At 40.6% G+C, this 72089-nt stretch overlaps 2 protein-coding genes across 2 annotated transcripts; one reads left to right on the top strand and one right to left on the bottom strand.

Moving 5' to 3' along the window:
- Positions 1–24439: 24439 nt before the first annotated feature.
- Fam43a (family with sequence similarity 43 member A) lies at positions 24440–30016 on the bottom strand. The gene has a single exon (XM_027936134.2). The coding sequence runs from the start codon at positions 28951–28953 to the stop codon at positions 27664–27666; it is 1290 nt and encodes a 429-aa protein (XP_027791935.2). The 5' UTR covers positions 28954–30016; the 3' UTR covers positions 24440–27663.
- Positions 30017–39243: 9227 nt separating this feature from the next.
- Lsg1 (large 60S subunit nuclear export GTPase 1) lies at positions 39244–67281 on the top strand. Its single transcript, XM_027936148.2, has 14 exons — positions 39244–39370; positions 40900–41026; positions 47016–47136; positions 47304–47390; positions 47947–48033; positions 52138–52198; positions 53060–53236; positions 56800–57213; positions 59093–59194; positions 59281–59424; positions 61427–61550; positions 62964–63043; positions 64754–64927; positions 66757–67281. Exons 1-14 carry the CDS (start codon positions 39272–39274, stop codon positions 66934–66936), a joined length of 1977 nt encoding a protein of 658 aa, XP_027791949.1. The 5' UTR covers positions 39244–39271; the 3' UTR covers positions 66937–67281.
- Positions 67282–72089: the final 4808 nt, after the last annotated feature.

Here is a 72089-nt window from a genome sequence, read left to right as displayed (position 1 = left end):
TCATTATATCAAAGAAGACATTTGGCATGTGTTTTTTTAGGGATTGGCTAGCTTCACTTAGCATAATCTTCTCTAATGCCATCCATTTCCCTGCAAATTCCATTATTTTGTCATTTTTAGTGCTGCGTAATACTCCATTGTGTATAAATGCCACATTTTTTTTTTATCCATTCATCTATTGAAGGGCATCTGGGTTAGTTCCACAGTCTAGCTATTGTGAATTGTGCTGCTATGAACATCGATGTGGCAGTATCCCTGTAGTAAGCTCTTTTAAGGTCTTCAGGGAATAGTCCAAGAAGGGCAATAGCTGGGTCAAATGGTGGTTCCATTCCCAGCTTTCCCAGGAATCTCCATACTGCTTTCCAAATTGGCCGCACCAATTTGCAGTCCCACCAGCAATGTACAAGAGTACCCCTTTCCCCACATCCTCCTTATGTTTGACTTCATAATGGCTGCTAATCTTACTGGAGTGAGATGGTATCATAGGGTGGTTTTGATTTGCATTTCTCTGACTGCTAGAGATGATGACATTTTTTCATGTACTTGTTGATTGATTGTATGTCCTCCTCTGAGAAGTGTCTGTTCAGGTCTTTGGCCCATTTGTTGATTGGGTTATTTGTTATCTTATTGTTTAATTTTTTGAGTTCTTTGTATACTCTGGATATTAGGGCTCTATCTGAAGTGTGAGGAGTAAAGATTTGTTCCCAGGGTGTAGGTTCCCTATTTACCTCTCTTATTGTTTCTCTTGCTGAGAAAAAACTTTTTAGTTTGAGTAAGTCCCATTTGTTGATTCTAGTTATTAACTCTTGTGCTATGGGTGTCCTATTAAGGAATTTGGAGCCCAACCCCACAATATGTAGATCGGAGCCAACTTTTTCTTCTATCAGGCGAAGAGTCTCTGATTTGATATCAAGCTCTTTGATCCATTTTGAGTTAACTTTTGTGCATGGCGAGAGAAAGGGATCCAGTTTCATTTTGTTGCATATGGATTTCCAGTTATCCAGCAAAATTAAGCTTCAGATTTGACAATGAAATTAAAATATTTCATGATAAACAAAAGTTAAAAGAATTTGCAGCCAGAAAACCAGGACTGCAAGGCATTTTGAGCAAAACACTACAAGAAGAGGAATGAAAAACAGCACCCAAAACTAACAGTGGGAGGTACGTTGATTTTTAACCTAATGTGTTTTTTTACCATCAAAAACACTATAAACAATTACTTCAGATTTTTTTACTTTGTTTCTTTTTATCACTTGCTGTATTATTTCTATACATTTGGATTATTCCTGATTTTTATGTATACTTTTAAACTAAAGTGAGGACCTTTGGGCAAGAATCTTTAGTGGTCTTTTAGACCCTTAAGAAAAGATCCTAGAAGTATAATGCTCGGAAGGGCATTTTTAAAGCTTTTGATACCACTTGTGCTGCAGAAAGATGACGTGTGGCAGGCCCCCTGGCTAAGTCTATAAAATGGCTAGCTGGCCCACCTTCCCCCCGTCAGCCATTTGCAAGATCTCTTTACGCAGGGCTCAGATGTAGAAAGAGAACTTTAAATGTTGGCGTGCCCAGCAAGTGCCGGGTTTGGTGGAGAAGAATGCATGGCATCCTTCCAAGCACTGTGTATTACGTGGCTTCCTCCCAGGAGAACCAACAAGACAGCAAAATGGATGAATCATACTGTGGGGAGTCAGACTGCTCAGCCAGGTCTCTTCAGGTAAAGACGGTTGATACTGGCCACTGGGACAGTAGATGATATATTATGTCTATTTTGTGTTTGTTTGTTTTAGGTTGCAAGCAACAACTAAAAAGACTAAGTGAAGCAAAAAAAACTTCTGGAAAGATACTAGAGTCAAAGGGTTGACTACTTTGAGCACTGCATAGTTCACGTGTAGGGGGAATCATTCATTTTGTCATCTTTGTGAATGGCACCCGGTGGTATTGCTCAGTACACTGCCTACACAACCATAGGTAGCAACCCTTCTGGAGTATTTCATGGAACAGTGTTTCTCAAACTGTGCTGAAAGACTGGGTTTGTAGTATTAGTGATATGATCCAATCCATTGGAGGTCAATACTTTGGCAAAGTATGAGTTATCAGAAAAATAAAATGTCACTTGATCTCAGTGATGTCAATTATTATAAAAGTCATTAACAGGTAAGTTTCTGTGATATCAATTATTACAAAAATGATACAGTGATTTTCAATTATTATAAAAGTCACTAAACAGTGAGGTAAGGTCCACTGTTAGTTCAGAAACCTACCTCACTATGGACTGGTAACTCACAGTTTGGGAAATGACTCTGGTACACAGATGACACTTAGTAGCACAGTCAGAGATACCCAAATCACAAAAAAAGGTGTGAATGGAACTAAATATCCAAATACACCTGGACTCTCCACCTCCCATGCTTTTCCTCTCTGCCTGATGGCACTGAGAAGCCCCACTGCAGAACGCCCTTCTCTGGAGAGTAGGGAATTTAATGATCAACATGTTTTAGTCTTTACATATGTCTTAGAGCCTAAGCCATGAGAGAGAGAATTGGTGGTCTCAAATTCAAAAATTGTACAGAAGGGACTCAGTGGTCCAGCATAGATCTGCAGCTCACTGATAGGAGTAAGGGGTGGGTCACTTGTGCCCAAGGGATAGGACATATACAAAAACACCACCTCCTCTGGGGACCACATGAATGGGGCTAGGAACAGTTTGATGTTCCCAGAAATAAATATATGTGCTAAAAAAATATAGCAGTATATTTCAAATTATTATGTCTATGTTTTTCCATACCTATTTTCCATTGAATGCTTATTCTAAAATCTATCCCCAAATAAGGGATTGTGGTCAAATAAATTTAGGGAACACTATCAATTTTATCACCCTCATAGAGACTCATCAGGCATATTAGCATATTAAAGACTCTGAGAAGTCCTGTAGAAAAAATACATACAGATATTTTATATATATATATATATATATATATATATATATATATATATATATATATATTTAACTGTGTTTAATCCAGTGTTTTCCAAACTTGTTCAATCACTGGAACTTTTAAAAATACAATAACCAATACCATTTCATGTGATTAGTGTTCTAAGAACAGATTTTGGGAAAACCTTTCTGGGTAATATATGTTCTCCAGAAGGATATGAGACAAATTCTTAGGGGGAAAAAAAAGTTAAACCAAAAAAATTAAACAATTTATAAAAAGTATTCAGTAAATTATTTGTAAGGAGTTGTTTTAAAATATAATTTAAAAACCATCAAAGCTACCAATTTCTCAAGGTTTTATATGCTAGAGTTATAGGTCTTGTTAACATTGGGTACATCTCTGCAGCCCCAGACCTTCCCTCTCTGGAACATTCCTTTCCCAGGGCATTCCCACGGATTGTTCAGAACCCTTTCATGTGATGTCTGATACCCTGCCTCCTTCAGGGTAAGGTGTATCTTGCCATCATGTGGTTGGCCACTGCGGTTTGCAAAGCCAACTTAATAGCATGGGGACATCTGCTCTACCCTGTGTGCTTATGTAATAAAAGGCCCCACCAGGGTGAGCAATGCGCTTGGGATCAACACTAACATCACCTCATATCTGGGGCAGCTTGGAGGCTGGGTCAACATTAATAAGTATAATAAAGGTCTTCTCCTCCCTAATGAGAGATTAAGATCTTATCCCAGGTCAACCCACTGGATTACAGGCACAACTAAAGGGCACAGTGAGTGGTGTGAGCATTCAGAAACAGGGAAGTAAAATGCAGGCTGGCTGCCCAGTCTGGAAACAGATGAATATATAGTAAATACTTTACTGACATTAAATTATAATGCATGACAATACAATATCTAGTTTTCCAGACTTTGTGGTCACTCTGTAGCAAAAACTATTATTTATATTGAGCAATCACTGAACATCAGGAGGCACTGTTCTAAACGTTTCACCTGAATGAGCTAAATGTAATTCTCTCAATCCTATGAGATGGAGACCATTATAATTTCCACAGTAATAGAGAAGGAAAAAGGGAATTTAGTATCTGGCCCAAGGTCCACTGTTAGTAAATGTTGGAGCTCAGCTTCTAACCCAGGGAGCTTTGCTCTGGAGCCTACCACACTGCAGCTACCTTTTCAGGACCAAAAGTCCTCTGACCATGACTAGACGTCAGTAAACAGGGATTTAGGGTTTTCTATATTGTCTCTCATAAGACATATTAGCATATTAAAGACTCTGAGAAGTCCTGTAAAAAAATACATAAAAATATGTATATTTAACTGTGTTTAATCCAGTATTTTCCAAACTTGTTTTAAAAAACAACAACAGGTGTCATAGGAATAATCATTATAATTAGCATCTGGACAGGTGCCCCTTGGTATCAGGGGGGAATTGGTTCCAGGACTCCCCCACCCACCAAGAATAATAAAATCTGTAGCTGCTCAGGTCCCTTATATAAAATGGTATAATATTGGCATATAGCCTTGCACACATCCTCTTTTATACTTTAAATCATCTCAAAATGACTTATAATACTTCATACTATGTAAATACTATGTAAATAGTTGTTACACTGTGTTTAGGGAATAATGACCAGAAAGAAGTCTGCACCTGTTTACTACAGATGGGATGTTTTTTAAGTCTTTTCCATTGTAATTGATTGCATCCATGGATACAGAAACTAACTATGGAGGCTGACTGTGCTGTTTTGGCAACTTAGTCCTCACCACACCTTAGTATAGAAAACCAAGTGTTAGAATTTGGATGTAGAATGCCCCCCAAAATCTCATATTGGAATCATGGTCCCCAATGCAGCAAGATTGTGGTGGGACTTCAGGGCAATGATTGGATCATGAGAGCTCTGACCTCATCAGTGGATTAATCCATTAAAAAAATATATTTTTAGTTGCAGATGGAAACATTTATTTATTTATTTTCACGTGGTGCTAAAACCCAGTGCCTCACACATGCTGGGCAAACACTTTACCACTGAGCTACAGCCCCAGCCCCTAATCCAAAATCCATTTGATGGATTAATCCATTAGTTGCTGAATGGACTACTATAGGAGTAGTATAGTATACTTCCCTGTTTCTGAATGGACTACTTATTTCCTCCTAGTTGAAGGAAATAAGTCACTGGGGCCATGCCCCTTCATCTCTCTCTGCTTCCTGGCTGCCATAGCTGAGCAGTTTCCCTCCACCACACCTTCTGCTATAAGTCTCTGCCTTACCTCAGGCCCAGAGCAATAGAGCAGTCCAACCATGGAATGAATCCCCAGAAACCACGAGCAAAAATAAATCTTTTTTTTTTTCTTCAAGCTCTTGTCAAGTATTTTGGTCACAGTGATGAAAAGCTACCTATCATACCCGCAGGGACTACAGGCCCATTTTACAGATGAGCAAGCTAAGATTTTCATAGGATCCCTACCTACCTAATGACTGAACCATGTCCTTTGAATTCATGTGAATCATGTGATTTTGCTGGGGCCAGTCACACATGCCTGTAATCCCAGTGGCTCAGGAGGCTGAGGCAGGAGGATTGTTAGTTCAAATCCAGCCCCAGCAACTTAGCAAGGTACTAAGCAACTTAGCAAGACCAGTCCCAAAATAAAAAATAAAAAAGCCTGGAATGAGACTCAGTGTTAAAAGGCCCCTGGGTCCAATCCCCTGAGAAAGAAAGAAAGAAAGGAAGGAAGGAAGGAAGGAAGGAAGGAAGGAAGGAAGGAAGGAAGGAAGGAAGGAAGGAAGGAAGGAAGGAAGGAAGGAAGGAATCATGTGATCTAACTCATTATTTGTTGGGTTACAGCAGGAATTCAAGATGTTCCCAGTGATTCCTGTCTCTCATGTAATTTTCTCCCACACTAAATCAGACTCTCCTGTCTAACCACTGTGATACCATGGAAATGCTGATGTGTGACTTCTGAAGCCAGGAAATGAAAGACACGACAGTGTCTACCTTGGTCCCTTTTAGATCACTCCCTCAGGACGAAGTCATCTGCTATATGGTAAGGACACTCAGGCAGCCCTGTGAAGAGGCCCTCCTAGTGAGGAACAGAAGGAAACCTCTGGCCAACAGCCAGTGAGGAACACAAGCCTCCTGCCTACAACGGGCACCAATTTGCCAGCCATGTGAGTTAGCCCCATTGGAAACATGTCCTCCAGCCCCAGTCAGATGACCACAGCCCAGCTGCTACAATTCCACAAGAGGCCTCAGGCCACTTCCACATAGCTAAGTCACTCCTGGGTGCCTGGCTCACAGAGTTAATAAGTGTGTTTGCTATTGTCTCCTGCCACTTGGACGTTTTCAACTTAAAAAAAAAAAATTAAGGAATGCTAAGTGCAGTGGTGTACACCTGTAATCCAGCAACTCAGGAGGCTGAGGCAGGAGGATCACAAGTTCAGTACTGCCAAAAAGAAGGAGGAGGAGGAGGAGGAGGAGGAGGAGGAGGAGGAGGAGGAGGAGGAGGAGGAGGAGAAATTTGTTATGCAGCTACAGATAACAATACAAGTTAACTTCAATAATTCTGACCCTGAGTAAGGTCACTACCTTTGAAGTACTCTCTTGGACTCAGTTTCTTCCCAAGCTTAATAACAATCTAGGCCATTTAGTGAGTCATTCTTGAGGTGACTAATTTACAGCTGGGTTCAGGGAATTCTCTCCTAATACACGTGGGCTACTTTGCACCAGGCACCTGATTAAGGGCATTTCATTTGTGTATTCACTCTATCAACTCATAAAGATCTGATTTAGAATAGCCCACAAATGCCCGCTGAGCATACCTATGTTCCCTATTCTGTGCCAAGATACCCCAAAGAAGGAGAGCCTTTGCTTATGCTGAATGGCTCACTAGAAATGCCTTCCCTTATGCCACACCTACCATACCTATGCCTAATCCAAGACCCATGTCACTTGCCTCCAAAACTTTCCCAGGCAACTTCATGTGACACTGCCCTCCAGGTCACCCAGGCAGGAGAAGGCTCAGGTATCTGGCAGAGGTGTGGTAGTAAATGTGTCACAACCAACTCTCTGGGAGGGAAAAGCCTTTCTTGATTTCTGTGATGTTAATCCTTCTACCCTTGCTGATTAGATGCTACTGACATCACATCCCTAAATGCAGAACTGGGAAAAGATGTGCACAGTCAGTCTTCTAAGCCAGCGCCAGCTGTGCCCAGATACCCCTGCATTTCTGACACCTCCCTCTTCCTGCCTATTTCTTTGAAATATCTTTAGGACACATCTCCTCATTCCCAGCATCCTCTCCCTCAGTCCAGGCCTTCCTCACCTCTTGCCTGGGCTATCTTGAGAGCTTCTTCCTGGTTCTCTCCACCTCTAGATCCTCCCCACTCCCATCCCTCCTCAAATCTTCCACAGGGCAAGAGCTCCTGTGCCATCATCTCATACCACCATGCTATCCATCCTTTGTATCCTTCAAGCCCAAGGTTTCAATGAAAAGGTCAAAGTTGGATCTACAAACTCTTAGTGACCTGACCCTTGTCTACCTCTCATCTACACACACACAAACACACACACACACACACACACACATACACACACATACACACACATGCATATCTCACATACTTCATCCCAAACAGACTTCTCTGGTGAACCTGGTACTATTCGGGCCCCCATGAGATTCCTGCAGCATGAAATGCCTTCTCCCCAGTCACAAATCTCACTCCTCTTCCTGGGCTCACCAGCACTGTCTTCTTCCCTCTAAGCAGCCCTCCCTCAACACCCCTTGTCTTCTCATCCTAGTGGCTAGGGTTTTATTGGAAGCTCAGGTTTATTGAAAGCTGGCTCACCATGGGGAATCTTGGTTAGTTCTTTGTACTCTGACTTTCTCTCTCTTCCCAAAACCATAGCCCCCCTATGGGCCAGACCTCATGGTGGGTCTCCTATTCTTCAGTGCCTGGCATGATGGCCTGGCAATGGGAGGATCTGGAGAGGGAAGAGGTGTCAGAAGGAGGTCAGGGGTGAGGTAGTAGAAAGCAGCAGAGCCAGAGACCTCTCCTATGTAGGAAGTCTCCTGCAGAGAGGGGCACAGCTTGCTGAAGTGGAAGGAGGAGAATAAGAAGCTGGGGCCCTTCCAGAACTCTCTATAGTGACTACAGCATCAAGAACCGCCAGCACCCTCCATCTGTCTTCCATGTTCCTTTTTTCCTGAGATTAAATGTCCTACTCTCAATAATTCAAACCCCGCCCCTTAGGTTCTGTGTCTTTTAAATCGCTTCAAATTGGATAATTATGGGCTCAAAACAGCTCATAACTTAATCACATGCTAAAGGCTCTGGTCCAAGCCCTGACCCTGAACATTCAAACTGAAGTCACTGATCACATGCATGGTGTCTAGAATTTCAGGTAACTTCCTTAAAATAATTGCAAGAAAATGCCCTTGGCATGTTAACTCTTCTCCAATTACAAAAAGACCTGGGCGAGCCTCTTGGTTCTACTTCATGTTTCCATCTGAAAAAGAAAGTCTGTGACCAGATGTTCATTCATATCTCTGACACTGTGAGCCTAAGCCAATTCCCCCTTCTGTGCCTTAATTTCCTCACCTATGGGAATAATAATCTCCATCCATTTCAAAAAAGCTGTTTAAGATTAGATCAAGTAATGGATATAAAAATGCCATTGTAAACCAACCATAAAATATTAGTTATAATTTTAAAATTCCATTAGTATGCTAAAATATTTTATAAACATTTCTGGATAATTTAAGTCATTGCAACACAATTGTGGGCATCATGGTGAATGTTAATTTAGGAGGAAAGCAAGAATTTATTAGAGGCAGGTGGAGGACTTGGGCACTCCCCATGGCTGAGAAAACTCAAGAATCAGACCAAATCTAGCTGGGAGTGGTGTCGAAGTTCTGTAATCCTAGCAACTTGGGAGACTGAAACAGAAGGATAGCAAGTTCAAGGCCAGTCTCAGCAGTTTAGTGAGGCCCTAAGCAACTTAGTGAGACCCTGTCTCAAAATAAAAAGGGCTGGGGATGTGGCTCCGTGGTTAAGTGTCCCTGGGTTCAATCCTCAGTACCAAAAAATAAAAAGGAATCAGACCACATCTACTGGGTGAGTTGTGGGTGGACACTGTAGGTCAGGTCTGTATGGATTTTTTTTTTTTTAATCGTTTTCTTATTCTTAAGTTCTACACAAAGGATTAGCCATTTAAATCCAGGGATGCCTGTTTATCCTAAAGCTTGTCCTGAATGTTCAGTCATCCTTTTAACAAATGTGCTGCAAAGAATTAAAGTAACTCATGCCTGTTTGCCTTTCCCAGGTAGAGCATAACTAGGCCACTCTAGTATTGCAAAGTCTCTTCTTTCCATCTTGGTTATTATTATTCAGCTCTTCAAAAGCAAGGTCAGGATTCTGAAGTAAGCCAGGTCTCACTTTGATCTTTAAGAATACGGCCACACTCTGCCCAGCAGCCTTCATCCCATGTCTCCAAGCACAATAAAAGTATAATTAGGAAATCTTTTAAGTGTCCTTGAGAATAGGCACACCCGGAGTGACTGAAGCCAGGGACAGCCTGAGGAGTCTAAGCCACTGTACAGCTTTTGCTTGAAAATGACTGCCAACCACTACTCTGAGAATAAGACCTCCTTTATCTTTACTTCATAGTGGGGCAGGGACACAGAGACAGACCAACTAGCCCAGCAGCTTTTGTAGATGATGTTGGAAGTTTCAGTCTTTCCATGCAAGGTTTAGAATGAAAGTTCCAGTCTTAAGCAATTCACCTCTTCATCAATACATAGTTACTTGAACTACACAGGTGGACAGAAGCAGATGGGCAGATGGCTTATGTACAGGCAACTGTCTCTGGCTGCCATGTAAAAACCCTGCTGATGGAAGATATGGAGTAAGAAAGAACAACTTACTTATCCCACCACTGCAAATGCAAGAGTTAGGAAACACACCCAGTCCACCAACAAGCAAATCAAGGAAATCTTTATTTCTGAAACACATCCCATTAGAAATCAGGCATGAAAGAAAAGACCAATGGTGCTTTTGTGAAGGGACTAAATTACATTAATAGTATATTCTTATTATTATTATAAAATCAATTATATTTCTACATTAATTTACAAATAAAGAAGTATCTTTCTCATGACTGACATTTGCTGGTACAGTCACACTTATTGGTATAACATTGAATTACTCCTATTTCTTTTAGTAAACAGCCACTGGCCCAAGCCCCCTATAGGTGCCTTCTTGTGTCACCCAGCTGCACTGTTGCTCCTCTGGAAACCCTCCCCCCATGTGCATATGTGTCCACCATCCTGGAGTCAGAGTTAGCACCTCGCTGAGTAAGGGCCCCAGGACCAATACTAGGCCCCTGTTGGGGCTGATTTCATTCAGATTGGTGGGTGTGAGTATTTCCCCTGCCTCTGAGGTGGTTGGGGAGGAGCAGTCAACAAGGTGCCTGGCTTTGCATCCCACAATCAGCTCTCTGGCTCTGTACTGGCCCCAGTGTGGGAACACAGGGCAGGTGGCTCCAGAATAGCCACAAGGCAAATGCTGAGCGCCTGTTCAGGCCTTCTTTAACTGAGGGAGGAGCGGGAGACATCCTCAGTGACTAGCATTTAAACGTGGCCACCTTTCCCCTCGGCTTGGCTCCAAAGCCCCAGGTTAGGTACCTCTTAAAAACCAGAAATAATGACACATAACAGACAAATGGGCGAGTTCTTAACCTGCTGTCTGCATCCCTTTCCCTCTGTTCAATCCAATAGAGAAAGATAATGACCTATCTTAGGTTTAATTAACATCTGGGCCCTGCTGCTGGGAGATTCCCAAACCCACGTCTCCCTGTAATTGCAAACCTTTATTTATTTGGACATTTTGATGACAGCCACATAATGGAGTGATGGCCCCAACCCTACCCACTGCCTCATACTTGCCAGTTGCCAATGTCCCTTCCTTTCCCCACCTGCCCCTCCTGATTACTCTCTTGCTGTACCCTCCATCCCCAATGCCTTTACCCATAATCCCTTCTGCCTGGCCATTCTGTACTTACAGAATACTCAGAATCAGGAGACCTGGACCCCGGACCCAGCTCTGTCCATTACTTACTCTACCACACTTGAAGTCCCCAGTAGTTTGCTTGCATACTGTAAATACTAAACACTTGTTTATTCTGTTCATTTCTACTCTTTAATCCCGGGGTCTCTTATTTGAAAATTGAGTTATTACTCCTACTCTGTTTGCCTCACTGGGTGGTTATGAGATCAGGAGAGAAACTGAAAGCATCCTTTAACCCCAGTGGGTGGGGTTGGGGCCATCACTCCATTATGTGGCTGTCATCAAAGGTGCCACATACACTGGAGTGCCAGTATCACAGGCCAGACATGACCTCACAGCATGACAGCCCCAGTGCTTGGGTGGGGACACCCCAGTCCTTGGTCTGACCTTCAGTAATTCAGGTCCTGAGGAAACACTGTGTCTCCATCCTCAAGATGTTTTAGTGGAAGCAGAAATCCCAGGAAGCCATTAGCAAAGGATACAGCAGTCTTGGCTGCAATGTACAGGCCAGGGTCCACTTCTGGAGCTTCCCCACTCTGCCCAGGTGCAACTCAAACTTGGCTTCCAGATTCCTCCAAGACCACAGTGATAAAAAGTTTCTCACAACTGGTACCATGCTTTTCATAAAAAGTGGCTTATATTTATAAATTCCTTTGAATGGCAAAATGTTATAAGGTAGCAAATTGTCCCTATTTGCAAATGAGGGCACCAAATCTCAGAGAATTGCACCACTTTGCACAATGCCACGTTGCAGCCTTGTTTAATGCGTCCAAGCCCTAGGGCTTCTGAGTGGGAGCCCTGAGATTCTCCTCTGGGTGGAATCATCCTCTGAAAGAGATGCCACTGGGTCTCTTTGCTCTCATTTTTTTCTTTTTCTCCCCCTTTTTTTTTTTTTTTTTTTTGATGGTGTTATATTCATTTCAATCATTTACAGACTTATCACTAAAGTTATCAAAGAATAATAATTATAATAAAGTAGTGATGCATTCCATTAATACCCTCACTAGAAAAATTTCCAGGTATCTTTGTTTGGTACCCACAATCCTTTTTAAAAATGCCATTTTAAATGAAAATATTCCTAAAATGTGTTATACAGTTCTTGGTTTATTTTTAAATTAGATTAGTTTATTGCAAATGTAACATGCTATTGAAAATCCAGCAATAACTATATAGTACAATCACATGCTGTATAGTACAGTCACGAGCATCATGTAACAATGCTCTACTCAACAAGCAACCACGCATCAGGGGTGGTCCCACAGGATGAGTCACCTAGTGATGTTGCAGCAGTCTTAGTTTATATAAGTGAACTCTATGATGTTCATACAATGACAAAATTGTACAATAAATCACTTGTCCAAACATGTTCCCATCATTAAGTGGCATATAGCGGTATAAAATAAAAATCCACCTACCCTCACACCCCCCATGCTAGTGTGAAGAAGATTCAACAAGTCAGTAGAGGTGCTTCTGACAGGGAACTCTGAGGCTTCTGTCAGACATCTTGTGGGGCCACAGCAGGGGTGAAATTCATTTAGGGCCTTCCTAGAGCACAAAATGACCACTCACTCTTCTGTCCAGGGCCCTATCTTGTCTAGGAGGTGGAAAAAAAATCCTTTCCTTTCCTCAGGTGCCTGGGCTCCCTGGAGAGGCAGTTAGTGCCTCCATAGAAGAGAACACCAATCTCCCCTCAAGGGTCTGGGTCTGATCAAAGAAGTGGAGCAGGAGGGCTGTCCTGGTGAGGCTTCTGTCTGCCCTGCACACTAAGAAGAACCAACCAGCTCATTCTCTGATCTTTGCAGGGCTGAGGGAAAACCAGTATGACAGATCCCAGGAAGAGAAATCTCATAAGAAATTTCCAGGATGAGGTTGCCCTTTCAGGACCTGGACTGTTCCAGGAAGAAGTCTGCTTGCAAGGGCTGCAGGGCTTGAGGGATTCCCCTACTAGAGATAATCCACTTGGAATATTTCTTCTAGTCTTGAACTAATTTTTCAGCATCTTTTTTCTGAGAAGTTACTTGGACTGTTTTCCTGACCTATTCAAAATCGCCTCTAGGACCAAGTGCAAACTAGTGAGGAATGCTTTCACAAACTCTTATAAACAACTAATTTCCATGATCTTCCCAAAGTCTTAGCTCATAGAATGCTGGACCAGTGGTCATAAAATGAAGAGAGGACTAAAGAGTGGTTATTTTTATGTTGGGCTGATTCAAGTTGTAGCTTTCGAGATCTGCATGTCCAGTGTATAAACTGGATTGGAATGACCAGGTAAGTCTCCTCCACCATGTTGCAGAGCCTGTGTACCTCTTCTTCAAGCCTATTTCCCTTTCCTTCTGAGAGCCTGGCTAGACTACATTTCCCAGCTTCCATTGCAGTGACGAGTATCTATGAACTGAGTGGCCAAGAGAATGTGGGCAGAAATTATGTGAAGCATTTCCAGACCTTGCCCAGTAAAGCCCTTGAAATGGTCGTGCATACCCTTTCTCTGTCCATAGGAGGTCATTTCTTTGGCATGATGCAGGGAGGAAATTCTGGGATCTTAGAATAGGGGTCAGGAAATGTTTTTCAAAAGGTCAGATAGTAAATATTTCAGGCTTTGGGCTGTACATTTGTGTTAGGCAGCTTTCTGTCACTGTAATGAAAATTCTGAAATAACTAATTTCTAAGGAGAAAAGGTAGGCTGGGGATGTGGCTCAGTGGTAGAGTGATTGCCTAGAATGTGTGAGGCTCAGGGTTCAATACTCAATACCACAAAGGGCAGGGACAGGGTTAGAGAAAAGGTTTATTTTGATTCACAGTTTTGCAGGTTCTAGAACATGATGGATTAGCCCTATCACTCTGGGCCTGTGGTGAGGCAGCACATTATGCAAGAGCCGTGGTGGAACAAGGCAAAGAGAAGAGGAGGAGGCTGGATCCATAATCCCCTTGGAGAGCATGTTCCCAGTGACCTGAGGGCTTGTCACTAGGATCTGCATCCCAAAGGTTCACCAGCTCCCAATAGCTCCCCACTCAGGGGACCAAGGCTTTATACATAGGCCTTTGGATGACATTTATCCAAAGCATAGCAATAGTCTTTGTTGCAACTACAGTTGGCCCTCCATATCCTTAATCTTTGCACCTAGCTGGGGATCAAAAATGTTTGGGAAAAATATCAAGCAATAACGATAATAATGCAACAATTAAAAATACAAATAAAACAATACAGCACAACAAGTATTTATACAGCATTTACATTGTATTAGGTTTTATTAGCAACTAGAGATGATTTAAAGTGTTGCTGGAGGAAGTGTGTAAGTTACATTGCAAAAACTACATCATTTATATAAGGGACTTGAGCATCCTCAAATTTTGTTATCTATGGGCAGGGAGGGTCCCCTGGAAACAATTTCCCTTGGATACCAAAGGACAAGGACAACTGTATTAAGCACTGCTGTTGTAGGGCATAAGCAGCTGTAGTCAATATGTAAATGAATGGGTGTGACTGTTCTAATAAAACTTCAATAAAACAGCTGGAAGGCCCAATTTTGTTGAGGACTCTTGCCCTATGAGTTGGTGGAACCACAATATAAAAGGAGCCTGAGAGAACAAATTTAAAAATTTAGGAAAAAAAAAAAAGAGAGAGAGCCTGAGTCCCTGACAGAACTGAGAGTATTCACATTTAATATTGCATGAGGAAAAACAAATCCTCATTATGTCAAGCTAGTTAGAATATGGGATTTGTTAAAGCAACTATTATTCTTAACCATATTTAATTAAATACACCATACTCTATTCTTCTGGTTGCCAAGTTTTTGGATCAGGAAATGGACTGAAGAGAAAGAAAACTTGAATGTTCTCATGAAATGGACTTGAGGAGTACAGGACTAGAGAAAAGTTAGAGGTAGGAGATTTTCAAAATACCCTCTCTCACCCCCTGCAAAATAAATAAATAAATAAATACTTCTGGAGAACTATGCTTCCTCTGGAACATGGTCAGGCAGTTTTATGACTCTCCTTGGAGCCTTGTGTGAAGACCCACATTAATGGTCAAAAAGGATGACCATCTTCTTTGTGAAGAACTCTGTGACTACCCAGCCCTCTCTCCCATGGGAGAGGTGGCTGCCCTTCCTCTATGTTCCCTCAATACTTTATGCACTGATTATACTTGTTTTTTTTTTTTTTTTTCAATGCTGGGAATGAAACTCAGGGCCTAATGCATGCTAGGCAAGCGCTCTACCACTGAGCTACACCAGCAGCCCTTGATTATACCTCTCTTTATGTTGGGTGGGTATTATATGTTTTGGCCTTTTTCACTGTATTATCATGTGAACAGGCTCTGCTTGTCTCCCTAGGTTCATCCTTCCCCAACATACTCTCCCACCTCCTCTGACAACCAGAACAGTGCTTGTGCCACAGCAGATACATTATAAACGTACCTTCATTCTAAAAGAATAAAGGCTTGTACAGGCAAAGGTCAAAACTACAGGTGGACAACTATATCAGTTATCATCCACACTGGAGAACCTCAAAGTGGCTCTAATGTAATTATTTGAGGACATCAGATTTTAACCACGACTGTCTTGACCTATTTGGAACCCATGATCATCCTAGCCATAGACTCTTTGAGTCATGGTCTTCAGCATTCCCAGAGGAAAATGGTGGTTTTAATTAGTTTAAGGACCCTTTAAAATTAAAAACAAAGAAAACTCAGAGCACAATGGGAAAGAAAGAGTGATGCAATTTGAAGTTTTTCTTGGCAGAAATCTGGGAAGATCAGCATAGCTCTCTTACCACAGAGTTTTCACTGATCACTTGATGCTAATGCCAATCACAACAGCCTGAGTTTACAATACAGCTCATATTCACCCTTAGCCATGTCCCAGGCCTACCCAAGGGACACACACACACATTTCATCAGCACAAGAGGATCCTCAGTGAACTACACATAACATCTCCAAGAAAAGTGCACAGAACCTCCACATTTCTAGAAAAAAAATCAATATAGAAATTTACATTAAGATCTGTATCCTTTTCATGGACATCTATTTGATAGGTAAATGAAATCACAATTGCAAATATTTGTGGAAGGTTTTGGGGTGTGTGTGTGTGTGTGTGTGTGTGTGCAGAGCATTAATTACACAAGTAATGCTAATCTAAGCTGATAAACAAATGCTGACATAATGAATCCATTACGTGGAACAAATAAAATTTCAGCCAGTGAGCACAAGACAGTGGCCATGCTCCTCTGCCACAGTGATGGACAAGATTGGTCTGGAGATGACCACAGAGCCCATGTGGATACCTTTTTTTTTTTTTGGTTCCAGGGGATTGAACTCAGGGATGCTTAACCACTGAGCCACATCCCCAGCCCTTTTTAGTTTTTATTTTGAGACAGGTTCTCGTTAAGTTGTCTACCTAGGGCCTCATTAAATTGCTGAGGCTGACTTTGAACTTGTGATCTTCCTGCCTCAGCCTCCCGAGCAGCTGGGATTACAGGCGTGCACCACCGCACCCAGCAATACCTAACATTTCAGTCAGAAAGCTAGACCATAATCTTTCCACATGAAGCATGCCATTTTAAACACCCACCTATAGCTTCCTACTCTTATTTGATTATTTCCTTGTCTTTGTATGTTTTTCCATGTTGGGCTCTAGAATATGTTTCATGGAAAATGTCCCTGCCCAGGGACACATTAGAGCTGCAGGGGAGCCCCACTGAACCCACTGAGCCCCCTATGTTACTTCAGTCTGGATGTTCCAGCAGCAGCCTCTCCTTTCTTATGCTGCATTTTTTACACCACACATTCATCCAGCAGTGTTTAGATTTTGATCCTCAAAACAACAGAGAGATAGTTTAATCAGGCATTAGGGTCTCTATTTGACAGAAAAAAAAACTGACCCCAAAAAGAAACATGTTCAAAAGCAAAAAGTTATTATGTGGGGAAACTAGAACAGGACTAGAAATGGGTCTCAAGTTCATTTCTCCTTCAGTTGAACCTTACACCCTCACCCACAGCTTCACCTTACAGCCTCACCCACTGACCCTCACCCCACATCTTTTGACTAACATTGGACATGTGCCAGGACCTGGGTAAGAGGAATGGAGTAGCCAATTTAAGGCACACAACTGCCAAGCCTAGTGTCACATGCCTTTAATGGCAGAAATTAGGGAGGCTGAGGCAGGAGGATCTCAAACTCAAAGCCAGCCTCAGCAACTTATGAAACCCTATCTCAAAATAAAAAATGATAGGAAGATCTAGGGATGTAGCTCCCTGGTAAAGTGCACTTGGGTTCAATCCCTAGAACAAGAAAACAAGAGCACTATTAAGTATATGGACTGAAATCTGCTTTAATCTCATTGGTACAAATGCCTCCAAAAGGATCTGAGCAACCATGAACTCTGAAAGCTTCTTTCATTACACTAGCTGCTGAAGATGTGAAAGACACACTTTCCATGATGTACATCTCTTTCAGACAGGCAGTGTGGTTTGATACAAATAACAGCACCTTTTAAAGAGAAGATCTCCTCTACTGGACACCAGTGAACATTTATCCCTGGGAAGCAGGACCATGGGGACAAGTTGGCACAAAGGCTGGGACAAATTTCTCGGCAGAGGAAGCCTTGGGGGAGGACAGGCAGCAACAGCAGATAAGAAACTGATGGTGTTTTTGTAGATCTGTAGGTGGTGCCTGGGAGTCATTCACAAACCCTGAACTGGAAAAGCTGAGAGTCTGCTGATGCAAGACCTAGTGGCCTTACCCATCCTCCCTCCTCATTTGACTTTGGGAACATCGCTTTCTCTCCAAGCAGGAGTTCAACTGCAAGGTTGGAACCTTTAGGAATGTGATTTATAGTGCTAGGAAAATATCTGTAATGTTATGAGAAGTACTCTCCAAACTAAAATGTATTTTACTGCCTATGTTAGCTTCTTCTCACCATGGTGTCTGAAATACCCTTTTTATTTGGCTTTTTTATCTCAGAGGCTTCTAATCTTCAAGAGTCCCTTATTAAAATGTCAATTCCCTGCTCATTTAGATAAGAATCTTACATATCCACTATAAACTTGAGACAAAAAGGGGATTTCACCAGTTATGGGAGGGAGGAGAACCCTGACCTTTGTACACAATTGACTCATGTCCCATGAGGCAGTGGGGCTCTCTGCATTACTGTGAAGAGAATTCTGGAAGATGTCAGCAGGCATCTTGGAAAGAGACTAGGGAGAATTAGACATAACTTTCCTATGTTCATATATGAACACACCACAGTGAATCTCACCATCAGTGCCTCCATAAGAATGGGATCCTAATTAGAATAAACTATACTCCATGTATGTATAATATGTCAAAATACCCTCTACTGTCATGCATGTGTAGAAGAACAAATAAAAAACAACAACAAATAAGCAAATGAAAAGATAGGAGACATTATTCAAAGGGAGAGAGAGACAGACTGACAGAAATTTTACACCTGAGTTCAGCCAGATATGGTGGCACATAACTGTAATCCCAGCCACTCAGAAGACTGAAGCAGGAGGATTGCAAGTTTGAGAACAAGCTAGGCATCTTAGTATGACCCTGTCTCAAAATAAAATAAAAAAGAACATTATGTTGAGTGAAATAAACCAAACCTAGAAGGTCCAGGGTTACATGGTTTCTCTCATATATGGAAGCTAGAGAGGAAAAAGGAGAAGAAAGGCGGGGGTGGGGGTGGGGCAGGGGAGTGATCTCATGAAAATTGAAGAGACATCAGTAGAGTAGAGACAAGGAACCAGAGGGAGGGGGGAAGGGAAGGAAAGGCTAAATAGTGAAGAATGATATTGGCCAAATTATATTGTTATATTGAATGCATATTTGAATATGTAACAACGAATCCCAACATTGTGTACAAATACAATGCACCAATAAAAATATGGAAAAAAAGAACTAAGCATAAAAATATAAAATAAAATAAAAAGGGCTGGGGAGGTAGCCCAGTAGTAGAGTGCTTGCTTTCTACCTCCAAGCCCTGAGTTTCATCCCCAATTCTGAAAATAATAATTTTTTTAAATGTGAGTGCTAACATGAGTTCTGCTATAAACTTCCTATGGCAATGTTCCTAAACCCTTTCCCTTCTCCTGGCAGTTTTCCTAAGTATAAAATAAAGGAACTGGACCTGAGGAGCCCCAAGGTTCTGTCTGGTTCCCAAATTCTGAGAACACATAGGTAGAAGACCTTGGAGTGAACTAGGACCTCTTAAGCCATGATTGGCTAATGATGAAACAGAGGAAGGGAAAATCCCGACCCAGAATTAAAAACAAATTATTCTATGGGAAGGATCCAGGATGGAGATGGGTCCTGGAGAGGGTCCTGTTGCAAGGGGCTGAGGAAATGTTCCCCAGAGTAGCAGCTCCTTCTTTGCCCACACTTGCCTCAGGCAGGTCTTGGTCTCTGTTGTCAAGAGATCAAAATACACCACAGCCAGATGCTCCATGGCCTTCGATCATACACTTGGTCTCTGCCAAGTTTCCTTGGACAGAGATTGGGCTACATCCAAAATAACATATATCCAACCCAAAGTATACAGGGAAAAGAGTGTAGGACCTGGAGTCAGGAGACACAAGATCTCTCTGAGTGGTCCTAGGCAAATATTTTCACTTCTCTGGACCCTAGCATGGCCCATAGGTTCAGTGATAGTCCCCATTTCAGGACACATCATGGCCTCCAAGTGAAAAAGTTATGTAACAGAGGTCTTCTGCTCTGGCTTGGCCAAGAGAATATTACTTCCAAACCAGGTCTTTGTGAGGGTTCGGGTGTAATTGGTCGTAAAGATAAGCTTTGTTCTCTAGAAAATCTCTAGCCCACAGTCAGAGTTTCTTCTGTTCTGTCCTACTAGAGACTAGGGAAAGATAAACACACTTGACTTTAACTTTCGCTTCTCTGAAAGTATTCACTGAAAGTCAGCCCACACATTATACCTATGGGAGCCTAAGGCTGAAAAGGGGAAGGGACTTGACTGTCTCACATACTGAGAGAGTTCTGGACACTTTAGGGCCTGGAATCAAGTCCCTTCCCCTGGCAAACTTTCTGCCATACCACATTGTTTAGGTCATTGGCACAAATGGGCTGGATTTGAGCAATAACCTAGGGGCTGAAATGAGTAGAAATTAAAATTCTGAATCTACTCAAAGCCAATTCCAAATAAACAATGTGTCTCCAAACCAAGACTACTCCTCCCCAGGTCAGATAAACCCCAAGGAAAATGTTGGGAATTAAATCTACTTCATGTAGAGGAGTCAAATGGATCCCTATCATTCCTCCTCACCAGCCACACGTTCTTTTTTTTTTTTTTTTTGACCACAATAGATTTATTTAAAATGAATCTTTTTAAACATTACTTATCAATTAAAAAAAAAAAAACTTTTTCCAAATAATTCTGCAGCAAAAGAGAAAAAAACTTTTCTTATAATTATAAATTATTAATAAAATTATCAACAATGAATATTCTACCCCTTGAATTTATGGAATGAGAACTAAACTATTCTTTTTTTTTAATTTTTATTGTTGGTTGTTCAAAACATTACATAGTTCTTGATATATCATATTTCACACTTTGATTCAAGTGGGTTATGAACTCCCATTTTTTACCTCGTATACAGATTGCAGACTCATATCAGTTACACATCCATTGATTTACATATTGCCATACTAGTGTCTGTTGTATTCTGCTGCCTTTCCTATCCTCTACTATCCCCCCTCCCCTCCCCTCCCCTCCCCTCTTCTCTCTCTACCCCCTCTACTCTAATTCATTTCTCCCCCTTGTATTATTTTTCCCTTTCCCCTCACTTCCTCTTGTATGTAATTTTGTATAACCCTGAGGGTCTCCTTCCATTTCCATGCAATTTCCCTTCTTTCTCCCTTTCCCTCCCACCTCTCATCCCTGTTTAATGTTAATCTTCTTCTCATGCTCTTCGTCCCTACTCTGTTCTTAGTTACTCTCCTTATATCAAAGAAGACATTTGGCATTTGTTTTTTAGGGATTGGCTAGCTTCACTTAGCATAATCTGCTCTAATGCCATCCATTTCCCTGTAAATTCTATGATTTTGTCATTTTTTAATGCAGAGTAATACTCCATTGTGTATAAATGCCACATTTTTTTTTATCCATTCGTCTATTGAAGGGCATCTAGGTTGGTTCCACAGTCTTGCTATTGTGAATTGTGCTGCTATGAATATCGCAATGTAGCAGTGTCCCTGTAGCATGCTCTTTTTAGGTCTTTAGGGAATAGACCGAGAAGGGGAATAGCTGGGTCAAATGGTGGTTCCATTCCCAGCTTTCCAAGAAATCTCCATACTGCTTTCCAAATTGGCTGCACCAATTTGCAGTCCCACCAGCAATGTACAAGTGTACCCTTTTCCCCACATCCTCACCAGCACTTGTTGTTTGACTTCATAATGGCTGCCAATCTTACTGGAGTGAGATGGTATCTTAGGGTGGTTTTGATTTGCATTTCTCTGACTGCTAGAGATGGTGAGCATTTTTTCATATACTTGTTGATTGATTGTATGTCCTCCTCTGAGAAGTGTCTGTTCAGGTCCTTGGCCCATTTGTTGATTGGGTTATTTGTTATCTTATTGTCTAATTTTTTTAGTTCTTTGTATACTCTGGATATTAGGGCTCTATCTGAAGCAGCCACACCACACGTTCTTAAGACATTGCTGGTAATGACCTTGACTTGTATCATGACTTTGACAAGTATCAGGCCTGTTCTCCTAGCCTGAATGGAAATCACTTCTTGACTCCTTCCATAGCATTTTCTGAGTACTTACTAAGTGCCAAACCGTGTGTAAGTGGGGTGAATCTGCAATGCCTAAGACACATGCCTGTCCTTGACGAAGGCAGCCAAGCAGGAAGGTTACAGATGACTAATAACCATGATGCAATGGCAAGGGCTCCCCCACCCTCGACCTAGACCTGCTCTTCTAGGGCACAGTCTGGCTAGACCAGATCTCAAAGGTAGAAGCAACAGGAGATCAAGTTCCTCTAGGGGCTACCACCCCACCCACCAGCAGCGTTCTCCCCTAGGAAGAAAGACACCTGACTTCTCTATCCCTAGCATCACACATCCAGTAATACTCATTTATACATGGTGAGGGAAAGGTGCACTGACAGCATCATAAATACTTACCATCAAGCTTCTACTGTGTATAAAGCATGGAAATATGAAAAAAATGGGGGGAAACAAAGAACAATTCAACAGCCAGTTCCTGCTATCCCAAAGTTTAAAAATTGAATTATAATTCCTAAAAATCAGAGGCATATTTAAAAAAAAGAAAGAAAAAACATTAGTTTAAGAATTAGACCCCTGGATCTTGGTCCTTCCTATGTGACCTTGGGCAGGATATCACCCCTTGTGGGACAGGTTCAAAGCATGCCTTACAGAATTGGTGCTGGCTAATGTCAATGTTCTTGATTTTTTTTTTCCTTGAAAGTTTGGGCTTTCAGCCAAGCACAGTGGTGCATGTCTACATGGGGAGGCTGAGGCAGGAGGATCATGAGTTCAAGGTCAACCTTAGTAACTTACAGAGACCCAAAGCAACTCAGAGAGACTCTGTCTCTAAATAAAATATTTTAAAGGCTGGGGATGTGGTTCAGTGGTTAAGATCCTCTGGGTTCAATCCCAGGTACCAAAATTAAAAAATAAGTTTGGGCTTTCAGAGGTTAGAGGGTGTAGCTCAGTGGTAGAATACTTGACGAGCATGTGTAAGGAGGCCCTGGATCAATCCTCAACTCCTAAAAAAATAATAATAATAATAACAGTTGGGCTTTCAGGTGATTTAAGAACTGAACAAGTTTTTTGGAAAGGAGAAGAAATGATAGGAGAAGCAAGAGAGAAAAGATGAGTTAACAGAAGGAAATGGATAGAAGAGAGATGAGGATAGAGACAGAAAAGAAGGCTATCAGAAGGGCCACTATTTATGGGACTTAGAAATAAGAACCTTTGCTGGTACAAGAGAGAAGAGGGAACAAGTGCCAAACTCCAGGGACACCTAGTAATTCAAATCACCAAAATGGTGGTTAGTCAAAGTTATTCAAACTGGGTCACTTCTGAGCTGGCAGTAGGGATTCGGTCCCAGGAACCCAGGGTTCTAAACAGGGGAGCCAGCAGGAATCAAAAAGGCCCTGGCTAACAATAAAACCAATCCAGATGTGGCTGTGTGCAAAAAACCTCCTGCACGCCTGGGGCCTTGCGTAGTTTCCATGTGTCTGATTCGGCCCCTGGCCTCAGCTCCTGGCCCCAGCAGTCCACGCACATTTCTTGCTCTGTCATGCATTACTTACCAGCAGATGCTGAGGTTACTGATGCCTGCCACACAGAGGAAACAGGTCTGCTTATTAAATTACTAAATCCTGTTAGAAAAGAGGGCAACTTACTCCTAATAGAATTTTTATGTTTCTCCTGATCCTCAATGACTCCAATGAGATGTTTAAATCTCCATTGTGTAGCCACGGATAGATTCTCCAGCCAGTTTACATTCCTTTCACCAGCAGAACCCTCAAACATAGCTGTGTCCCCTGGGAAAGAATTTTGCTTTCTTAGTATAACAGAGTCCTTCTAATTTGTTTAAAATCTTCTGGGCTGCTGAGTGTGGGGCAGCACACTGCTTTAAAGAAGGGGATGCGTGTGCGTGGAGAGGTTGTTCTCTGAAGCAATCATCGTCAAGAGGGTCTGCCGTATTAGAGTTCATACCATCCCACTCCTCCCTCCTTCCTCTCCACATACATAACAAATTGTAGAGACTAATTTGTCTGTGCAAAGAGGCTGACAAACTCCTGCTCCGTGGCCTCATGCTGCCACCTCTGCAACAATCTCTCCTGCCGCTGGAAGTCCCTCCCTCGTTCACCACCAGGCAGTCAATGCTGCACTGTTGGACACGGAGGATTAGTTAGGCTGGGAAAGAATGTGCAAAGTGTCTCACTGCACTTAAAGTACCAGCAGGTCATGTAAAGGAGAAACTCAGGAAGTAAGAGCTAAATTGGATGAGTACACCAGACTGCAGGTGCTTTCTGGAATATATATTTCATCGACTACTTAGCTTTGCTTTTGTCACACCACTCTTATTCTTTGGAGTGCTGAAGCAAATTAGTTTATAGGTTTTTTTTTTTTTTCTTCTTTTAGTTCGAAGCATCTCTTCTTACTCTGGTACAGTCCCTGGCAGACTGAGATGCAACAAGAGGTGAATCGTGTATCACCTTCACATCTCTTCTAGAATTACATCTGTCAAGAGCCCCAGTGTGCAGTAGAGATAGGAACCAAAAAGCAGAGGACAGAAGAGGAGAGAGGGAGAGTACTAGGGGCCAGGGAAGAAGAGAGCTGGTTAGTTTGCAGTCTGTTTTCCTTCTTCTTCCTCCTCCTTGAATCCCTCCTTTCTATTTATAAATCGTATCAGAGGAAAAATCAGACTTTAAAGACAGTTGACTTATATTTATTGATGGTGTTGATTTAAATGCAATTTGTCTGAGCTTTTTGACCAATTACCATACCCGCATTCACCATAGATGAAAGCCAACCTTGGCATTCTCAACAGACACATAAATTGGATAAGAATGAGGCAGACACACCCTGCTCAGCTCCCAAGTATCAGCCATATTATATCCACGGTTTGTGGTCTTCACAAGTTTTGAACAGCAGAGGAGTTGGCAATGTGTGGAAATAATTGGAAATGTGAGATATAGTCCTACAAGATGATGATGGCCCACACAGCTATCTGCTGATGTGGAAGGCCACATCAATGTGGGTGTGCAGGTAGACTTGGCTTTGACCTTCCTGATCTCTACTAGGCATTTAGAAGTATGGTCCAAGTTGGGCATGGTGGCGTAACCTGTAATCCCAGCCACTCAGGAGACTGAGGCAGGCAATACAAGTTGGAGGCCAGCCTCAGCACTTAGCAAGACCCTGTTTCAAAATAAAATAAAATAAAAAGGGCCAGGGATGTAGCTCTGTGGTAGAGCACCTCTGGATTTAATCTCCAGTACCACAAATAAATAAATTAATTAAATTAAATAAATCGCCATTCAACGATATATATCTCAGGTATTCAGGGAGAGGAATAGGAACTCTTCCAAAACAAATAAAACAGTTTCAAAGGCCTGGCCCACATCCCAAGGTCCTTAAGAAGACACTAAATATTTTTTTTAATAAAATCAGCATACTATAGTAATGCAGGCATGTCAATGTTTATAGCAGCTCAATTCACAATAGCTAAACTATGGAACCAACCTAAGTGTCCCTCAATACATGAATTAATAAAGAAAATGTGGTAGATATACTCAATGGAATATTACTCAGCTTTAAAGAAGAGTGAAATTATGGCATTTGCCAGTAAATGGATGGAGTTGGAGAATATCATGCTAAGCAAAATAAGCCAATCCCACAAAACCTGAATGCTTTCTCTAATATGTGGATGCTAATTCACAGTAAGGTGGGGGGCACTAGGGAAGAATAGCATTACCTTAGATTAGGTAGAGGGAAGTGATGGGAGAGGAGAGAGGGGATGTGGGAATAGGAAAGACAGTAGAATGAAATAGACATTATTGCTGTATGTATATATGTAACTACATGACCAATATGATTCTGCAACATGTACACTCAGAAAAATGAGAAATTATATCCCATCTATGAATGGTATATCAAAGTGCATAAATGCATTCTACTGTCATGTATAACTAATTAAAACAAATAAAAAATTTAAAAAAATTTTTCCCACCTATCCCCTTGGTGTTTTTCTTTTTCCAAAGACAGTCTTATTCTTGAACCACTCCCACTAATTAGGGGGAAAAAAATCTTTCACCCTCCCTTCCTCTCTGGTTTCTGTGAATTCCAGACTCCTTGGGATCTCTGGTTCTAACTGCTCAGAACACATTTATGACAAAAACAAAGCAAAACATCAGGGAAGGCGGAGTGGGGGGGGGGGGGGGCAGATCCATTTCTATAACAAAGGAGGCCCAAAAGGGCAAAGGGGAAAAATAAATTGCAGAAGGCACAGTTGTGGCAGCATCTTATTACAACTTCCAGCTGATCGGGTGTAGCCCAACTAGAGACATCTGTTGGGAGTTTACAACAGAAACAAACGCACAGGAAAAAATGAAAACCCTATAACACACACCCAGACCAAGCTCTCTAACAGCCCCTCTGCCTTGCCCTCCATACCATTCCCACTGGGCCAGGCTGGGTTGTAGAGGGGAAGGAAAAGGGCTCTGCAAGCCGCTACCCACCCCCACCCCACCTGCACATGACTCATTCACACATGATTGGAACTTACAACTTTTCTCTCTACTTGGTTTTCCTCCCAGGAAAAGCAGAGACTGCCCCACTCCTCGGAGAGCCCATGGCAACTTCCTTTAGGTCTGGAATTCATTTCTAAAACTCCTTGACTGTAAGGGAATAGATCAGGCAGTATCCTTATTCTTGATCATTAAGACAACCCACAGAAGAGGTGGCAAAACCTTAGCAGACCTTGTCACTCCTCCACACATAGCCTCTCAGGTCTGAAAGTGGGAAATGGAGCTCACCCTGACCTCTCCGAAAATTAGCTCAAAAAGGTGAGGGAAAGCCCATGCTCAAACAATTTAAATGAAGAATATGGAACACTGTTGGGTCCCAGACACAGCACTGAGAGTTGTGTCGTCCAGAAAGGCCCAAGACCATGCACAACTTAGATCCGAGCACCCCCTGTAGCAGTTCCAGATGCTCACCTGTTCTGTTAAATTTTCCTATTTATTCTCTTCCCCATGGCATGCCAACAGAACCAGAGCAGTGCTACTCAAAAAATAACAAAATGTTTTATACACATTTCCATATATACAACTGAACAACATTTTACATGTTTCTTTTGCACAGCAAAAGTTATAAACATTCAGCTCTGAGAACACAGTTATGTACAAAAAATGTCAAAAATACTTCACAACAGTGCAAAAATATTTTACACAGCATCATGGAGTGAGATATTTGGGCCAGGAGGAAGGTGTATGTGACTCTAAAGGAGAACTCTTTTTTTAGATATTAGATGTCTTTAACTGTAAACAAAATGCCGCTTTCTTTCATAACACCCCCCCCCAATAGTTATTTGAGGAATTTGGCAGAATTTCAAGAGTCTGAGTCTGAGGTAAACAGCCCAAGCTCTCTCACCAAAAAGAACTGGGTGCAAAAGAGTGGTATTTAAACCTTAAACATTGTGAGAGAGATTTTTTTTTTTTTTTTTTTTTTAATGATATCTCAATGACAGGGCAAGGCCTCGCCCAGTGAGGGGTTGAGGGAGGAAGTTAACCCCTCCTCCTCAGGCCCCAGCTGCTTAGCAAACAGGAAACTGGCGGACAGCACCTCACACTGCCCTCCTGGACTATTTGAACTTCAGGGGCCCTTCTCTTCACCACCACCAAGAAGACTACCCCTTTCTCCTCCGTAGGGTTTTCTCTTTCACATCTCCCACATCCCCACTCGCAACCAGAGCCGCCTCCAAAAGAGCAAAAAGTGTTAGGGCGCGGGGTGGATGGGGAGGACCATAGGGAACCCAGGACCAGGGCCCCACGTGCCCGATTTCCCTTGGATGCAGGCGGGAATAGGGAGATTGCTAGAACGACGGTTGGGAAGCCACTGTGGGGTGCCAGGGGAGCACCGAGGAGTCTGCTGGGAGCTCAACCCGAGTGGGGCTCGTCCGGGCTGGAGCTGTCTGCGGAACCAGACTTGTTCCCAACAGTGGTGGAGGTTGCGTCCGGGCCTCCGCCCTCGAGGGAGCTCTCACTGCCAGTGCTCTCGCCCGACAGCAGGCGCGTCACCCTCAAGTCTGCCTGCAGGGTGCGCACATCGTTGCCGAAACTGAGCTCTCCCAGGTCGTTAATAAGCTGCGACAGCTGAGCCTTCACGTCTGAGGCGCTGCACGACAGCGGAGGTGGAGTCCCCAGCCCAGGGCCCAGCGAGACGACGCCGCCCCCCAGCATCTCCTCGCGCCCATTCTCCATGGTGTCTAGCAAGTCCCCACATTCGAAGTGCATGGCCACCACCAGTGCCCTCTGTGCCTCGGTCTCCTCTTCTGCTGGGCCCTCCACCCCCACACGATTCTCCTCCTCCTCCTCCTCCTCCTCTTCCTCCAGGCAGCCCTCGGGGTGCTCCTCTTCCTCTTCCTCCGGTAGCTCCTGCTCCTGCTGTTCGCCCAGCAGGTCCTCGGTGATGGAGCCGAGCTTGGGCGCGCTGCGGCTCCGCTCCACCGGCGGCTTATAGCAGCAAGATCCGTGCAGGAGCAGTTTGCGCAGGGGCACTAGCGGGATAGTGTGCGCACCCACCAGCTCCTGCTGCTGGTGACGCGCGTCGTCCCGCCGCTTGAGGCGTTTAAATTCCGCCAAAGCGTTGGCCGAAGTCTGGTAGAGCAGCAGGGCCATGGCCTGCGCCTTCTCCGGCTTAGACACCAGAACGGCATGGCAGCGCAGCATTACCGCCTTGTGCTTCAGCTCATGCCGGTACACCCAGGCGAAGACCTTGGGTAGCCGCGCGTCTGCCACGCAGTAGGTGACGCGGTGCAGCAGGTAGAGGTGGCCCGGGCGGCGCAGCGCGCGCTCTTCAGCGTGCACCATACGGATACCTTGCGCACTCACCGTGAGCTTCATCTTGGTACCCTGACGGCCCGCCTCGCTTTTACTCCAGATCTTACCCACGGCTAGGTCGGTGCAGCCGTCGCCGCGCGCCTGAATGGTGGTGGCATTGCCCAGGTAGAGCACGGTGTATGTGGGGTCCTCGCTGGTAATGTGCAGCTTCTTGCGCTTGGAGCGGAACATGCTTCCCACCCGACTGAGCGCGCCTTCGGGGCACGCTCTCGCTAGCGAGCTGAGCGCTGAGTAGTGCAGGCTCACAGCGTAGCCTTTGGGTTTGGACGTCTGCCGCGGCGGCGCTTCGGCCAGCAGCTCGAACTTGTGCTTCTTCCAGGGCAGCATCTCTGGAGGGCACCCGGGCGCAGCTGGGCGGCGGCGGCCGAGCCCCGGGTCTGAACCCAGCTGAGCCACCAGCCCCGGCCGGGCTTGGCCCGGGCAAGACCGAAAGATAAAACTGCTGGGAGCCGGCCAGTGGTAGGAAGAGGGGGGCAGGGAAGAACGGATAGTGCTTGGGATCCCCGCAGGGGGTGGGGAAGAATTGTTAAAGGAAAATATTCAGCTTCGAGTTTGTAAGGGGTGGAGGCGCACACACAGAGAATTACCCCAGCCTGGTCAAGGACGAGGGCAAAAAGTCTCAGGCAAGCAACACAACGAGAGAAAAGGGAAGGAGAGTGGAGCGGAAAATGTCAGAAGAAAAGCGAGATGCGCGCATACAAATAAATAGAGGGAGCCTCGGCAAAAGCAACGGGGTGGTGCGGGGATCTGCAGGAACTCCGGCCAACGTGAACAGGGCCCCCTGCCACACACACACAAACCCCGGGCCTGGGGCCAGAAGCCGCGGAAACTCTTCAGCAGTTTGCCCAGGGTCCAGGGCTCCCCACCTACTAGGGGTGCTGGAGACCGAGAACCCCTCAGCTGAGCAAGTCCTGGAATCAGTAGCGAGCCCAAAGTGTGGTTAGATGATAGGTCCGGCTGGCCGCGGCGGGCCCCGCGCAGCAGTCCCGCGGTGGCTCACTGCATCTTCGCTCCAGCGGGATGCCGGGGACTCACGCTCCGCCAGCTCACTGTCCAGACCAGCTCCACCACCGCAGCATTGGGCTCCAAGGTCGGGGCGCACGCATGGTCGGCTTCGGGGATCGCCGCTACCTCATTTCTTCTCTCCGAGGATTGTCCAACTCCACTCCCGGGCTCTCCACGGTCGGCTGCCGGTCTTTGCAGCGCGCCCTCTTCAGTCCTGCAAGCGGTGGCAGGCTGCCCTCACATCATTGCCGTCAGGGAAGGAAGATCTCGGGTAAATATAGGCCGGCACGAACCATTCGCCGCGCAGGGACAGGGGAGGAGCAGAGAAGAGGATCAGTTTCGAGCTGCGACGCCCGACGGTTTTCTGGTCTCTTAAAGGGACAAGGTTGCACGCATTGGTCGAGAGAAAGAGAAGACAGATCCAATCTGGCAACTATGCCTCAAATTTAGCAGTATCTCATTTATATACAAAAACCACGAATAACTGGGGTTACCCCGCAGCAAAAGGAACTTGATCTCTCACACTCCACCCCCACGGTGAATTGCAACTCACTGAATAAATGTACGTCTAGATCGAAACTTCTGGGGGAGGTAGTGGAAGTGGAAATTGTGAACTATAATTTCCTGTGGAAATGGCTGGGAAAATAGTCCCCTTCCCCTTGTGAGACAGCTCTCTCAGAATCTCAAGGTGCCATTTAATATTATTTTCAGAATTAATAATTAATTAATAATAAAACAGAGAGGCAAAGACTTGTTTTTTTTACTTTCTTGGAGCCAGTTACTTACAGGTAAACAGCTGATAGTGAAGTGAGTGGTAGGATGACTAGAGCGAACAATATTGTATACAGTTAATAAATTAGGTGCTTCCTAACACCCTCCTCCAGCAATAACCCTTCCTGCCCTCAAAGTAGAGCAATTTTCTGAGATAGGTACAATTTTAAGTAATGCTGTATATGGTTAGACCTCAGTTTACTTTGGCAGGCCTGTCATTCAGTTTTATTATAGCATTGACACATTCTGAATGAGAATTCCTAGTAAAAATTCTAATGAGTGTTAAATATCCTCCAATGGGAGTGATGATTGCATCATTATTTTTCTCATTTGCCAACTGGACATTGTAGTTTTAGTCATCTGACCAGCTTGACCCTTGGCTAATAGTTCATTTCTAGGTCCTTGAAACAACCCACTTGCCTCTATGGTTTGTTCATCCAAAGCAAAAAACGTCTTCTAGATGGAATGTGTGATAAATGTCCAGATGGTCCTGCAACAAACTCCCTGCCTCCTCATGGAGGCTGACAGTGGTCTCTCTTCTTAGGCTCAGGCCACTGGGGATGTTGGATTTTCATTTAAGAACCACTGAGGCTCCTGGAAATTCCCTGGCCCTACATTTGCTATCTTTTAACCTTTCTTTGAATTCTAACCCAGGTTTATCAGAGTCATGGGTATTGAATTACCTTTTGGTGACAGGTCCTGAGCTAGGAGTAGACCCAAATCCCATTCCCAAGAAGCTCCTGGTCCAAAGAAGGATGTAAATGCCACTAAACTCTGTCTGAGCTTCCCCTGCAAGGTAGGTTTTATGGTACCCTGTGTCCTCTGTGACTAGTACAAAGAGACAATAAATGTTTGTTGTTTTTATGAATGAGACATGCATGTGAATAAGAAGACAGAGTGATCTAAATGCCTTCAGAAAGACCGACATGCTCGGAGAAGCTATGATAAGAAAAGGTTCATTATGACAAGGAAAATCAGAAAAGACTCCATGGAGGTGGTGATGTTTGAAAGATGAACAGGATTTCTCAAAATAACAAAGGATTGGAGGTCTTTCTGGGTATACAAGATGGCAAAATTATAGAAGTATGTAAAAGCATGTACATGTGCAGAGTAGGATGGAATTCAATGACTGTAACAATGAAAGAAAAACTTTCCTCATAATGCTTTTTGGGCCCTCTTATTCTCTGTACTCTTGGAAGGAAGGAATGGCCTTCTCACACCAGCTGGCCCTATGACCTTCTACCAGAGCCATCATGCCTTACTCCTCAGCTGCCCTGATGGGTTAATGGAAGGATGCCAGACATGGCACCAGAATGAGGTGGGACTGTTATACACCATTAAACCAACATTAATTTCTCTTCTCTCGGATTTCTGAAATATCTTGCAGTGTCAGTGAAGTAGACAGTAACTTTTCCAAAGTGAAAAAAATTTCTGAAAGAAACACATCAAATTACCCTGTGCTAAGTGATCTTTAGCTGGTCTATAATCTTGAAATCAAAACTCCACAAAAGCAGACATTGTACTTAAGCGGTAGGCATTTCTAACTGTCTCAGAGGACCAAGGGCCAGAAGGTTCTGGAAGGGGAAAAGAGGAGCAGTAGTGAAATTTAAGGCTGATTTCATTCTCTGCAGGAGGCACCACTGTGGGATTTATATGATTAAAAAGACAGAGCAGGGAATTACAGTGGCAGGGAGGCATCCACAGGCCAACTGGGCCAGTCCCAGATGTACAGGTCCACAGAGATGTTCCTGGTGACTAGATCATGTCCTGCCTCAACTGCCTTTTTAATACAAGAGAGGTTATTAACCTCGGAAGAACAGAAAGGTTCTAGGCAAATGTGTGAGTTATGCCTTCTACCTGTGCTCCAAGACCCAGGAGGGAAACGGGACAGGCTCCTCCTGGCCTGAGCCTGGACCAACCAACCTCTGGAGCCTACCTTATCTTGTGAAGAAGCTGGCCACCCCCATTCCACTGAAGACATAAGTCACAACTGAAGCTGCGTTTCCTCAGCTGGGAAAGCTGAGGGCACTGTTTATGAGATCTGAGACACAGGGCTCTTCCAGAACTGAACCACAGCAAAGTCAGGTGAGAAATGGGTCAGACTGCAGACTGTACTTCTTGTGAAACTGCCCCATCTACTGGTGACAGGCAGAAGTACCAGTTGATGGGAAAGTTTCTCATAAAACTGTGCAAGCCAGTATTTGAATCAATGCACCTACCGCCACGTCACAGCTGGAAGGAAATGCTGCCACAAGGAGTCCCAGACCACAGTTTGGCATTGAAGAGTCAGCTTTTTATCTCACAAAAGGCTTTTGGACCCACTTTCTGCCACTTTAAGTGGTGCTGTATGCTTCTCCCCCAACATCCTATAGAATGGACATTGACTTCAGAGCTGACAAATGACAAATCTGGAAATTTCAAAGTCGTTCAACAAATATTTGTTGAGAATCTACAGGGAATGTTGATGTCGTTTCTGAGAATAGAACTGTAAAGAAGACAGAGATGTTTGCCTTCATGGGATTTATAGCCCATAGGGAGGCAGAGAATCAACAAACAACTAATAAAATATCAGATGGTGATAAGGTGAAAGGAAACAGTGCTAAGGATGGAAGGCGGCTGGTTTAGAAGTGTAGTCTGGAAGGTGTCTCTCTGGGCAGAGCTCTAGAAGAGCCTGAGCCAGGCGCACAGAGACAGGGGAAAGTGCTCTGGCCTGTGCTGGCCAGTGGGGTCATCACAGTGATGGTGACAGATAAACTTCACTCTAAGTACTCCAGAGTCTCAGAAGGAAAAAGAAGGTCTAGCAAACAGTGAAGAGACCAGAGACCCCTTTGTGGCAGGATGTACTTCATGCTAAGCATTGAAAGCTGGTTGGGGGGGGGGGGGGCAGATTGCTGTTGCCAGATGGGAGAAAGAAGCCCAGAGAGAGAAAACTGCTCCTGCAGAAAGTAGTTCATATGGAACACTAAATGACAGGGCAAAATCAGGAAACTCAAGTGTACTAAGCACCTGCATATGTCAGACGCTGTGCCAAGTGAGGTGTGCGCCAATCTCTTCCTTTTACAGAGAGAAAGGAGTAGGCATGGGGGAGTTGAATAACTTACCCAAGGTCCCCAAAGCACCATTCTTTTTTGTGCTTCGGTCTGGCAGAGGCCTGCCTCCCTAGCACCTTGAGTGGCAGGTGAAGGCTTTTTCCACACTGGGGGGCACTAGAGCAGCTGGAGCAGGGAAGCACTGGGATCAGAGGCAAAGCTCTAAGCAGCCCTAACACACTGGGGGTCCCAGAACAGGCTGCTGCCCCCTCTCAGGGCATTTGCTTCCCTGTGAGCTGTGCAAATTCCTTTTAGTTCTAAAGATTGCAGCAAGCTCTGTTCATTTCCTGGGACTTCCATAACTAATTACCTTGAAGAGGGGGGGCTTAAAACCACAGAACTGTGTCCTCTCACAGGAAGAACCTCCCTGCTTCTTCCCAGAGCCCCGTGATTGCCTGTAGTTCTGGACATTCCTTGGCTTATAGACATTTCCCCGTGGGCTCTGCCTCCATGTTCATGTGGTGTTCTCCCTATGTTCTGTTTTTTTCAAATTTGCCTCTTCTAAGGACAGGGGTCGTGGCATGAGGCACCACTCTAATCACAGTAATCTCTTCTTTCCTTGATTACATCTATAACACTTATTCAAATAAGATCACACCAACAGCCCTGGGGGTTAGGACTTCTCTTTTTGAGGGATACCACTCAACTCAAAACAGGGGCTATGGCAGGAAACTGCAGGAGTCAAGGAGGAACAAGGTTAGAAGTCCACAATCTCCTATCCTTACTCCTATCCTTGGTATGCACCCCCGGAAATGCGCTTGCTGTGCCCCTTACAGTGGAGCCTCTCCTTTTCTGGGCTGCTTGCTCAGAATGTTTGCCACAAGGACAAAGGCAAAATGCAGAAATGCAAAGGCACAGAAGGAAACCAAAAGAAGGGAAGCCACAAGCCTATGAGAGCCTTCTCATCACTGCCACCAAAGGGGCCAGGAAACAACTAGAGGAGTTTGTCCCCTCTGAAGGTAGAGGGAGGAAAAATCATTACCTCTGCATGGTTAGCTTTAAAGCAGAAACCCTGTGGCTTTTATTTATAAAGTGTTTATTTTTGACATTTCCATTTGTGACAATGGTAACTGATGATGAATGCATCTTCTACATGGTGGTTCACAGAACCCTCAACCCTCTCATGACAGAAAGGGCAAGGTGTAGTCTTCTCCTTGAGTTGCATGATAAAGGCACTGGCCTGCTCTTGCCAACCTAGGCACCCTTTGTGAGGCTGTCAGTATTGTCCCTGCTGTTTCAGATACCTGGGTGAAAGGCAGGGTAGCGTGAAGAAGAAGGGGAGGTATCAGGGTCAAGGGTCTTGCAGAGCACCTCAATGGTCATCCATCCAACACCCACTCTCTTGCATTAACCTCCCTTAGAACATCTTGACACCTGGTTAGGTAGCCTTCGATTCAACACCCCGGACTAGCAGATGGAATGTCCAAAGCTGCACATTCCATCTTGAACCACCCTAATTCTAAGAAGTTTCAGACCAATTAAACGTAAAATTGCAACTCTGTGGCTTCTCCCGTGTGTTCTGGTTCTGCTTGCCCTGTGTCTGCTCAATCTTCTCTCCCTTCCCTGTGACAGTCCTGCACATAAAATGGAAATAGTCCTCACACAGCCCTGGTGTCCTCCCCAAGCCAGTCATACTTCCATCACCTTTGTCTCACAGGACATGTTTCTGCATTCCATCCTCATTCAGATTGATATGTTAATTCCTATTAATGTATTTAGAATGAGTTAAGGGGAAGTGTCACACTTAGGGACAAAAAGCAAAACCTGGGTCCTCAGAAGGCCTGTTGGAGAAGGGTCAACTGTGGGTAAAAAGTTCATTGCTCTACTGCTGATTTGACCTGCTAAACCCTGTCTGATCACCATTAGAAATGTAAATTCATCAGGGCAGGAATTTGTTCATACTGAATCTCCAGTGCCTAGTAGAAGGAAGGAAGGAAGGAAGGAAGGAAGGAAGGAAACACTTTCTATGTACAGATTTTTAGAGTTGGTGATTATTAATCCTCCTTCTAGCCTCCTTTACTTTGTTTTACTTTCTTTCATTTAATTGGGTCTCAATTCCTACAACTCAAAGTGCCGAAAATAATACCCTTTCTCACTTGACTGTTGTGAAGGACAAAACTAGTTGCAAAGTCATTGTGAATAAAAGACCCTATATATTCCACATATAAGAGTTAGGAAAAACTCATGGGCATAAATCTAGTGCACATAGGATCCTGCAACCTGTGTCACCAAAACCACATGCTTTTGACATTGTTCTTGCATGTACAACTTGCACAAGCAGGCAATTGATGTTTAAGCGCAGTGACTCAATCACTTAAAATACCCACCAATAAAGTGTCTGCTGAATTATTGAATCTCACTTGTGTGTGAGAATCCACCCATTTCCAACAGGGATAAACTGAGAATGGCAGAAAATTCAAGGAAGTTTCCCTGCTGAGCCAAGGACACTCAACAGAGACAGCCAGACTTCTATTTTTCACAACTCCCACCTATGCAAATTGCAGAAAGAGGTGGTGTAGAAAATAAGAGTGAAGGGAAACAGGGTTACTACATACTTGTCTTGGAACAATTTTTCTGCCACTGACACACTTTTAGCTTAGGAGTGAAAGGCAAACCAAAACAGAAACCATCCACTCTTCTCTCTCCCTCCTCAGGCAAATGTGGAGCCCAGAGCTCAGCAGTGTAGAGTTGGATTGGCAAAGAGTGCTCCAAGCTTTATTTCTGGGCGTGAGTTTCGGGGTTTGAATATTGTTCAGATGAGGTAAATCGAGCATTATGCAACACCATGAATGAGGAACACCCACTGTCACTGTTTGAAGCCAGATACAAGACTTCTAATCCCCAAATCAATGCAACTTCCTCCAGGAGGCAGCTGTTCAGAGAATTCCGGCTCCAATGGAAGGACCTCATTATATGGGGGATTGGGAGACTCTGACCAATCCTTCAGACATAAGTCCAACAGATGAGTATTTCCATTGGTGTGACAAAAAGACCAGGGGCATTTGGCTGGCACTGGTATTTGTGTTGTTCCTGAAGTTTATGAGTGGACTCACTTCTGTAGTTAGAAGTCAGAGACCTGGGCTCATTCATCTTTGCAACCCCTCACTACAGCTTCATCCAGAGTCTTACTCAACCCTTCACCACAATCATCACTCCCCTCCTCAATCATGTACTTCATTCCTTGATCTGGGTCCTGTGATTTTTTTCTCATCAGCACCCTCCATTTCTTTCCTCTTTGCCCTTCTCACTTAACAATTAATTATCCAGCAGAGTTCTCACCTGCATCGCTCAGTTGGTGGGAAAAAAATCGTACACTCGTCCCACTAATGAATCTTGCAATCTAGCAATCTTGCAGCATTATCTCATTGGCTATCTCTGCTGGACAGGAGTTATGATTATCATTATTATCTCTATTAACCAGATAAGAAAACTGACACTCAGTTCTTTGAGTAATGCCTCTGGGAAAATATTAAGCTATGCTTCACACTTATTTGTCAACTGGGAATCAGTTCTGCTAGTTAATCTTACATTTGACTCCTCACCAGTTCTACTTACATTATCACTGATTTATTTGGTCAAGATATTTCAGAGCCCTTAAATGAATGACAATAGAAACCCAAAGTGTTTATTTTCTCAAAATCCTGGATGACAAGATCTAGAAAAGGAAATTAGGGTAAAGCCTCAAGTTAGTGATTGACCTATAGGAAGAGATGGCATGTTTCTCTAAACCATATGTTGTTGTTGTTGTGTTGTAACATGTAAAATCTACTTAACCTTATTTCTTGAGTTAGTGGTATCTTTAACCACTCAGCTTTGGCAAGAATTTCAGGAGCTGTCTCTAATTCTATTTTATGTGTCTTCTCCTCATCTTCCTTCTCAGATATTTTAAAGACATATAGCTTCTAAGTTGGCAAATGGGAGAAATCATGTTCTGGTGCATTCCTTTACCTGTCTGTAAGCACTACATTCCCAAAGGCTTACCAAGCACCACAGGGCTTGTCAGAAATTCCTTGGGAATTTCCCAAAGTTCCCAAATGAGGTGCAGCACACGGAGAGCTTGGGAGATTCCAGAAATGGGTAAGCAGTAGTGTTCCAACTCTGTTAACTTGCTGTGATTGAGCTCTAGCCAGACCCACTTCAATGACTTTGCCTGCACTAGAAAGTAGTGGACTACCCTTGCAACTCAAAGTATTACTCATAGCATCTGTATTACCTGGGAATTTGTTAGAAACAGAGACCCAGACCTTATTCATCAAAATCTTTGTTAAAGAAATTTCCAGGGGGGGTTGGAGTTGTGGCTCTGTGGCAGAGTGCTCATCTAGCACATGTGAGGCACGGGGTTCCAAACTCAGCACCACATAAAATAAGTAAAATAAAGATATTGTGTCCAACTACAGCTAAAAAACTTAAAAGAAATTTCCAGGGGATTCATATATGCATTAAATTTTGAGAGGTACTAGATGAGATGGTTTCTTTTTTGGGGGGGAGATGTGTACCAGGGATTGAACTCAGGGGCACAGCCCAATTTTTTATTTTATTCAGAGGCAGGGTCTTACTGGGTTGCTTAGCGTCTCCCTGTTGTACAGGCTGACTTTGAACTCATGATCCTCCTGCCTCAGCCTCCCTGCTGCGCAGGTGGAGACGGCTCCTTGATCCAGTGATTTTTATTTTTTTAAGTCTTAACTGACAGATCAAAACGTATATATGTATGATGTACATCATGTTTTAATGTGCTATAGGTAGTGGAAAGCTAAATACAGCTAGTTAACATATGCATTAACTTGATCCTATTATTATTTTTTTTTAATATATGCTAACAATCCTCATTCCCCAGTCCTCCCAGGAATTTATACAATAGTGATAAGATGTGGGTTTGATTCCTGACACTGCATATATTTCATCTATGACCCGGGAAAACTACTCTCTTCTCTGAGCATCACAATAGTGAAGCGGTTTTCTGGATCAATGAGAATGTCTTTTACACACGTCACTCTAAATTGACTTCATATTTGCGTTACAGATAAAATTAATAATAAAGTGAGAAACAAAAGCACAGGCTTTGAAGAGTGGAACCAACTCGCAGTTTTCTCTTTAACTATTGAAAAAAAATGTTAATGAAATTTTAACTGGAACTTCTAAGCATTATTATTATTATTATTATTATTATTATTAGAAATAAAGCAGACATCAGACCCTAACTTAATTTCCTTGAAACCTTACCAAACTCTGGAAATATTCAACTTCTCGTTCCGAACTCCCATTCAGGCAGCTAGGGAATCGTAGGTAAACAAAAAATGTATTTAGTTTCTGGGTTGAACCTCCGGGACTCCACACTTGGTTGAAAACCAAAGCGTGGGAGTCGCTTCCACCACTCGCCCGCCGCAGACACACCCTTCTTTGGAGTCTCCGCCTACTCCCGAAGAAACCAGCTAGGAGGCGGGGTTCGTACCTTGAATGTGAACGGCCATATTTTCCAGTTGTCTTCGTTTCCAGCCGGACGCTAAAGACTAAAGAACAAGTCTGGGATGTACCATTCTCTTGACTGAATCATTCTATACAAATTGAGATATTTACAGGGTCATTCATAGGAAAGACCCAGAAATTATCTTTAAATTTCTTTTATATAATACTGGAAAGCATCGTGGAGCAAGTCATTTCGCTTTTCCTTCTCATCTTTGGGCCTGAACTATTTGGACTCGCCCAAACGTAACTTCCTGAAGTAGAGCTTTGAATTCCGGAAGCGGCACGCGCTGGGAGGTTTGTACCACGACTGGATTGCTATGGGTCGGAAGAGAGCGCTGGGCAATGGGTCTCTGGGCCGGGCCCTTATCCGCCATCAGACTCAGAAGAGCCGGAGCCACCGTCACCCCGACCCGTGGGTAAGTTAGACACTGTCATCTTACTTACTCTGTGTAGTTTCGAGAGCCTGAGTGCTACAAAATTGGGGGTCAGAAGTCACAGAAATTTTGCACAGTGATGCCTAAGCAGTTTTCAAGTTGTCGTTTTTGCCAGACCGAGAAGTAGGCCCTAGCCAGCCACAGGGCCCAGAGGGAAAGGCCTGAAAGCTGACCTGGTATGACCGCGAGGCTGGAGTGAGAGTGCGAAGTCCCGGATGCCACACTGTCTTAAATGCGTTTGATTTTCGCTCTAGAGACAAGCCATAGGAGAAATGCTTGGAAGTTTCTGAGCAGAAAAGAAAACTTATTTAAAAACTGATTGGTTTAAAGAATTGAGCCTCCAAAACTATTGGGTTACCATGAGTACTACAAAATAACCTAGATCTGTGCTTCTCTCTCTCTCTTTTCTCCCTGGGGGTTTAATGAGCCATTTATTTCCAAGATGTGACAGCACTAATTTTTCTCTAGGCCTCTGGAAGACCCTTAAAAAGTGAATATGGTTTGGTTTCTGTTTCTCATTCAAGTCATTTATTCTCCAAGGTATTTGAGAACATCACTGAGTGATCAGTAAGATTCTCTGCTAAAGTTATTTTTTTCCCACGTGCTGAATTTGACTATCCTGGTGCCACTATCATGCCATCCGAGTTACAACCATATAGGCTGTAAAGTAATCTGCATTCAGTACATATCAGGTGTGACTTACTGTGGACATTAGATTACTAGTAATTTTAATTGATTTTGAAGGAACTCGTTATTAATGTGCAACCTTTAGAAAGTAGAAAATTGAATGTAGATTCTAATCTTTATTCTAATATTTACTGATGCTGTGACCCAGAGCATCAGTAAAGTTAAGGGCCCTTAAGTTTGGACCCTTAACTTTTTTGTTTTATTTATTTGTAGCTGTACTAAGGACATAGCTGGTGTTTTTATTAGACTATGGGTTCCCTCTGGAAATCAGTTGAATAGTAACATTGGTAAGAGAGAATAAGAAATATTAGTATTGTATGTGATAACTTTTGTTTCTAGATTTTTTTATTTACATTTTACAGTAATTAATAGTACTTATACACTTAGCTCCCTATGTGTCACACACCTTTGGGTCACTGTGTAAAATGTATTTCTTATTGTGGTCTATCAAAAAATGGTGACTGGCAGAGTTGGACAGTCTGGGTTCAAATTCTATATATACCACTTAGTTTGAAACTAAATGCAAATTATTTTGTCTTTAAATCTCACTTTCCTAATCAGAAAATGAGATAAAATAAAATTCACTTCAGAAAACTCTGAAAATTAAATAAATGATGAAGAGGAAGTACTTACCATGAGATTAAAAAGTGCTTATTTAAGTGTTGATTGTTAGTTGTATAGTTTTGAAAGGGGCTAAAGTACCCTCAAGATCACAGAACATTGTGATCTTGAACACAGAACAAATGCAAAGACATTTAGAGCCTGTTTGGATGTCAAGAGCAGAAGAGAGCAGCTTTATTTCTTACCCTGTGTTTTATTCATAGTTGCACACAAGTGAACTCAATGATGGCTATGATTGGGGTCGTCTTAATCTTCAGTCTGTGACTGAACAGAGCTCTCTTGATGACTTTCTTGCGACTGCAGAACTTGCAGGAACAGAGTTCATAGCTGGTAAGTTGTTTATTCCTGAGTGTATGTAACACTAGTCACATATCACCTTGCTGTCTAGATACAAATATGTTTTACTGGGAAGTGTTTGAGACTCTGCTAAACTCATAACTTTAAACTTCTTATACTTGGTATATCGAGTTCAAGAAATTCAACCTCTCATAGTAAAAATGACCAGTCAACAATATGGCATTCTCCAGAAATTGTTTTCTGACATCATTATTAAAAAATAAAATTCCATCCTTGCTATTGTTAGGCAGTTTGACTGTGGGTTTTGTTTTGTTTGTTTGGTTTTTGGGTTTTGTTTTCCTTATTTTGGTGCTGGGAATTAAATCCAGTGGTGCTTAACTACTGAACCACATCCCCAGCCCATTTTTTAAATTTTTTCTTTTGAGACAGGATTTTCCTAGGGCCTTGCTAAGTTACAGAGGCTGACCTTAAACTTGTCATCTCCTACCTCAGGTTCCTGAGTTGCTGGTATTACAAAGGTGTGTCACCATGCCAGTCTTGACTGTTTTTAAAGCACCAGCCAATGCATTTTGGTCAATTTTTGCATGCACATAATTTTATTCACTACTCTCCTTTTTTTTTTAACTTAGGAGAGTACCTGGCACTCTTATAAAATAGTATTATAAACTATTATTTCTATTCCTCTTCTTGTTACTATAAATGTCTTTTAAATGTTATTATGTTGTTTAGCAAATCATTCTTCATTTGTTCAAATGGTTTTTTTTGTTTGTTTGTTTGTTTTTTGTTTTGTTTTTCGTGGGGGAGTACTAGGGATTGAACTCAGGGGCACTCAACCACTGAGCCATATTCCCAGCCCTATTTAGTATTTTATTTAGAGACAGGGTCTCACTGAGTTGCTTAGCGCTTCCCCATTGCTGAGGCTGGCTTTGAATTCAAAATCCTACTATCAGCCTCCCTAGCTGCTGGGATTACAGGTATGCGCCACTGCACGCGGCTCAAACGCTTTTTTGAACATTTACTCTCAGGCTTACTGACTACTAGGTACTGACTACTCAGAGTATAGTGTTAAAAGATAAATTTTGTTTTAGCAAGATTTTGTTTTGATACTGGAAAATGAGATTGACCAGATTATGTTATATGCATGTATGACTATGGCATAATGAATGCCACTGTTATATAAAATTATAATATAGCAATTAAAAAAAGACTTTATGAACCAAAAAATAAATTAAAAAGATTTTGTTTTGGGTGCTATGAAACAAGTCTATAAAAGACAATAGGGTCATAAAAGATTGAATTAATAATCATTTCTATCTGAAGGAAGACAGTCCAGTCAAGGAAACTCTAACCTTAGAGCTGAGTCTTGTATATTGAGTAGATACTAAAAGGACAGAGGAGATAACACAGGTATCTATACACAGGCAGGCAGAGGACTCAAGGCAAGATGGGAAGCACCAGCCTGTTTTACTCAGAAAAAGATTAGAAGTTTGACTTTACTGACACGAAGGGGCAGGCTGTAATGAACACAGACACTGAAGAGGTGGACAAGGGGCAGATTTTGAGGAGAATAAAGACTTAAGGGAGCCTTAAAGGTTTTAAGCAAGTGAACAACATAGTTTTAGATTTCATTGTCTAGTGGTTTTGATTAATTTGTTGTTTGGGGTCCCCCCAACTTTGTTTAGTTATGGTGTACAGCAAGTTTGTTGTTGTTGTTGTTATGTGTATATATGATATATGTGTATATCTGCTATCAAACTATTTAGCAGATCCATCACCTCACTAGTTTTGTGTATATTCAGTGAGATCATTTAAGATCTACTTTTTTAGCAAATTTCAAGTATATGGTACAATATTGCTAATTATAGTCACCATGAGAAACATTAGATCTCCAGAATTTATTTACTAATTGAAATTGTATACCCTTGGACCAGCATCTTCCTATTTCCTCCACCCACAACTCCTGATAACCAACATTCTCTCTGCTTGTGTGAGCTCACCTTTTTCATATTCCACATATTAGTGAGCTCATGCAGTATTTTTCTTTCTGTGCCTCGTTTATTTCACTTAACATAATGTTCTTCCAGTTTGCTGTTATTTCAAGTGTCAGGGTTTTCTTCTCTTTTTTTTTTTTTAAGGCTAAATAATGTTCGTTTGTGTATGTATACTGTTGTCCTTGATATCTGTAGGGATTGGTTTCAGGACTCCCCCCCCCCCCATTGATACTCCTTCTTTTTATAAAATGTATTTGCCTATAATCTCTGCACATCCTCCTGCATACTTTAAGTCATTAGTAGATTATTTGTAATACCTAATACTATATAAGTAGTTATTACACTATAAGAAAAAAAAGTCTCTGTGTGTAGAACAGATGTGATATTAGCTTTTCTTGGAAAGTTTTCAGGTTTGGGGTTTGGTTTGTTTGCATTTTTGGGATTCAAACCCAGGGCTTCTTGCATGCACCCTGTGACTGAACTACACCCCCAGCCCTCATATATTTTCAACCTGTAATTGGTTGAGTTCATACAGAACTGACTGTATACCAGATTTTCCTTATCTGTCCATTCATTGATAATCACAGGTTGATTTCATATCTTGGATATTGTGAATTTTCATTTATTTTGCATATGGAATTTCTGTATCATACAGTAGTTCTAGTTTAAACCTTTTGAGGAACTCCCATACTAGTTTCCATAATGGCTGCACCAAATTTTATTTTTTAAAAGATCAGTGATGGATTTCTAAGGAAGAAAGATGCATTGGGAGACTTGCTTTAGTCAATAAGAGAAGCAAGTCAGAACTGAAGTAGAATAGTAGAGAACAAAATAGGAACAAGAACATTAGAAGCCAAAATAAACCAGACTTGATGGAAGGGATGGAGTAAGTGAAAAAGAGTAGAGTCAAGAATAAAGCACTGAAGTCTCCTTAAATTAATGTATGATTAAACGAAATGTGGTTCACCTATACAATGGGATATTATTTGGCCATAAAAGGAAGAAGGTTCTGATACATGATGCAGCATGCAGGAGCCTTGAAACATACTCAGTGAAAGAAGCCAGACACAAAAATCACATATTATATGATCCCATATATATGAAAAGTCTGGAGTAAGCATACCTACAGAGACATAATAGATTAGTGGTTACCTGAGAGGGAATGAGAAGTATCAACAGGTAAAATTTTCTCTTTGGGGTGATGAAAATGTTTAAAATTGATTGTGGTAACAGTTGCATGACTATATATTGTATATTAGAAATCATTGAATTGTGTGCTTTTAACAGATGATTTGTATGGTTCGTGAATTATATCTTGATAAAGTTGTTTTTTAAAAAGTCTTTAGTGATCTTTGCCAGAACCATTTTAGTTTATTAGGGGAGGGGGGGAGAGAGAGAGAGAGAGTGTGTGTGTGTGTGTGTGTGTGTAGAGTCAAACTTAATATTAGTATGCCCATAGGTTATAGTGGGGGTGAAAAGACAACATTTAATTTGACAGGAGCTATTAGGAACTTGAAGTACAAATTCTGTAATTTAACATGTCTACTTTTCAGTATATATTATAGAGCAGTAGTTCTCAAACATTAATGAGCAGCAGAGTTTCTCAGAACTTGTTAATGAACAAATTCCTGGGTTCTTTCTCTAGAGATTTTGATTCAGCGAGTGTGGGCTAGAACATAATAATTTCCATTTTTAACAAGATCCCAAAAGATGCTGTATTTTGACTATGAAAACTTGGAAGCTAAATGTTCCAGTACAGCAAAAATGGCCAAATATACTGTGGTACACACAGACTATGAAATTGAGATTCTGTGTGGCTATTAAAAACAGTGAATTATCTCCCTGGATATTAATTTGAAGGATCTCTAAGACCTATTGTCACATGAAAAGATCAATTTACAGAGTGATACATGTAGTTTAATACTATTTGTATTTCTTTTAAAACTGGCCAATCTATATATGTATGTGAATATTAGAAAAATGATTGGAAAGTTATACATTTAGTTGATAACCTTAAGAAGGGAAATGGAATTGCAGAGATAAAGAGGTAATTTGAGTTAAGTCAGAGAGAATGTTTACCTTACAAATATTGATTTTTTTAACAAAGAATTTTATATGATGTGATTTTGTAATTAAAATGTTAATTTTTTAAAACATAGAGATTAATGAGATGGAGCAAAGTTTGAGTCTGGAAGGAGATGGGAATAAAATAGGATCAAAAGTGAAGTTGGACAGATGAACTTATGTAGGAAGGGAACACAGATTCCTCTGAGGCTGGAGGAAAGAAGCCAGAGGTGGGTGCATACATGAAGTGTATAGGTAAGAGAGTGCTACTGGACACGATCTGTAATCCCAGTGACTTGGGAGACTGAAGCAGGAGGATTGCAAGTTCAAGTCCACCCTGGGCAACATAGTAAGACCCTGTCTCAAAATGAAAAATGAAAAGGACTGGAGATGTAGCTCAGTAATAAAGTACCCTTGGGTTTAATCCCCAGTATCAAAAAAAGAGGGTGCATATTCAGTAGCTTCAGTTTTTCTCTTCATTGATGTCAAGGCTATCTTGGGAAAGGAATCGAGCGGAGGAGGTGTAGGGGCTTTAAAGAATAGTTTCCATTTAGAGAATGGAAGAAATAAGCCAAAAATATAGGATTTCTTCCTTCTATGGGAAGTCCCAAAGACTTAGCTGCTTCTGGAGCCTGTACATTTGCAATAGCAGGTAGCTGCATTATTGTATCATTTCCTACAGCAGTTCACATAGCATTGCTACTGAAATGAGAAAGGTAATGCATAGTTGGAGTTTTGGTGTGTGGGTGCAGTGGAGTGAAGAACTTTACAATTTGGTTAGAGAATGGTTGAAGGGCTATACCATGCAGTTTTAGCCAAATAGGAAAAGAAGTGAATTTACAAAGTGGGTGATGGTCTGGGATAAAGAGCATAAATCAAAGGGCCAAAGTGTTTACAGAGGGTGGACAGAGCCAAGTGCGAATGTCAGATGGGGCAGACCACCATGAAGAAGTTAATGTTAAAAAAAGGCATCGAGAGCATGGGGCAAAGAGTTGTGTTTTGACTGTCATTAAGGATGACATAGATAAGAATTGTGGTTGGGTTGACTGTAAACCAGGGTAGTGGGCTGTGCAAGGGCCTACATGGCATTGTGGTGGTCTGATAAGGGCAGTAGACTGCAGGAGGTTTTTGGTTATCTTTGAAATAGGACCTTCCCTTGCCATTTCAGAAAAAAGCTTGCTAGCTTCCCAGGTACCAGTCTCCAGTGCAGTCACCACTGCCTATGGATGCTGAGTAGGTAGTGGCTGTGTTGGGGAAAATAAGAGAGAGACATAGAGCATCTCAGAGAGCAGAGAGAGGTAGAGCCCTAGAGTAGAGGTCTCTGTAGTTCATACGTCGGTTTGGCTTTTTGCCTTTTTTTTTATGATATAGCCACTAATGGTGAGTGCTGATCATAAATATCTTGTTTAGGGGTTGGGGTGGTGGCTTAGTGATAGAGCACTTGCCTAGCACGTGTGAAGCACTGGGTTCAATCCTCAGCACCACATAAAAATAAATAAATAAAATAAAGGTATTGTGTTTGTCTCCAACTTAAAATATATCTTGTATAAATTATAGCAGTATAGTAGTTTAGCAGTTCTAACTGGAGCGAGTCTTTTCCCTGAATCTTTGCCTACTCACCAACTCCCAGTGACTAAAATTATTCTCCATATATAAAGGGAGGAAATTGGTTGTGCTGAATCTTTACCAGTCCTTCCCCATTCTTTTTTGTTTCAATGAAATATTTACCATATGTAGTTTTATAAAATTAATACTTTTAGAAATGGTGTCCTTTTATGAAGAATTCTTAATTTCTCTCTTGGTATAAAACTTCATTTGGAAATTATAACTTATTCAGGGCTAGAAGAATAAGGTTTAAATTCTGATGTAGGCTCCATATCGTTAGTTTCCCAAGTTTATAAAAATGACCTACCCTCAGTAATTTAGAGTGCATCTTAAATAATAGTACTTTTCTTTTGTGTGAACAGAAAAGCTTAATATTAAGTTTGTGCTCCCTGAGGCTAGAACTGGACTGCTATCTTTTGAAGAAAGCCAGAGAATTAAGAAACTCCATGAAGAAAACAGACAGTTCTTGTGTATACCAAGGAGGTGAGTTGAGCAGAAATTTAGATCACTACATGCCATACAGGGCGGCTGAGTGTAAAATTTTTAGTTATTCACATTTTTTATGCTTTTTTTCCTCAGCTGCCATTATTTTCAAATTCCCTGTTTTATTTTGGTAACTTCTATATGGAATTTTTTTCTCTCTGTTTCAGACCACACTGGGACAAAAAAACTAGCCCAGAAGAACTTAAACAAGCAGAGAAAGATAACTTCCTAAAATGGAGACGTCAGCTTGTCCGGTGAGTGTTGTTAGACTCTTAAGGATTTATTTTGAAACCCTGAGTTCAAGCATTTGGTGTGCTTGTATTACTCTTTGCCTTTTGAAGTCTTGATTTCTTTAAAAGGGAAATGGTAGTGTTCTACTTGAAAGTCCATTCTGTAACATATGCAAATAGAGCATTACTAGGTGCCTGTGCATCTTTGCACAAAGATGGGTTGGTGGCTTTGTTTACTTCCTAGCCTGGTTTTCTTTCATTCCCCTATGCAGCTATCAGGTTCCCTGCAGTTGATCACTGCTCTCCTCAGCATTCTTCCAATAAGAATTGTGTGAGAAATATGTGATTTTGTGTGAGAGAGAAACTTTCAGGATTTAAATAGCTTACAGATAACATTTGAATTTGGTGAAGTATGATATGAATAAATTTTTATCTATATTGATTCACCAAGCGGCATATAATAATACTGGTATCATATTTGTGTACTTACATTTTAATGTAATGAATTTGAACCTTTATACTGCCTAAGACAGTTCTGTGATAATCTGGCAAAGATATAAACTTCTCATTCTAAAGCCAGGCTAGAAGAGGAACAAAAGTTAATATTGACTCCATTTGAACGAAATTTGGACTTTTGGCGCCAACTCTGGAGGGTCATCGAGAGAAGGTGAGTCGCCATTTTCTTTTGTGTAATAAAATATGGTAGTTGTGTTAGATTTGGATATTGATATATACCCATGCTCTGGGTTGGGGAAGTGGGATTAAATTATACAAAGAGCTATAGAGAATTATAATAAACTGAAAACATGATACTATATATTTTTTAAAATACAGTGGTTTTTTATTGCTTTTATAGGAGTACGTTGACTGGTGTATAAGAACAGTGAATGTTTTCTGTTAAGGTGAATTCTGAATTCTTCTGGTATTTGGAAAATATGGGCATAAAAAAGGGTAGTTCCTTGCCTGTAAAGAGTGTGCATGTTATGGGAAGAGCCAAGTGAGAGCTCATTTCAGCAGTCTTATGGAATTCAATGTAACGCCAAGCAAAGTGTCAGGCACCAGGGGCATGCAGATGAACACAGTGTGGTCCTTGAACTCAGAACTCAGTACCTAGTAAAATACAAAAGGAGCAAGATTCCTGCTATGTTACAGATAGAAAGGCCATGGGCTGTGCCAAAGCAGAGAAAGGAGCAGATGTGAATCCAGGGAAATCGAGAGGTGAGGTTTTTGTTTTTTTGGTTTTTTTTTAAACTGGGCTTTTTAAAAAAGGGGTTTGATAAGTTGAGTATGGGAAATTTTCATTCTTTTCCATGTACTCTTGAGAATTCCTAACTGTTAAAAGTTAATAAAATCACTTTCCTCTAATATCACCTCTTAGTATAGTTAGAAGGTTTCTGTTTTACTAAAAAGAGTTTTTTAGTTATTTTCAAGGACTCCATAAATGAATTTAATACTTAATATGGTGAACCTTCTGTCTGTATTTTTTTTTAACCCATGAAATAGGATGCTTTAATTGGTTCATTCTCAGGAAAAAATATTCCCACATTTAGCATTGTTACCAAGAAAATGAGACTTGAATAAAACTTGTAAAAAAATCACTTTTTTTTTTTTTAAGGATGATGAACATATGCTGAAATTAGTGGTGATGGTTACAGATATGTATGGATAAAATCACTGAATTGTACATTTAAAAGGGTGAATTTTATGATACATGAATTATGTCTCAATTTTTTAGGTGCCCCACCTCCTGCTTTCCAGGGGCAGATAGAGGGCTGATAGGCTGGGATATGAAAAAGTCAGAATAGTAATGTGTAAAAAGGAGAAGCTTGCTGTGGGTGGCAGTCCATACAGGCCCCTTTTACTCAGTTAGGCTTGAGTGGAGCTTGGGAAGTCTAGTATTGTTCTAGAGAACTTGTGCAGAGCAAAATGGATTCATATCTCCTTCAGTGCTTCACTAGCAGTTGAGGGTGTGTGCTGCTGAGAATGCCTGTTTTCTTTTTTAAAAGAAAGAATTGTTAACATGCTCTGCAGTGCTGCACCTTCAACCTCCTCCCACATACTTACAGTATTTATTTTAGATTTTCTCTTACTTTTGTATTTCCTGTCTTCTCTGTTTCTTTTATTCTGTTTATTCTGGTTTCTGATGTTCACGTACAAGGCCTTTCCCGTATGTCTAGTGATGGTTTTTGTCCATTCTTATTTATTTGCAGCACTGGGGATTGAACTCAGAGCCTTTTGCATACTACACAAGCACTCAATCACTGAGCTATATCCTCAGCTCCATCCCTTCATATTTAAGGGTGAAGCATTATAAAGCTGATTGACCTACCTGTTTGGGTAGAGTTTGCCAAGTGGTGAACCTCTCTGAGGTGACTTTGCTGGGATCAATTATATTTGGTTGGAATATCCCAAGATATTCCTGTTGGCCTTTTTTCTGTAAGACCATTTTCTTAATGTGAAGAATGATCTTTTTCTGAGAATGGGGCCAAACAGAGTGGTATGATGCCAGGAGGCTGGGCATCCTCACAGTTCAGTATGTAGGCTTATGTTTCATTTTCTTTTTTATGTATGACACCTCTTTCTCACCTTCTCCTGTGCCTAAAGTCCCAGTCCGAGAGCCTCTTAGATTCTTTTCTCCATGGTAAATGCTAACCCTCTACTGTTGGGGTGGAGGAATGGGAGCTATGGGCTGGATTGCAGTTGCAGTTGCCTGGCTGAATGGTACAGTGGAGCCAACCAGGAGCTAAGTGGGAAGGTGATTCTGGTCCCATATCTCATTCTCTATCCTAAAGAGAGCTGATGTTTCTAATCTGAGCTTTCTCACTGTTTAGTATTTTTTAGTTGCTGCTATTCTTTCTTTCTCCTTGTTCTAATGAGTTTCATCATTTGCTTTTAGATTTTACATTTTGAGAGGAAGCAGAGGCAGCTATATGTATTCAGTTATCCATGTTCAACAGGAAGGCTCTTGACATACTTTGTATGCCCCTAAAATAGCAGTTGGTTTCTCCAGAGTATGTCCACACTTGTTCAAACCCCTAGCTTTAGTTGAATTACAGAATTACTTGCTCTGATATTTTTATTGATTTATTTGATTTATCTCTTTTTAATAACAGTGTATTTCTAACTCAGGGAATATAGTTTATATCACATGAAAATAGAGCTGAGCTACACAGAAATGTTATTAATAAAGTGACTACTACCACATCTTGAACAGGAAATATTTATTGATGACTTCTCTACAGCAGATGTCTCCTGTTTGCTAACAGGCTGGCTAAGCCATCTGCCTCTTTAATTTCAACAGTAGTTATCAGAAAAGATTTGATGTATAACATGCCATTGAAATGCAGGAAACTGCTGAGGCACTGGGGGCAGCACACTGTATTCCAGTAAGATAAGGCGTTTCCACTGTGTTCACAAATGTTTCCTGCTACACAGTTGGCACTTGGTATCCTAATCAGCGCATGAAATAAGCTAGCTTAAAATGTCTTCTTTTCCTTCTGGTGTTTTGAAACCATTTATCCTGTCTGCATGTTTAGTTGATAGATGTAATGTTTATAGACCCTGTGGTTTTACCTTATTAGGCTTTGTCCCTTTTTTTTTTTTTTTTTTTCAGACATTCAGCTTAATTCAGTTTGCAAGTGAGATGTTACCTTAGAAAGGAAATTCTGGGGCCAGCTAAGACAACTTAAAAACAATTTGTCAAAAATTAGGAATTCTTTGAATTTGAATCACAAGGTTATGCTAAAATTTTGACTGTTGTTGGGGGGGGGGGGGAGATGCACTTTCACTGTCAAAGCCCTCCCCTAAATGGTAACCTTGATTCCTTGGTATTTAGTATGGTTGCGAAGAGTTACCTTAGAAAAGGTTGATCTTCCAAATTAGGATTTGGGGAGAGTGCTATAAGATGGTGATAGCTCTGCAGCTTCTCTTTCCATTGGCAGTAACAGCCGGCCCTTAGAACATCTTGCTAGCCACAGAGACTGGAGTGAGGGAGAGTAGGAGGGAGGCACTTCCCAGAGAAGCAGAGGATCTTTTCTGAGGAGAAAAATGTTGCAGTGTTGCAGTGCCATGGAAGGCTGCTGCAATCCCCTCTAATTTGTGAGGGATTCAAGGACTACAGAGAGTTTTTTTATTGCTACATATTCTTCTGTATGATGGAAGAAGTTGAACTCCTGATTCCTGCTCAGTATGGCAACTTAAATTGATATTTTACAGTTTTGTTGTTGAAGCATGTTCTTAGAACTGTTGAGTGATTGTTGGCTTTGTGGTAGTCCTGGGTTTAAATAAGATTTTGGCTTTTATAGAGGTAGCTGTCAGCAAGTGATTTATTAGCTTTCTTTTGAAGCTTTAATATGAATGAAAATTAGGAACTGAATATTTAGACTTCAACTTGGAGTAGACTATGTGGAATACTCTTTTATCTTACCAGGAGAGTTTAATAGAAATTATAATGGAAGTTTTAGCAATGAAATGCCGCCTGAGCCTCTCTAAGCCATTGTTAGAATGGTAGAATGTTATGGTTAAGAGCATAACCCCTGGTCCAAACTGCCTGGGTTCCTGTTTTGGCTCAGTTGCTTATAGCTGGTCCTAGGCTATAGGTCTTAACTATAAGCCTCAGTTTCCTCACACAAACTGGGAATAATAGTGCTTTTAAAATATGTATCAAGTGGTTAATATATGGAAAGTGTTTGCTACTCTTCCCTCGATATATGGGCAGCAACCCCTTTCACTTCACAATGATTAGATTCTCTCACTTATTTTTTTTTCCTAGTGATATTGTGGTCCAGATAGTAGATGCTCGAAACCCACTGCTGTTTAGATGCGAAGATTTGGTAAGTAAAGAATAAGTTATCTGTAATATGTCAAAATACACTGTACTGTCATGTATATCTAAAAAGAACAAAAAATAAATAAATAAAAGTTCAATTCAACACCTTTGGGGTAGCAAAGAAAGACAGCATCACTCACAGCAATCCCTGTAGGCAAGCATTCTGTACTCATTAGCTTTGTTTGTTTAGGCCTCTCTCTCCTCCCAAGGTCAGGAGCTTGCATAATGCCACTGTTTAGACAGATGTTTTCTCTTCTGAAACAATTGTTCCATTTATAGGAAGGCACAAACACTTGCATGAGTTTTCTAGCTTTTAGTTCAGAAGCTACTTTATTAATAGACATTTGCCAGTTTCCCATTTTTCAAGAGACACCAATGGAAATAACATTTTACTTATTTTTTCATATTCCATTCACTTCACTTTTAAATCCATGTTGTTAAGTTTTCCCTTCTTACACCTCAGTTATTATTTCCTGTAGTATTTTACAAGTAAATTATGTTTATAAAATTTCACAGGGTGTAGTAACTAAGGTATAAAGATTACATGAAATGATATATTACAGATTTAAACTAATAAAACACTATATTTTGTGAGGTGTGCATATTTCAATTGAGAACCATAGTTATACAGATTTTTTTTTAAACTAGTCAGTAACAAAAATCTTAATCATGAAACTTCTTTTCAAAGCTTAATGAAAGATTAATTAATAGAATGTACCAAGATTTAAAATCTTTAAATTAGCAAGTGATTTACTGTGGAGGGGGTGCAATTTTAAAAAACACTTTTATTGGGGATCTTTAAAATACCTAAACTAATATTTTACTTGTTTGAAGAGATATTTCTGAGTGTTCTTGTCTCACCTAGGAATGTTATGTGAAAGAGACAGATGCTGAGAAGGAGAATGTTATTCTGATAAACAAGGCTGACTTGTTGACTGCTGAGCAGCGGAGTGCCTGGGCCGCGTACTTTGAAAAAGAAGATGTGAAGGTTATTTTCTGGTCAGCTTTGGCTGAACCTGCTCAGTTGAATGAGGACTCTAAGGTAACCTGGAGCACTTTTTCAGGGTGTTTGCAGGGAGAATTTTGGTGTTTTGTTTTTCCCATTGGAGATTTGTGGGAACTGTTTTGTTTTTTCAGGGTTTTTCCCCCTAAATACTAATAGTAGGATGACCAATAGAAGAGTGAATCATAAAATTACTTTTTTTGTAGTTTTAAAATATTCTAACATCCCTATTGTTGCACACTGATATTTTAAATTTTTTTCTTTTTAAATAAGACATTTTATAGGAAGTCTCATAATGACCTTGTAATTACTTCTAAGAGAAATTAGAACAGAAAGATGTAGTTACATCTCAGGGTTTGATCAGAATCCCTTGACTTTGTTTTGAAAACAAAGAAATTAACCCTAAACTTAGATATACCCTCTTATTTCCTTAATCTTTTAACCCAAATTTTACAAAAATAGGGCTTTTTTCCTAATAAGATAATAACTATGAGAAGAAATTAATAGACTCATGTTTTATATTAATAGACATTTACAAGTAAATGTTTTTTTCCCCTATTATCCTTTCCTTTTCTCCTGTCGATCACACATCCATTTAGTGGGTATGCAGCTAGGTTCTTTGAATACAGCACCCTCCTCTGGGTGTACTTACAATTTAGCAAGCTCTAACCTCCAGTTCACCGTCTTGTTAGTCATGTTACCTCTATGTGACTGCTTTCAATGACAAGGTCCCAAGACCAGGTAGCTCATTCCTTTTCAATCCCTAAATTCAGAAAGTTCTTCCCTTAGTGAAGCTGTGTTAGCCCCCTTAATCTTTGATCTGAGCACTTGTCCTGTGTCCTCTTGGTTCCCTTGACTACACACTGTAATATCTGCTGTTAAATTCTTCATAGACACCCTCTTTGGAGCCCCCATTCTGAATGCCTATCTGCTTGTGTCAGGATTATGATTAAAATTGGCAGTATTACTCAGAAGTATATATAGAAGTATACTTCTGTATATTGCCCAGAGCATATACAGAAAGGTGCACATTTTTTGACATCAGGATACTTTTATTAATTCAAACTTTCTGTTAATTTCATCTGCTTCCAGGAGTTATATTATGCTGTTTGCTTATATTAACCTGTGGTCAACTGAATTTCTCAAATAGTTTTTTAAAAAGAGAATTTAGCAAACTATTTTTACATGTGGAAAAAGTTTGCTTTTACCTCAACTTGGGATAGTAACATTAATGGTTTGGGATCAAGGTAGAGTTTATTTTTTAAAGGGCAGTTTTTCTTTTCTCTCATTCTGGCTTTGAATCATCTGCAGACTTTGTGTGTTTACACTTCTGTATAGTCTATATATTCTTCTAAGTCATTGATAACATTTTTAAACATAATCAAACCAGAGATAGGAGTTCTGTGACCTTTTCTTGACCTACTAATCACTCTCTACCAAGCTTTTTTTTGAGACAGGATCTTACCAAGTTGCTAAGGCTAGCCTCCATTTGCAGACCTCCTGCCTAGCTTCCAGAGTTATTATACCTTCAGCATTTTTATGTGGTGAAGATAAACATACTCCACAAGAATAAATAAAAACTAACCCATAAAAGTGATATTAATAGAATGTTACTCCCTACCAGGCTTGTTATTCCAAACACATTACATATTTTGTTCATTAAGTCTTCTCAGCAGCATGCAGGTACTTCCTACTCTCTGGCAATTGGGCTCCGTCTTTTGCCTACGTGCCCACTATTTCTGTTGTTTCAAATCTGTCCTGGAAGTCAGTGTCTTAAAGAAATGTTTAACTAAATATTTATCACTTTATGGTTCTGTCCTGATAAAACAAGTCAATAACCCTATCAGAAATGGAAAAAAAAAATTATGTCTTTAACATTCTTCTAAGTAATAGATTCTAGAGAGAAATGAAATTGTTTACATGATGTGTTCTCAGGAAACCATGGATGCTTCCTATTGATGTCTGTCTTATTTTTAAGGCTCATCAACTAATTTGTGGACTTTTTCAGTTAATAGCCTATGCATTAACAGTGCTTAACTTATGGATATTTTTTCTGATTTTTAAAATGATGTGCCATTTGCTCCTCCCAAGTCTTTTAAAATCTCTTCTCCATGATTTCTCAGGTTGTGTTTTCATATCAGTAGCCATATCTAATTGGGTATTGAATATAAAACTTACTGCTTATTTGCCTTTCTGAAGAGTTTGGTTCTTCCTCTAATTGTTCAACCCCTTCTTATTTAAATATATATGACTCTTTTTAGTTGAATACAATTCTCTGGGTCATCTATTAATTGCATTGTCCAAAGGCTTGACTTTCTCATTCTTTTAATTTTTAACATAATTATTACAAAGTCCTTTTGTTGTCTTTAGCATTTTTTCTAAAGCTGAACTGCTTCTAGCCAGATTTTCTACCACACATTTCTTGATTTGTAGTTCACGTTCTTGTTTTTATGTTTCTTTCATATTTTAAAATGATTCAGAAAAGATCACAGTGAGGACACACTGACTTCTTTAGATTCATTGCTTATATATCATAAAAATTATTTCTAATTTTAGGATTCTCTTACAGGCCAGATTTCTTTTTGAGTGGCCATTGTGAAATCATATCTATTTTTCCTCACATGTTGTTGTTCTTTCTTCTTTCCTAACTTTTAGGATACCTGTTTGACTGTGTCCTCCTTGGTGGCTGTTACTCATTCTAGTATTAAATCAACTTAGAAATGATATAAAACATGTGTCACTTTCAAATCTAACCACTTCACACTTGTAGGTAAGAATTAGTGCTACTGTAGAACTTCCTATCTGCTATGTTGTTCAAGAGGGATTCAGAAGAATTAACTCACCCATGAGTAGTGATTTTTATCTTTCTCTTTTCCAAAGGAAATCTTTCATTGATAATGAATCATCAACTTCTGGATTGAAGTTTTGCTACTTCTGCATTTCACACTCAGGGGTCTGTGCTCCATGGTACTTTTTGACTAATTAAAGGCACTTAAAGAGTAGCAGGGCTGGGAATGTCCCAGTGAGAGCAGTTGCCTAGCATGGGCACAGCCTTGGGCTCCATCCCTAGCACCACAGACAAAAAAGAATAGCCATTTTTCGTTAAACATTAAGAAATGTAAACGAAGCTCAAAAGTTTCTTGCTTTGTTCAGAAAGGAGAATGTTAAAATGTTTTATTGTTAATGAAAAATGCTTTTATTCTACAGCCCGCTGCAAAATTATGTACTGCTAAAGAGTTCATCTTAACATAGGATTTTTCAGTTGCTTTAAGATTTATTTTAAATTAGAAAAGTAATTCATAACATTTGTACAAAGTTCAAATTATGCAGAAATTCATATGGTAAAAAGTGAAGATCTGCTACTCCTGCCCTCCCAGAGTGCACCACTATTGGTAACTTGCTGCACATCCTTGCATGGAAAGGCTTACTTTCCCTCCTCCTTGTGTTTGCCTTTTCCAGTCTCCAGCATAATTTTCTTGTCCTCTGTTCGTCTTACTTACATAACCGGCTCATTGAGTACCTTCACTAAAGTGTAAAGTGCAGCTATACACTTCTGAAATTTTGTGATTTTTTTTTTTTTTTTTTTTTTTTTTTTTTTTCAGCAGGAACAAGTGAACCAAGATGCTGGAGAAGCCAACACATCTGAGTCCGAAAACTCTAGTTTTGAGGAGAATGAAATTCCACACAGAGAGACCGACCATCTCCCAGACAGGGATTCTTTCTCATTTAATGATTCCTCTAGTGATGAAGATGATAGTGAATATGAGGACTGTCAAGAGGAAGAGGAGGAAGATTGGCAGACATGCTCAGAAGATAGCTGCCCTGACGAAGAAGCCCATGCTCAGGGCTGGAAGAAAAGCTGCACTGTGGATTCTGAGGCTCAGGGAAGGAAAACCCCACAGAGGAGGCAGATACACAATTTTAGCCACTTGGTGTCAAAGCAGGAATTACTGGAACTCTTTAAGCAGCTGCACACTGGGAAGAAGGTGAAAGATGGACAACTTACCGTTGGACTGGTAAGATGAAATACATCATTAAATTATTACTACCTAAGTGTCTATTCCCCATCCTTTGTTAGCTACACAAGGACCCCAAAGAGCAGTTAGTCTTCTGGCATCATAAGGAGCCATCTTATTGCCCACTGGCATCATGGAATGAAGCAGTGTGTTGGCCAGAGCCCAGCTTGAGGGGTGAACTCCCTCAAGGCTTATATTAGTTACACACTTATTATGTTAAATATATTATCCAATCTCCTTCCAGTTCAACTCTTAATGACTTGCAGATTACCAAGAGAAACTAAAATGAAAGCATTTAATATCTAGTTCAGTATTCTTTTGGCATCTTGAGGTCCTTGCCAACTTAAACTGTAAATGTTCCAGATGCATATTTGGGAGAATTCCAACATCTTGGCCAGGCAAAACATGACAGATGCTTTAGTTGTGTAACCACTGCATGGCACAAAGGAGAAAATAGATCACATTCCAGCATATATATATATCCTAATTCCAGAGGCTGTGAAAGTCCCTATACCCCAAAGGGAAACAGCATGGCTCTAAATGGCCCCAGCCTTAGCTAAAGAAATGTAAGACGTTAGAGAAGGTGTTTATTATAAAGATCTTCTATCCAGGAGAACAAAGAGTAGAAGAAGGGAGGTCATGGTGGGTTTGGAGTCTTGGGGCTCTTAAGTTGCATGCCTGCATACCAAGTAAAGCTAATCCTAATTATGTTTGAACCTTCTGTAGCTCCACTCAACCTACTTCCCTGGCCCTGCAACAACAACAACAATAGAAACTTGCTTAAAATGACAAAAGCAATTGACATTTTTCCCAGTCATGCAGTAGACTAACTTTGGAAAAGTTACTTAATTTCTTGGAGTTTTAAGGCTTCGTTCTGTGTTTTATTACTAAAAATTAATTTCTGCATGCATCAGAAAGCTCAGCTTTTCTACAAGTGTTTTTCATTTAATGAAACAAAAAAAAACAGCCTCTCTCACTTTCTGAGTGTGTTACTCTAGAAATACTGAAAATAGGGCTTGGGATATAGCTCAGTGTAACACTTCTTTAGGATGCACAAGACCCTGGGTTCAATTCCTAGTACTGCAAAATAACTAAACAACTTCAACATAATAAAATCCATATGTGAAAAAGCCATAGTAGAAATCCTAAAAAAGCAGGTTGGGGTTGTAGCTCAATGGTAGAGTGCTTGCCTAGCACATGTGAGGCACTGGGTTCAATCTTCAGCACCTCATAAAAGTAAATAAATAGGGCTGGGGATGTGGCTCAAGCGGTAACGTGCTCACCTGGCATGTGCAGGCGCTGGGTTCGATCCCCAACACATAAAAATAAAGATATTGGGTCCACCGAAAACTAAAAAATAAATATTAAAAAATTCTCTCTCAAAAAAAAAAAAGTAAATAAATAAAGATATTAAAAGAAATCCTGAAAAAGGTTAATTTACCAATTCTAAAAACATTTTTTGATCACTTGCTACAGGCCAGGCATTCTGCTGGGCCCAAACTAAACAGTTATTGAAAATTTGAAATAATCATATTGTGATTTAATGTCTGTCTGGTACTCATCTTCACCTCCTTATGGAAGATGCAGTGGAAACAGTGAAATGCCTGTAAATGGGGCAGTGAGATTTACTTAGGTTAACAGCAAAAGCTATAGAAATACAGTTTGTATAACTTAGCTATTCATCATGGAGGGAGGTGAGACTGAATAAACCCACCCAAACTGCAGGAGAAAGGGGGGGTCAAGGAACACACAAAGCATCTATTTCAAACAATCTTTTAAAGTAACCAGATGCTTATGCTAGTCTTGCCGCCATTTATGTACTATCTTTGGGTCTTTGGTAACTACTATGCCTGTTCAGTAATTTCTGAGTCTCTTCCAGGTGGGCTACCCTAATGTTGGTAAAAGTTCAACCATCAACACCATCATGGGCAACAAGAAAGTATCTGTGTCTGCCACACCTGGTCACACCAAGCATTTCCAGGTATTTCTACAGCCCCTTGCCATTCACATACCGCTCCTCTTTCCCCTCATCTGCTATATATCCAACTTAAATCTCTTGTCTTTCAGACTCTCTACGTGGAGCCTGGCCTATGCTTGTGTGACTGCCCGGGCCTGGTGATGCCATCCTTTGTGTCTACTAAGGCAGAGATGATTTGCAATGGAATTCTCCCAATTGACCAGATGAGAGATCATGTCCCACCTGTATCACTAATATCCTTTCTGCTCCAGAAAAAAACTGGTTGTTTGGTACATACTAAAACTTCAGGGATTGGGGGCAGGGGGGCATTGCCTTTCAATGGCATTTCAAGAATTCAGGTCTGATATTTTAAAGACACTAAATAAAATACTAAGAACCTACACAAGTTTACATCAAGACTTAAGTAATTAGAACCTTATCTCCTGATTTCATCAACATGTAAAAGTGGAAGAACCCCAGCTTTAGATTCTCAGCCCCAAGTTGCAAACCTTTATCATATTGTCATTTGACTATTTGAGTGACCTTAGAAAAACTTGATTAACCATCTGAATTCTTACCCTTTTCTATGAAATGAGAACAATGTCTGCCTCACAGTTGATTGAACTTAATCATTTTAACACTCATTAACTGCTTGCTGTTAATAATGTTTTCTGATGTTTACTAAGTATTAGTTAATACTCATAAGTAAGTCAATCCTTGAGGCAGGTATTGCTATTATTCCCATTGGACAAAAACAAGTTAAATCATTTACCCAAGATCTCACAGGTGGTAGTAGGTTAGGAATTCCACTGCCTCTCCAGCACCATGAGTTAAATGTGAAGCAGCATCAAGGATAGTACCTGGCCATCCTAAGAGAATATAGTACAAATAGCAACCTGCATAAACCTTAGAATGCTGCATATACATATATAGTATGACACCATTTTTGTAAAAACTTTTATCTCACAAAACAGTTTTCTTCTGGTCATAGGTATATGTGTATATGAAAGTGAAAAGTGGACTGAAGGATGTACCATAAACTGGTCTTACCTGGAGCAGAGTGGGGAACTGGTGTAATGATTTAAAAGCTTAATTTTTTTTTTTTTTTTTTTAAGAGAGAGAGAATTTTAATATTTATTTTTTTAGTTTTCGGTGGACACAACATCTTTGTTTGTATGTGGTGCTGAGGATTGAACCCGGGCCACACGCATGCCAGGAGAGCGCGCTACCGCTTGAGCCACATCCCCAGCCCAAGCTTAAATTTTTTAATACTTCTTTTTGTTTGTTTTTAGTACTAGGGATTGAACGCTGGGGTATTTTACTACTCGACTATAGCCCCAGATCTTTTTATTTTTTATTTTGAGACAGTCTCACTAAGTTGAGTCTGGCCTCAAACTTGCAGTCCTCCTGCTTGAATCTTGTAAATCATTGGGATTACAGGCAAGCACTACCATACCATAATTTTAATAGTTGAAATTTTGTTGTTAGTTGGGAACACAGGACTTAATATTTATGTTTTTCTGTATTTTTTTTTTTTTTTTGAGTCTCCTAATTAACAATAGACATGTATGAAGCATTTAAGGCAGATTAGGCTAGGTACTGTGGAGGTTAACAGGCATAACTCAAGTGGGTCCTGCCTTTTAAGGATGATCAGTCTGTGGGGATGTGAGATATGTTCATGAATAACTGTACAAGATAGAATTGTAAGGGACCTAAGGAAACTACAGATAAACTGTGGGAGATTAGAAAAGGGAAGAAAAGTCATCTACATAGTTGTAGGCACTAGGAACAAAGACATCCCGTGTTTTTATATCTTAATTAGGATTAGCTCACAAATTTATAGTTTATTTATAATCTTGTTTTTTTTTTAAATGACATCTTTAAGGTCTCTTATGGAGACAGTTTAAAATAGTTCTTTTGTAAGTGATAATTGCTGAATAAAACTGTTTAAAAAGAAAAACTGAGGGCTGGGGTTGTGGCTCAGCAGTAGAGCACTCGCCTAGCACATGCGAGGCCCTGGGTTCAATCCTCAACACCACATAAAAATAAATAAAGATATTGTGCCCAGCTACAACTAAAAAGTAAATATTCAAAAAAAAAGAAAAAATGATTCTTTAATGAAAAACTGTACTATTTGGAGAGAAGAAAGGGCACTTGTCATAAAAGTTTTGAAGTACTCTGTTTTTAGCAGTATGTTTTAGATGTCATGAGGCAAAGATGGTCAGTTCAAGAAAATGGATTCTTTGACCAGTTTACGTATGCCAGAATATTCCACGACATGTTTTAGAAGCCACCTATGGCATTAATATCATAAAGCCTAGAGAAGATGAAGATCCCTATCGACCTCCAACCTCAGAAGAACTGTTGACAGCTTATGGATGTGAGTTGTTTTCTATATTAAAATATGAACAAAAAATAGCAATATGGTTAATTAATAGAAATAGTTAACAGAAGTTTTGTGGGGATGTAGGCATTTAAACCCAAGGTAAGCATATACTCTACCATTGAGCCACATCCCCAGCTATTTTATTTTTTTATATTGTAAATATTATTTTTTATCTAGTACTACTTAACAAAGCCAGTAAAAGAAAATCCAGGGGGCTGGGGATGTGGCTCAAGCGGTTGCGCGCTCGCCTGGCATGCGTGCGGCCTGGGTTCAATCCTCAGCACCACATACAAAGATGTTGTATCTGCCGAAAACTAAAAAATAAATATTAAAAAAATTCTCTCTCTCTCCTCTCTCTCTCTCTCTTTAAAAAAGAAAAAGAAAAAAGAGAATCCAGGATGTAAAAACAAATGACCACAGACAGTTTCTGAGACCGCTGTCTGCAGGTCCATATAGAATTAAGGATTCTTGCAGTGAATTTTAAAAGGCATTGCCAAATTACTCTAATTTTGCTTTGTATTTCTTTAGATACTCGTGAAGTTGAACTTCTATGTTTGTTGCCCTTCTATATTTCTTCTGGAATCACCTTTTTCTACATATTGGTTGTATCTTAAAATGATTTGTAGAAGATCTTTGTTCTGTGTGGGCATATTGTGTGTGTTTTGTTTTGACACCCCCCCCCCCCCCCCAGTGTTTACTTATTTATGGTTTTCTTTAGCCTTACAGAAGAGGACAGTTTTAATAGACTGTCTTTTCCTCTTTGGATTTGACTCAGCTTGGTGTTTTACTTGGGGAAGCTTTCTCTATCCCCCCAAAATAATTGTCTTCCTGTAAAATTTATTTTAACATTTAGATTTTTAATTTACCTAAATTTATTTTTTGTGTGATGTGAATTAAGATTCTAAATACTTTCCTGAAAACAGAACAAGCCAACATCCATCTTTTGTATGATGAGAGCGCTGAGTTTTGAACACAACCTGTCTGCCACCATCTATTAATTGAATAATATTAAAAGGATCTTTATCATTTGTTTGGGAAACTACCAAAAAAAAAAATAGGAGTATCATGAAATAATAAAGCTTGCCGTGTTGCTTTTTATTTTGCTAATAATATTCTCAGATAGCCTCCTTAAATAAATATTTAAGATCCAGGGATCGAAGAAATAATTGGAATATAGAGAAATTTAATGTAACTTTCATAGTGAGGTGCTAGAGGTTGTTAAGATATCAGATTCAACTACATAGTTTATTCTGCATTAGCAAATATTTATAATGCTAAACAAAATATATAATGATAATTAATTTTTTAAAACATAGTAATCATGCTTACTTAAACTAAACATATAGTACCTCAATTATGTTTGTGATATTCTGTCTTCTGAGTTCATTCTGTTCATTTCTCCCACAGATATGCGAGGATTCATGACAGCACATGGACAGCCAGACCAACCCCGGTCTGCACGTTATATCCTAAAGGATTATGTCAAAGTAAGTGCATCCTGGATTTTTGTTTTTGTTTGTTCTTACTTTTTTAAAAATATTTATTTTTTAGCCTTTAGGTGGACACAATATTTTTATTTTATTTTTGAGTGGTGCTGAGGATCGAACCCAGTGCCTCACGCATGCCAGGCGAGCATGCTACTACTTGAGCCATATCCCTAGCCCTGTTCTTACTTTTGAATAAGCGAGTCTTTTCTCACATACTATATTCTTAACTAATGGCAACCTGTTACAAGTTTATGAGATTTTTTTTTCATTGAGATGGAGTAATAACTAGGGTTATATTCTTAATCCAGAAGTGACTAATAATATACTATGAAAGGAAAGATGAAGATCTTTGAACACCTGGAATCACTGAAATTCACTGATTTGTGCTTCTGGTGTTTCCATTTCTACAGCCCTTTTGGTTGTTCCCATTGTGACTGTTATTACAATCTTCCTTATGGTATACCTGTTTGCATGCCTTTCTTCCCATGCTTATCTAGTAACAGTAGTAGTAATAGCTAACATTCATATCAAAGATAACTTGCTTAGGAGTTGTAGATGTTTTATATGTATCTCATTAAAAATATGTACAAATCAGGCATGGTGGTGCATGCCTGTAGTCCCATTTACTCAGGAAGCTAAGGCAGGAGGACTGCAAGAAAGAGAGAGGGGGGTTAGGTTAATGGCTTAGTGGTATAGCACATGCTTAGCATTCTTGGACTAACCCTCAGCACCATGAATGAATGAATGATGTCCATTCCTTAGCACCATAAATATAAATGAGAAAACAAACAAGTTTAAGAGGATTAATGCTGTCATGTTACAAATGAGAACAAGCTATTTCGGATTATCTTCATAATTAAAATGGAGATGAATCATATGTAGCTCATGAAATTCTGGGAGACTCATGAAAACAATGCATGTTTTTAACATATGTATGTTACAAATATCATTAAGCTCAGTGCCTGGCACATAATAAACCCACAAGAATTATTATGGCCTTAAGTGTAATTCTTTACAAAATTAGCATTATGAGGCCCTGGTAGTAACAAGTTGCGAGGCTTTGGCTTTATTCCTTTCTTTCCTCAAGCCCACATCAATGGAGTTCTTGGAGCATAGAAATAAAATTGGGCAACCATGTTTTATTGACTCCAGTTCAGGAAGAAAGTAGTTAATGGTATTTATATGGATTATTTATTCTCTTACCTTCTTAACTGTGGAGGATGCAAAGATGAGTAAAGTGTAACTTTTAAGTCCTCTATGGTGGAAAGATGCACATGTGTACCCAGTGAGCAACTACAATCCCACATATAGGAATCAGGAACTGTCTTGATTTCAGATTTCTAGCCTAATGTTCTTTTAGTACAGTGACAATTGTCTAGTTGTATCCTGGTTTTTCTTTTGATAAATATTGACCATAAGTATAATAAAAGTATACTAAAGAATGCTTAGTAGAAATGCAAACAAAGAAACAGAGAAAAAAGATTGTTTTTAGTCTTGGGGCCATGGGAGAGCACCATCTCTCTTTCACCATCAACATTGGTGTTATAAATTGAGGACTCTTAAGTTGCAGTAGACCCAAACTCAACTTAGCTGAATCAAATGTAGAAAGCTCCCTAAGGAGGTGGCTGGTGGAGATGTCTCCTGGGGATTTTTATTTTGGGGTAACACATGACACTTAGGAGACACTAATATCTTCCATGTTCTTTGTAGGGGAAACTACTATATTGCCATCCTCCTCCTGGAAGAGATCCTGTGACATTTCAGCATCAACACCAGCAACTCCTAAGGAATGAAACGAAAAGTGATGAAATAAAAATGCAGCCAGGTGGAAATAAAAAAACAAAGCAAATAGAAAATGTAGTCGACAAAACTTTTTTTCATCAAGTAAGTTTTAACTTTCTTTAACTTCTGATCCAACACATTTTTATAACAGTAAAGATTAAGATATTCACATACCATAATTAAAATTTAAGTTCCCACTCATCTTTTTAAAGGGTACAGTAATTTACAGTATATTTACAGAGTTGTACAACCACCACATCGGTCAGTTTTAGAATTTTATTATCCTAAAAAGAAAATTCATGCTGTTGGCAGTCACTCCTCATTCTCCTCTCCCCACAGCCCTTGCCAGCCACCAGTCTTTTTAGTTATATAGATTTGCCTATTCTGTACATTTCACATGAATGGAATCATATGCCATGTGATCTTTTACAACCCATTTTTTTCACTTAGATATCTATTGGTCATCTGATGGACATTTTCAACTTTATGACTATTATAAATAATGCTACTGTGAATGCTTCTATAAAAGTTTTTATATGGATATATATTTCACTGCTCTTGGGTATATACATAGGAGCAGGATTGCTGAGGTTAACATTTGAGATACTGCCAACTTTGCTGAAGTGGCTACTGTTTTACATCCCTCCAGCATTGTAGGAGATTTCTAATTTTTTCACATCCTGACAGTACTTAAATTTTTCTGACTTTATTTTAGCCAGCCTGACATGGGGCATGTATCTTAGAGTTTTGATTGCATTTCCCTAATGATTAGTGATGCTGAGTATGTTTTCATGTGCTCATAGGCACATGTATGTTTTCTTTAGAGAAATGTCTATTATTGTTAAATTATAAGAATTCTTCATATATTCTAGATATAAGACCCTTATCCAGTTTCTGATTTGCAAATATTTTCTCTCCCTAGTAGGTCCTTTTTCCTCTGAGTCAACATATCTTGTGATTTGGGGGGAGGGGGGAGACTTCTTAAATATATTCAAAATATTCAAAATCTACTTTATCTTTACAATATGAACAACTTTGTCAGGCATGGTGGCATATGCCTGTAATCCCAGCAATTTGGGAGATTGAGGCAGTAGCATTGCAAGTTCTAGCCCAGCCTCACAAACTTATTGAGACCCTATCTCAAAAAAATAAAAGGGATCGAGGATGTAGCTCAGTGGTAGAATACGCCTGGGTTCAATCCTCAATTTAAAAATATATATAACTTTAATTGCTTATATCATATCTATTGGATCTGTAAGTAGTATTTTAAAAGACAGATTTATGTGCAAGAGAGTTAAATCATAGAATTGTACCTAATATATATTTTAAATGCTTTTAAGTGAGTGCTACAGCAAAAAACAAATTTTTAAAATCAGCTGTATCCAGATACTAGTTGGGTATTTATCTGGTGCTTTACCTGTGTGTTTCACAAAATGAGCCTGTGAGGCAGGCAAGGTCATGTATAAGAAAGAACTTACCACTAGTTTTATTCTATAACTAACCTTTAGCCCAATATTTTACTATTACACAAAGATTGTGGGATCTTGCTTTCCATTTCAGATCATATTGGATTAGTTTTTCATACTACACAAACAAAATTTCTTTAAAAGAGTCAGTGTCTAATTTGGGTAGAGGCAGGTTGGATTTTGATAAGACAGAGATTTCCAAAACAGAGCTAATGCTATGAATTTAGTTATAGATGGCATTTAAACCTATGGGGCTAAATAAAGTAGATGAGGGGGAAAATGAAATGAACCAAAGAGAATCCTGGGAAGCTTAATATTTAAGGGGTGGAGAGAGAGAAAGAGAAGAAAACTCCACTCGGTGATATGTTCATGTTTATCTGGAAGTGATCCATTAACAGTACTGTGTATGTTCATCAAGGGAGATAGCCATCTGGCACTTTGTATATAATGTCTTTTATTTCCCAGGAGAATGTGAGAGCTTTGACCAAAGGGGTTCAGGCTGTGATGGGTTATAGGCCTGGGAGTGGCCTGGTGACTGCAGCTACTCTGACCTCTGAAAATGGAACCGGGAAGCCCTGGAAAAAACACGGCAACAGAAATAAAAAAGAGAAAAGTCGTAGACTCTACAAGCACCTGGATATGTGAACCTGGGCTACAACAGAAGTGGCATCTGCACTGTGCAGATGGAAAAGAACAGAAGCTGCTTGTTGCCTGTGCCTTGCAGCCACATCCAACAATCTTGATGTCAAGACTAAAGGGCTCCTGGAAACGCCATCTCTGACTCGAGTAGTCGTTGGACCCCCAGAAATGTACTCCTGTAGGAGGCTGGACTTCGGATGAGGGAATGGATGATGTATATTTGTTTGTGTAAACATACACAAAAATGCATATTAATTTGAGTTGGGATGCTTTTGAAAATATACTAAAATTAATTTGTCACTAATTGATGTTTTCATTTGTTTAAGTAGATTAAATGCCAGCTGAACATTCCATGATCTTTTAGCAGTTGTAATCAATTAAAACATGACTGGAATTTCAGGTGAATTCTTTTGAGGACACTTTGGATTAGTAGTTTAAATCTCACATAAACGCCCAACATATCTTTGATATGGCAGAGGGCTGGAGAGCTGGCATATATCATTTTTAAAAGCCCTGAGGCTGGGGTTGTGGCTTAGCAGTAGAGCACTTATCTAGCACGTGCAAGGCCCTGGGTTCTATCCTCAGCACCACCTAAAAATAAAATAAAGGTATTGTGTCCAAGTACAACTAAAACATAAATTAAAAAAAAAAAAAAAAAGCCCCTGAAGACCTTGACCTTCCAAAATTACCCTCCCCTGAGCCAATCTGACAGAAGGAAGCATGTGTTGTAGCTAACTCATCTGTAGAGAGCCACGGAGAGTGAAAGAATAGTTTACCAGTTTTTATTTTAGGCATAGGGATCCCAGATAAGCTTAGGTACTTACCATTAAGGGTGAGCCAGCACACTGTATTTTTATAGTCACATTGGCTCTTTCAGCTCCTCACTTCTTTTGGCGGGGGGCAGTTACTTGGGATTGAACTCAGGGACACTTGACCACTGAGCCACATCCCAGCCCTATTTTGTATTTAGAGACAGGTCTCACCGAGTTGCTTAGCACCTCACATTTGCTGAGGCTGGCTTTGAATTTTGCAATCCTCCTATCTCAGCCTCCCGACTCGAGTAGTCCTGAGCCTCTGGGATTACAGGCATGTGCCACTGCACCCAGCGCTCCTCACTTCTTGTGTATCCCTTTTTCTCTGCATCTTGTTATTCCTTTAACTCAGTTGCTTGCTTATTTATTTATTTTTAGTAATGCGGATTAAACTCAGGGGTACTCTACCACTGAGCTACATCCCCAGCACTTAATTTTTTATTTTGATATAGGATCTTATTAAGTTACCAAAGCTGGCCTCAAACTTCTGGTACACCTGCTTAGCCTCCTAAGTGACTAGGATTATGGATGTGCACCACCACACCAAGCCTTAACCTTGTTTTATTTTGTAAGTTTTGGAGGAAACTTTATAAAAATGTAAAGTCCTACATACAATTTTGCAAAATATCAGAGGATTTGCTGATACCTTTGTTTAATCCTTGAGTTTGTACTTAAGAAGTGACTGCAGCTGACTATATAATATTGCTAAATATAATAATTATTGTATATTAATTTTATAGTCAGTGCCACATAATGTTTCAGTCAACAATGGACTGTATATACTATGGTGGGCCCTTGATATTATATCGTGTACTGACATCATAGCTACTTTTGTTTATGTACCTGTGTCCTGATGTTCACACCGGGATGAAATTTTAACAATAACTTTCCTGTCACCAAGCAGCATACAGCTGTATTTAAGACTTGTTTTCCTGGGAAAAATGTTACTTCAGGGAATTTAATTATATTTATTCACCCATTTAATAAATATTTATTGACCAGCTACCTCGTGGCAGGAAGAGCAATCTAGAAAATGACCACAGCTGAGGAGGTCCTGAAAGTAAGAGCAAGCACCAGGGGATAGAAGTTAGCAAAAACCAGATCACATGGGGCCATAGGGCCTGTGAGGGGATTCTGGATATTTTCTGAAAAATGAGATAAGCCAACAAGTTTTATATAAGTGAATAATGGGATGTGTTCAAATTCTTAATTAGGGGCAAAAGTTTATTATAGATCAAGGCTGTTCTAGAGGAGGCAAAACTGAAGATGCTGGAAGTATTCTGTGTGTCCTATAACATCTATTTCCAGTCATTTTTTATGTCAGAAAAGAGCATAAAAAGCATGTGGTAGAAGAGGAGCAAGCTATTGGAGTATGGGCTGGAATGGAGCTTAGTGGTGGAGCACGTGCTTATTAGCATGTGGAAAGCTCTGGACTTGGGAAAAAAAATGAGTAGGCTATGATATCACCTCTATCCAGGAACAGGCATATGACAGAACCGCATAATGAATGGGCAAAGCATGTACATTTATTTAGAGTAAGCTTTGACTTTTATAACAGTTTTATTGAGATATAATTTATATACCATACATACTATTTGCTGTAAAGCTTACAATTCAGTGGTGTTTAGCATATTCACAGTTATGCAACCATCACCACAATTAATTTTAGGAAATTTTGTTCACCCCAAAGAAAACCTAGGCCCTGCAGTCAATCTTCTTGTTCCCTCAGCCCTAAGCAACCACTAATCTACTTCCATTCTATATAGGTTGCCTATTCTGGACATTTTATATAAATAGAATAATAAAAGGATGGGGGCTGGCTGATAAATCCCTCAGCTTCCATGTCACCAGTGGGTACATTCCACATGTTCCTCAAAAGATCCTGGAGGAAGTAGCCCCACTTGCTCACAACTAGAACCATCTCTTGAACACGCCCTTCATTGCTTTTTTCCCTTTTATCATTTTCTCTGCCTCATCACTCCAGTTCCTCCCCAATAAACTAACAGCCTAAGTCCTTGCTTAGTGTGAGGAACCCAAGTTAGGACATCCCTACATGGGGAACTTCTGTTTTCACCTTTGCTTCTGCCCCAAATGCATCTCTGTAAGCATTCCTTGAATTTTTTTGTAAGTATTGCCATCCTCATTGTGGAGGTTTGTACTCTAGACTTACAAATTAGTCATCTTATCATAGTATTTTGAATTTCTCCAGCATTTTATTCCAAGGAATATGCCACCCTTTTAAGCAGAACCTGCTGTACATCTGTCATCAGTTTACATCAGTTTGTCAAGAAGCCAGTAGCCACGTATGTTTTCTTGTTGGGTAAACTGGAAAAATCAGGCAGCAAGCTAGAAATCTACTCAGTGCCATTGTGTTTAATAGCCCTTTCCCTTCTCCGGTCTCTAATGTGAGGGAAATCATTCAGAATTTTCACCCTTCATGTCCAGTTACTGTGTGTTGCATTCTGCACATGGTATCCAGTTGATGGTGAAGAGGACATACGGGGAAGAAAGATCGTGCTTTCTGTAGATGGATTTTGCATTTTCAACAATCAGATGGCATTCTGAGTGAAAAGTGCACGGCATCCAGTAGACTGAACTTAACATTTGATTGTAGTGCAATATGTACACAGAAAGCACAACCCCTGTGCTTCCCTTCAGTCATACTCACCCTCCCAGAGTAACCACTGCTGGGACTTGCCCTGACTTTATACTGCAGATTGAGTCTACAGTGTGAGCTCTTTTACTTTGCTCCTTTAATCCAACATTGTGAGATTCATCCACACCGTTTACATGTAATAAATTGTAGAACATAAGTTCCCACTGCTGTATAGTATTGTATAGTGTGAATATTTTGATTTTGAGACAGGGTCTTGCTAAGTTGCTGAGACTGGCCTGGAATTTGCAATTCTCCTGCCTCAGCTTCCCAAGTTGATGGGGTTATGAGTGGCATTACCATGTCTAGCTCAGATATCTCTGATTAGAGGGAACTTTGACCCTGATGCTAATGAATGAACTAGCACTTAATTCACAGATCATCGTAAATCATAGAGCATCATAGGATCACCTCAGGTTTTTTACCATGTGTTTAGTTAGGGGACAAAGAGTGTGAGGTGCTGACATTAAATCTGAAATATCTGCAAATTGACATTGTACTTTTCTTCTCCCCATTAAGGTGTAGATAATATCAAAACTATTGCTGCCTAGGGTCCTTCTAGAGTGTCAAAGAGAGCCTGGATCTGAGCATATTTTCTCCTCAAACTGAATCCATTGCCTGGGCAAACGGATTCTAAAAGATGCTTTGTGTTACTCAACCCCACTCCTGAGCTTTGGGGAAGTGTTGGTTAGGTCTCAGTACCTGAGTCTCTTCTCTGGCAGAGGACAACTCAGGAATGCAGTTAGACAGACTTAAAGGTAAATATGGCTTTTGTTCTTTTTCTTTCCTTAATCTCAGCCTCTTATCTTCATTGTACTGTTTTCTGTTCTTTTGTCTAACTTACTGAATGTAAAAAGTGACTACCATCATGTTTTCCAGTGCATAGCTAACAGTTGAGCCCATTCCAGGAAAGAAACAAAACCAACCAATTTGGCTTCTATATTTAAAATACTGTCGTTGAAATTGCCATGACTATTGTTGGATTGATTTGGAAGCAGCAGCAACTGAAGGGATAACTATTTTAGACAGTCATTTTGGAAAACACTTTTAAAATGCAAGAGTTTTTAACCCTTGTTTTGGGCACTTGCTATCATTTCTGTAATTGAGTGGGATTCTGTGTTTTACTTTCTTGGTTGCTTAGCTATTGGGTAATAGAGAAGTAGAACAGCCATTTCAGGGAAAAATAGAATCTGATTAGTTTGCAGTAGGCAAGATGAAAGACATGTGCTCTGTCTGTTGCTACATAAGTCTGCATGTAGCACTTGGCAGCTATTTGTATTTGGGCTATTTTTTTTGCTTAAGATTCAGTCTTATGTTGCAAGGCGTGATGGCACATGCCTATAGTCCCAGTGGGTCAGGAGGCTAAGGCAGTAGGATTACAAGTTCAAAGCCAGCCGCAGCAATTTAGCAAAGCCCTCATCAACTCAGTGAGATCCTGTCTCTAAATAAAATACAAAAAAAAAAAAAAGATGGGGATGTGGCTCAGTGGTTAAGTGCCCCTGGGTTCATTTCCCGGTACCTAAAAAAAAAAAGGTTCAGTCTTATACACTAGAACCCAGCACTCTTAAAGTGTCTAAGATCAATGCTTCTTAAACTCAATGTGCATACAATCATCTGGAATTCTTGTTAAAATGTAGATTCTGAATGCTTAGGTCTGGGTGGGGCCCGAGTTTGTATATTTCTAACAAGTTCTC

The sequence above is a fragment of the Marmota flaviventris genome, chromosome 8, assembly GCF_047511675.1.
Source record: "Marmota flaviventris isolate mMarFla1 chromosome 8, mMarFla1.hap1, whole genome shotgun sequence".
NCBI classification, from domain to species: domain Eukaryota; kingdom Metazoa; phylum Chordata; class Mammalia; order Rodentia; family Sciuridae; genus Marmota; species Marmota flaviventris.
The sequence above is the reverse complement of the archived record's forward strand: the minus strand, read 5'-3'. Positions and strand labels throughout refer to the sequence as shown.

Bases quoted from the DNA above. Each gene is read 5' to 3' on its own strand.
- Lsg1 (XM_027936148.2), top strand. From the start codon at position 39,272: ATGGGTCGGAAGAGAGCGCTGGGCAATGGGTCTCTGGGCCGGGCCCTT. The intron at 41,027-47,015 runs GTAAGTTGTTTA...TTGTGTGAACAG, and splicing joins AGGAACAGAGTTCATAGCTG to AAAAGCTTAATATTAAGTTT. The intron at 61,551-62,963 runs GTGAGTTGTTTT...TTTCTCCCACAG, and splicing joins ACTGTTGACAGCTTATGGAT to ATATGCGAGGATTCATGACA.
- Fam43a (XM_027936134.2), bottom strand. From the start codon at position 28,953: ATGCTGCCCTGGAAGAAGCACAAGTTCGAGCTGCTGGCCGAAGCGCCG.